This window comes from Furipterus horrens, unplaced genomic scaffold (assembly GCF_987537825.1).
Source record: "Furipterus horrens unplaced genomic scaffold, mFurHor1.1.pri manual_scaffold_3, whole genome shotgun sequence".
Lineage (NCBI taxonomy): Eukaryota > Metazoa > Chordata > Mammalia > Chiroptera > Furipteridae > Furipterus > Furipterus horrens.
Window position 1 is genome coordinate 85,410,076 of NW_028327173.1, and position 72,089 is coordinate 85,482,164.

General features: G+C 35.9%; 1 protein-coding gene across 3 annotated transcripts; it reads right to left on the minus strand.

Annotated features, from left to right (window-relative positions):
- Nucleotides 1-11,170: 11,170 nt before the first annotated feature.
- Nucleotides 11,171-39,338, minus strand: TMEM170B (transmembrane protein 170B). Of its 3 annotated transcripts, XM_090271761.1 has the most exons (4): nt 38,582-39,335; nt 22,574-22,744; nt 14,598-14,643; nt 11,171-11,801 (listed from the first exon to the last, which is right to left on the minus strand). In XM_090271761.1, the coding sequence occupies exons 1-4, from the start codon at nt 38,901-38,903 to the stop codon at nt 11,654-11,656; spliced, it is 687 nt and encodes a 228-aa protein (XP_090127887.1). In that variant the 5' UTR covers nt 38,904-39,335; the 3' UTR covers nt 11,171-11,653. The 3 variants fall into 3 exon arrangements, with proteins under 3 accessions (XP_090127887.1, XP_090127889.1, XP_090127888.1); XM_090271763.1 differs by lacking the exon at nt 22,574-22,744 and having other exon boundaries at nt 38,582-39,338; XM_090271762.1 differs by lacking the exon at nt 14,598-14,643 and having other exon boundaries at nt 38,582-39,333.
- Nucleotides 39,339-72,089: the final 32,751 nt, after the last annotated feature.

Below are 72,089 nucleotides of genomic sequence, written 5' to 3' on the forward strand. Positions count from 1 at the left end.
TGGGTTACCCAGGTGTTGACCAGTTTCTAAGGAGTCTCTTAAGGCTTATGGAGATTACGTGAGCCTAGGCAACTAAGCTGCCGTGACTTTTTTAGGTCTTTTTTTAATTATTAGCATTTGTTCAAACAGCTGTCCAAGTCTCATAAAAGACCTGCATTTAGCCAGATAAGTGGTTTTGATTTTAAAGAAAAAGGGGTTTTTTCTTTTCCCCAAATAAGTACAAATTATGAGGATAAAATGAGGATATGGGAAAATAGTTTGAGAGCAAAAGTTGAATACCAACTTTATTTCAAGGATTACCCTATCAATAATATAAGCTTTACATATTCCTAGTCCCTGGCTGGTTTGGCTCAGTGGATTGAGCATCGGCCTGCGAGCTAAGTGTCGCTGGTTCGATCTTCCAGTCAGGGCACATCAGAGAAGGAAAACTCTGACTCCAAAAAACCTCCGCTGCCTTGCGGCATACCTCTTCAGGGGAAAGGCTAAGGGAGTAAACCCCGACAGAAAATCCGGAGCCGGAGTCCCTAAGGCGGTTTGACGTTGTAGTCAACACCGGCAACTCCTGCGGCGCACCTGAAGCCAAGCTGTATTGACTCCGTCTTTCCCTTGGACCCTTCAGCTGCGAGGAGAGGGGGGTTCTGCTGCATGGGCAACAGCAGACCCTCCATATCACCCTGCCCAGGCTCTGTAGCTTCAGCTCCACTGGAGAGGACACTCCAGCGTCATCGCAAGATGTCGATTCAACACGGGAGGAGACAGATACCGTGTCACTCCCGAGTTGGACTGCACAGCCATTCTCGGCGGTGCAGATAGACTCTTAAGAAGCTACACCATCGTCTCTCGAGACGGACGGCTGCCGACGACGACATATTCCTAACGGTAGTAATTTTTAAAACCCAGAGGTTATGGTTTAGATTAGAAATTTTTGCCCTTTTTCATTCATCTTGCAAAAATTCCCCAAGTTAAACAGTCTTCAAGAAATCCGAAGATGGACTAAAACTGAGAACTATAACGGATATGGCAATGTCAAGTTAATGATGTCAAACCGGATCCTAGTCTAGGAAATGCCAAGAATGACAGACCTATACTGATGTCATCTGCCCCATTAAAAGTTTCAACCTACACTTAAAACAAAAGGAGTAAATCCATTTCCATGTTTATTACAGAAGAAACAGACATATGAAGTTTCATATGCAGAGGTGTCAGAACCAGGGAGAAGACCCAGGTGTGATACCTTCCCTGCTCAGTGAATAAGCACAGGGCTTTCAAAAGTCAGCAGCCTCCCATAATTGTTCCTTCAGCCCTACAACGTCTCCCACCCATCTTCTGTGCCTTCTCCTACTGTCCACAGAAAAGGCAACACAAGCGTCTTCTTGTATCACATCTTAGAGTCACCCACCAACACCTACTCCCACAAAAATATAAGCAAAAAAAGTGTCGTTCTATGAACATCTGGTCCTCTGACCTCTTAAGTTCAGTCCTGATTTCTTTAAGACCTTGAGTTCGTGGGCATGTTTGTCTCCATGGCTATGTAATGAAACCTGTGCTTTGAAGGTCAGAAACTCTGGAGCTGAAAAGAGCAACACTTCTCTGAGTTTGAACCATAGGCTGTCTCTGCAGAACAATAAACAAAGTTGAGAAGCCCATTTGCAACAGGATCTGAGCTGGTTGATGGCTGTGCACAGCTGACAGGTGAGTCACAACCATCTTTGGGGGATGTAATTTATGTTGGCTGCTTTGGCTTCCTCATTTCGTACATATTAGGTTTAGAGAATGCAAGGAATTTGCTAGTTGAGCAAGTTTATCTGTTCTGTTTTCTAACCAGGCTGAGGTATGGTTGTAAAAAATTTCCTCAGCAGACTTTGCTGCCAAAGCAGCACACAGTTCAATGGGACGGTTTAAACCTGGAACAAATCTTCTCTGAAAATGCACTGTGTGCTGAACAGAAACAAAACCTAGCTGACTTTGAAATAAAGGAATCTTAACTTACTCCCAAAAATTATGGCAAAACCTAGAACTGCATCATCCTTCTATGTGCACACAATGAATGAGAAGAGCCCAATGGGATCAGGTAAAGGATTTGCTGAGCACCTGCCACACGCAACATGAGACATTATCCCCATTTACTGATGAGGAAAACTGACAAATACAGGAGTAAAATAACTTGGCCGAGTTCAAACACTTACAGAGCAAGAATTTAAAACTGTCTCACAATCCAACCAGGATGATTATGTCATGTTGGTGTACTGTATTCCTTTTTACCCCAACAAGTTGACCAACTATGTAATTAAAAGTCACTAAAGTATAAACTATTAAATTAGACAAAAAATATTATGCATTGAATTAGAATGACAGATTTAAGAAAAAACGCATAAATCAAGGTCCATATTAATGAGTGACTTATCAAAATCATACAATTAATGTCATTTTCTGATTTGTAAACAAACCTTGAACACTGCATTTTAACATTCTTTGGAAGGTTAAATTTGTTAGTGATAACACGTAGAAACTCTTGACTTTTCTCATATTTAATTTCCTAGTGTGTATTTTTATCAGAAGAAAAAAGGTAACATTAGATGTATCCTGTGGAAATGAAGTACAAACTGAATTAATTAAGGTTCTTGGGTAAGACTGTACACAAGTTCAGACTAACTTAACTAGGGTTCTTGGGTAAGAATGGACAAGACCAAAGAGGAAAAGTAAAATAGAACCACTACACCATCTAGTGATGAAACTCTTGCTTTGCAATAAAACCACCTGATGCAATTCTATTCTGAAAATCAGTGTGAGCCTGAAGAATATTCATAAAATTGGACAAAAGAAAAATGTCTGGTGTCAATGAACAATAGAAAATTAAGGACAGATAAACAGGAACAGTGGAATGGGATAGATTCTTCAGTTAAGATTCCATTAGAAGCTGGAGGTGAACCCAAATTTTACTACTCAAAGATCTGCCAAAGGTCCTGTTTACTTTTCTGTATGTCCTAAAATTTTCAGTAACCTTCTATGAACTAATGGTTCAACCCTAAAACAGAGATAGCATAAGTACCAATTCAGTAAGCCTGACTAGGACTCATTCTCCATCATAAAGCTCAGTGTAGGACCTGAGCATCTTTTTTTCTAGATTACTTTTCCCTCTGGTCTTTTTCTACATAGATGACAATAAGTCTGGAATTCAATGCTTTATTTCAATATCCAAATAGATTACCTATCACAAAAACATTACAAGAATATTACTTCAAGAGCCAAAGGTAACAGAATCATAATAGTAATTTTATTTTTAATCTGAAGATTTATATTTTGTTTGGGAACTTTTTCAGACTTACAGTCAGGAAGAAAATACATTTAATAATTTTATAATTCTATGATTGAAAGTTACCTAGAACAAAGGAAATACATTTCAATTTAGTAATTACATCAAATAAAATGTCAATATATATGAAAAAACATTTACCTCCATTTTGCTTGCACAGTTTTTAAAGTTAAGCTAGTCTTTATACCAGCAGGGTTGCAACACTTAAGTGGCTGGTTCTGTCAGCCCCAACCTTTTCTCAGACAGAATAATTAAGCCCAGCTGGATACCTAGTACCATTCCTTAGACATCCCTAACAAATCCTTAAAATATGCATAAATTTGAAAATACAAATCTTGAATTAATCATTTTTCAAATCCCCGTAATTCCACCTGATCTTCAATAATGAGGTTTTATCTTATTACAGGTAAGAGCTTCCAGAATGCTCTGTAGCAACCAACATAGCATAGTAGGGGGAAAAAAAAAAACAGGTAAGAGTAAGAAATCCCTAATTTAGCATTATTAGCTATGTGACTTTGAGAAATTCACCTTCGCTGAAACTCAAATTCTTCATCTGTAAAGCAGGTGATAAAACACTTTACTTGAAGGATTACCATAATTATTAGAGAATACATATGAAGTGTCTAACATAATAAGCACTGAATAAATGGTAGTCATTTATTATTAAAAGCAATAGTATGCTTTTCAAAACAATAACTCTTAGAAGTAGATGTTTATATTGCCTAGCACTGGTCCAAGGGAAAACTATAAACCAGATCAAGTTTGTCTTTCAGATTTCATAACTACCTTTCAGCACTGCCTCCAAAACCCGTATGTAAAACCACCCCAAAAATACTGGTAAAAGGGCGAGAGAAAACATCTGAGTTCACAGAGAATGAATTGAAAAGATATGTCATCAAGAATCAAACACCCCATAAAACTTTTAAAGACAGGTTTATTTATATATAAGTGCATGAAATTGAATACAGAAAATTTATTAAAATACTGTATATTACAAATTTTAATCCAATAAATTCTGTGTTATGACATTTAAGTGCTGGATTCATGTTCAACAGTTGTTTTGTGTGTATCAGTAGAGTCACCCTGTATGTTACAAAGAGGAGCAACACATATGGACCTCATAAATGGTCCTGTGATTAGACAGTGGATGATATTAATTGTGCATCTTTTTTTAAAGCAGTGAATTGGTACCTAGAGCTTCTCTTTGTGGACCAACTTTCTATAATTAAAAATAACTTGCATATGTTTATTGCTGCCCTTTGAAGAAAATAAGTGGTAAAAATAATTTAAAAGAAAGAGCAACATCTCTAAGGCTAACCTGATGCTTATTATCACAATTAAAATAATTAAAATGCACTGCAAAATTTGAGTTCTCCATGAAATTATGCTATATACACAATGAGATTTGTACATGAATTGGGAAATTAAAAAATTGCTTATATAAAATTACAAATCAATTGTATACAATATTTACAGTTTGTTAGGTATTATACATAAACATAGTTTTTAAAAAATAATCCTTCAAAATTAAACTGTATTATGTAAACATGCAGTACATATTTTCATACAGTGTAGTTTATAGTCTTTAACAGAAGGGGGAAAACTGTATTCACATAACACAGGGTACATCATCAGATACACCTTTGTTTTTGTGCGTTACCCCTCCAATGTTTATTCTTCCTGTCTTTAAGCTTCACAGTACATTAAGTATTTTGATAGCAAAAATAAATCCCTGATGGTAAACATATTTCTAAGGTTACATAAAGTGTCTGCCCTTGTACTACAATATAAAACTAACACTGTTTTTACTAGAATCTCTAGTTTACATCAAAATTAAAATTTAAAATCCCACTTTTAATTGTCTTGACTACATTTTTCCCCATTTCAAACTTACTTTTAAAAAAACAGAAAAAAAGGAGACAAATACAACATGAAAGAGTAATGAAAGTAACTGTCATCTGTCATCATCAATAGCAAAATAACTAATTTTTTATTAAACCATAAGGAGTTATTTCACTTACACTGTTCCTGAACTCTGAATTCCCATTAACAGATATAACAACCCTGAATCTTATTAGATTCACTCTGAATAAAATTCCTTAACTTCCAAGGTACTGAGACATCATTTAGCTTTTAAAAACTGGTTACTAAATGATTCATCAGTGGCCTGAGCGTTAACACAATTTGAAAGTGAGTCTTTTAATTTCTATCAAGTAAAGTATATTTTTGCTATTTAAATAAATACATTTTAGTTGGTTAACTTCAAGGTAAAATTGATCCCCTCATCCTAGAATGACTAGAGTCAGGAGTTAATACTTTATGGTAGAATCATATGAATTTTACCAAGTTATATGACTAAAATGAAAAATACTGTGTAATTTCATATTGTTCATTGAAATGTGTAGAGCTCATGTGTGTGTGTGGAGTGCCAGAATTTTTAAAAATTCCTCCATCATAAATGCATCCAATATCACAAATACTAAGAAAGTGTCAACTCATCCATTATTGAAAGGAAATCATTTTTATTACTATTCAAACAGGTTCCTCTATTTGGCTTTCTGTGGAGAAAACTTTAAGATGTTCCTTACCAGAGATACTTAGTGATGTTGTGCAAACACACTAATTTAAAGGCAAAGAAAACTTTTCTCATTTGTAATACCTTTGAACTTAACATTCATTTAATACAGGGCTCTAAAAAAATGATGCTTTCTAGAAATTGCTAATATATAACATAGTTAGGAGAAAAGGTGCTACTGTTATGGTAATTATGCATTATACTTCCTTCTCTACATATTTATATTACCCACTTTCCAGTTTCAGTCATATATCTCAATGCATTCCCAAAAAAGGAGCAGTCAAGTTGCCGTTGATGGCTGCAGTATAGAATCTAAAAAAAAATACATAAGGTTCATGCTCTCTTGACTTGCTGTAGTATCTATTTTTCAATAAAATCATAGTTGCATAACCATAAGGTGTTAAGCACATTCTCTTCAAAACCAGCATTTCTGATTCTATCAACAAACTGTACATATGTTTAAACCATAACATATGCATCTGTATGGAAAAGGGAGGGAGATTTTTAAGAAATTGCTAAATGAGTTCTTAAAATCAAGAAAGAGTCATTATAAGTAACTTCAACATACATGCAAATAATGTAAAGAATGTGCAAATGAGGCTTCTAACCTCGGGAGAGATGGTTACAGTTCACAGTTCAGTTCACTCAGAAATTTGCGTATTTCCACTAATTCAATAAAATATTTACTGATACATTTCCACATTTACTAAAAATACTTTATATATTAAGCACTACTTCCTCTAAACAAATTCACAGATACATTTTTAGATAATTTATTTATTCAGCAACTTCCTCAGAAACATTGTATTGCCTACACTGAACAGAGATCCTTAGCTTAGAAGGGCAAACCTACCACCACCACACATACAAAAAAGTAATAATGACTTCAAAATGCTTTGTGGAAAGCTGTCTCACAGAAAAAGAAACACAGCCTTTTGGAAACATGTAATTCACATACATACTCATACAGTGTAGTTTGTATTCTTACCACAAGGGGGGGAAATTGTTCACATATTATAGAGTACTTCACAGATATGCCTTTCTCTCGTGCGTTACCCCTCCAATGTGTATTCCTTTCTTTAAATTTCCCTCTGCTACAAAATGCTACCACTTGTATGAAATTTTTTATCATTTTATCAAATAATGTCCTTTTTATCCTGGAGCGCCTCCCCCTCAGATGTTATAAAAAGGACCAACAGTTAAGGGAAATTATGAGACCGTTTGATTACTAGGCAATTTTAACCACGAAGATTCTCACCCTGATTATTAAAAGAAATACCAATTTACCCAGTTACCCAACTGTTGCCAAACTTCTCTGCAATCTAGGCCTATCAGAATTTCTTCAGTAACTTTCCACATTTTTCACACCTTAAAAACAAGTAACAACTCTTTGAAGAGATTCCAATTAAAATTTTCTGAGAGAAAAAAATGTAATAGTTACTTCTTGAATTACAAAACATACATAAATTTAAAATAACAGTATTTCTTTTGAAGTAGAAAAAAAAAAAAAAAAAAAACAACAAGCAAACGAACAACTAGAGCTTAAGCACCTTGGTCCATGGAATGAAGGACTTGGCAGACATGAAGCCCAGTTCTCTTTCCCTATAGAATTTGCACTACGCTGTGAGGCCCATACCCAGGGTGCAAAAGAGGGGTGGACAATGGAGGAGACACTTCTCCATCCCTAAACAAGGCAGTTAGTTGCATGTAGTAGAGATTCAATGAATGTTGGTTGAATGAATCCAAGGGAAGAAGCAGAGTAAGGTAAAGGAGTAAATGCTGGCTCCTGCTAACCTTTCCCTATCTTAACCCATGATAAACACAACCTGTCATTTAATCCTGCTTGTTCTGGCCATTTCTACCACCACCAATTCCTTAAAGTGCTCTTAGATAAGTATCTGCTGATTTAAAAAATAAAGAGGAGGTAAAGGAAGCATGATGGCAAGAGAAATAATTTTGTTTTTTCCTTCTTAAAATATATGTAGGGAAAATGGGGAAATGAAAGAAAATGGATGAATTTTTCAAAACAGCATGTTTACTACTGCAAAACGTAAATTTAAAAATATTCTACTATCATTTCCTGTCAAACATTTACTGTTTTGCCATTCATAAAAAAAAAGTCAGTAAGTAACAGGGCCTGGATTCAAATTTATGTCTTTGGTTTAGATTCTAGTATTCTCTTAGCACTGTGTCACAGCAATGCTCTCAGTTACTGAAACTCCATTTGGTGGGTAAACTGGAAAAATCAGAATCTGAGGGGAAAAAAGGACTTGAACTCAAATAGAATTAGGAAGCAAAATGTTGTCCCAAATGTTTTAGGATCTGAAACCATCTTGGTGAACTCAAGGGCAGGAATTCTTTCTTAGTCATCCTTGAACTTCCTATAGAAAATACTCAGTACAGCGCTTTGTATGTAGGAGATGGAAAATATTTTAAAGATTGAATTAGTTGAAGTGTGTGTGTCCGCTTGGGCATGTTAACATGTCAGCCCCACTCTCTTCATCTTAATTAAAGTACTCTAAAGAGTACTCCTTGATTTTAAATTACCCCTGTTCGTTACATCACAAACACATGATATACAAGGCCGCTCATTTCTTTATTTCTCACTTAAAGTACAAATAAAACCCTTACACTTTCTAGGGCAGTGGAAATACTAAATGCCGCAAATACTAAGACAGTACATTGGGTAACAAACTATAACACTGCTTGGTAAATATTAAGATCTAAAGTAAGAATAATTAAGCTGCAAGCACTGAATATAGCCATCATTTAGAACTTTCCTTATTCTAGACAACCAGTGGAATCATCCCATGGGACAGATTACTTGCACTATTTGTAGTTTAGAAAAGCCCCTCTGACCAAACTTGGGTGTATGGACATTTCTAACCAGTATGTTAAATAATAGTTTGGGCATAAATGAGTCTTTTCTTTGGGGAATTGATTTCACTGTCAGCAATGTTTTACTAAATATTTTTTTTTTAAATAAAGAAGTGTAAACTACAGAGGATTTCCCATCCTTCCTGCATTTATCACACAAAAAATTTACTGTTAAATCACATACACATTTTAAGAAGGTAAAAAACAAATACAACAATAAGGGCTTTTGTCATATCAAAAACAAGGGTCTCCAGCACTATTAAACACCACCCCCCAAAAAACCTCCCTAAATTAAAAAATCTCAAACATCCTCATACCTATTTAAAAGATCATTCATTCTTCACTAGAACATGAACATGTTCAGTGAACAAAAGCTTTCCAATTAGACTATATTCACATAGCAGCTATATATATACATATATAATGATATATGTGTGTGTAGATATATATCATTAAACGTTTCATGTCTCCATAAGTAAACCACTAACTTAAAAAAAATCTCAGCATAGAAATAGCTTTTAAGACAATTTCATCAATTTGTTCTATTCAACTGTATTTCAAAACATCAAAAGAGTGTCAGCTGCACAAAATCCCAATGGAAATAGCTGAAAACAGCAAAAGAAACCAAAAAATTCCCCCACAAGTTAAAAGTACACACACATAACTCATGATGCAAAGCAACTTGATAATGAGATTAGAACACTACAAATGAATTATTAACCACCCAATTATATTTCTATTTTAGAGTAAAAACAGAAGTTTACATCTCTTTGGTCCATGCATTCATACATTTACGTATCCAAGTAATTTTCTGGCTGATTTTGGATTTTGAACCACCTGCACCATATTATACTTTGCCATGACAACTTTCTTAAATTGTAACATAACCATATGTTAAAATATTTATTTTGTACATCTTCAATATGTTATTGGTAATTCCTCTCAAAGAATACAAACACTTTAAATTATTGACATAATAGCCAAAGCAAAGAAAGAACACTGAATTTAAGTCTAATTGAAAAGGTGAAATCAAATTGATTTGGAAAATTTATGCCTAAATTTAATCTGGAAAACATCAAAAATATAAAGAATACATGAAAATACTTTTGGGGTTATACATAATTTAAAATCAATTTTAAGATCAAAGATCTCTAAGAATGCATGGCTGCTAAGTTTTTTTTTTTAATCAAATTTCTAAGCCACAGCATTAGAAAATCCCTCCAACTGGCTTCCCTTTTGGTAAAAGTACCTACCTCCTGCGCCTACTAACTGGTAAGTTCTTGGTTTTTCTGGCTTTTTTTTTTTTTTTTTTTTTTCTTTTGCGAAGGAAAAGTGGTGTGGGTAACAAAGGTTTTAAATTTAATTGAGGCCTAATAGAAATCTACTTTTTACCAAATCAGGTTATAAAACAGCAAGGCTAGAATGTACAGATTATTTATTTTGGATTGTCCTTACCTCATATTCTCTGAAACAGCTCTTCCTTTGAGTTAGCACATTCTTAATTGTACTTGGTACCAAAAAAGTGTCAGAAGAAGATAAGTTCAAGCAGGTTCTGTTTCCCTTACTTTCTGTACTCTTAAAAATTAGTATAGATTGCCAAAATCTCTTAAAATATTTTATACTAAGGGTTTTTTCATTTCTAATAAATGTTATCACATTCTCATAAACTTAAATAACAGTATAAATCAAGAACAACTAAAAGGAAACAGTCACATATATTTCAGTACTGTTTTGATATACTGAGATTAACTGCCAAATTTTAAAATAATTTACCAAATTCTCCTATTCTTAGTTAAAGTATGTTACCACATATCCAAAGTAAGTTAGTTTATTAATCTCTCTATAAAACTTACTGTTACTTATCTACAAATGAGGAGGCTTTTAGTTTTCACAGCCTAATTTAGGCCACTCTTGAAATATAGTTAATACTCCAGAATGAACGGTTGTTTACATTTTGTCAAAAAATCAAGACATATACAACAAGTAATATAATCCCACTGAGATACTAGTTATAAAGATGTTTCTCCACAAGATACAAGGCAAAAACTTTCTTTAGAAGGGTGAAAGAACATGCATTTCAGACTTCTAACAAAATTTATAAGAAAAATTTCAAATTATATTTTTATGACACACAAACTACAATCAATGTGTATTACCCATAAAGTTTTTGAATTCATATCAATAGAACATTTATGTATGAGGGAAACTATTAAAAGAGTGTTATTTAAGTGAGTGAAAAGGATGCACCCTATAGATCTACTTTGAGTCCTTAAAAGGGTTCAGCTAGTTCTCCATTAAGTATTATTTTCCACATAAATTAAATAACAATAATGCCTAAACATATTAAAGCCCTAAATCCCAGAAACGTTCAACAATGAAAATCAAATAATTTATCTCATAGTGATTCAGTATTCAGCACTCATACAGGACTTAGCATTACAAAACAAAAATCTCACTACATTACCTGAATTCATGTCAAACATGTTCACAGCACTCATCTACATCTACACTTGCAAATTGTCACATGATCAATATATAAAAAAAAGAAGTTTGGCACATATATCAATTCTTCAAAATGTCCCTGTAACTTAAACACAACAGTGTTAAAAACGATGATTCAACACCAATGTTAACCTGATTGGCAGCTAAACAAGGTGCTTTTTCTTGTAGCTTCTTATAAGTGTAATTCGCCTTGCCTGGGATGGAGGCACATAAGGTGCAGTGCGGTAGTGCAATCACTTGAACACCAGAGGGCAATCTTTCCACACACAGCTCAAGGCCTTATGTTCTGACCTGCTCCTTCCAAGATTCTCGTGCAGTTTCATTCCCACTTGCTAACAATGCCATTTTCAGAGAATTTGTACATCTGTTTCTTTATGTGAAGTAAGTCATTTCCACAGAAACCTCAAAGTGTGGCGAGGATCCTTGAAAAGGAGATGATCAACGTCAGTACAGTCTGTCCAACGCCCCATACCAGCGCTTCCAAGGGGGCCATGTTCTTCCCTGCTACTCTGTAAATGCCCGCTACTGCTGCACCTGGATGAGAAACGAGGCAGAGAAACAAAACAACACATTCATACATTTCATAGCGCAGTATATAATTTTAACTTAAGATCTCTTTTCATTTTACAAAAACAGTCACTGATCATTCTCATTTTATACATTTTCTCTTGAGTTTCCATGTGATTGATAAAAGTTACACATTTACCAAATCACACTTAACCAATTAATTGAAAAACATGCTTTTCTATTCAACCAGAAAATACATATTTATGCTATATGTTTCTTGTTTGACACCAAGTATGTTCATAAAAAATAAATAATTCATTATTGTACATAAGCTCTCACCTAACCATTGAATTGGTCATAACTCATCAGCATTTTAAATATTCATATACAACACCATTGATAATTATAAAAGATAATACAAAACCTACACAAGCTAATGTAACTTCAAAGTGATTCATGAAAAATTTAACGTTAATCATTTTATTTCTTTCAGTAAGAGAACTATTAAATGTCATATAAAATAACAGAGTATTTGACAAAATCATTTCACAATCTATCATATAAAATTGTTTACTAAGCTCTTAAATAAAGCATGCAACTGTAAGATTATTTGGAGACCACAATGGTGACATCTAATAAAAATGGAAGATAAGCATGACATCTGTTTTAGAAAAAAGTGTTTAGATAATATGCACTTCTGAAAATTAGGGAATCACAGTTACAAGGAGTGAACCCATCTGATTCAACACTTCACCTTATTAATATAGCATATATAATGATGTGGTATCTAAGTGGCTGATTTTAAAAGCATATTCAGTAATCATAAAGGAAGAAACATTTAAATTATAGTATGCCATCTCACAGACTGAAAGGGTCTTAAAACTATTTTTCTAGAAAAAGTTGTCTACGTATCCTAGAATGGTTGAATAAAGAAATAAGAACAGAGATAAATCATTTGAATACACTGAATTTACAGTTATTTGACAGAGAAATCTATCCATAACATTTAGCTAAGAATTCTTTAGTTCATTTAAAATATTCCAAATAAAAATTATTGTATTCCTCTATAAAATATATGAAAAAAACAACATTATTAATTTAAGCCAGGGGTTTCATATGTATATTTTAAGAAAGAAGTTAAATGTATAGAGAACTTATTGCATACTATGTATCTTGATAGGAACTTTACAAATATTACCTTATTTAAGCATCATAGCACCCCTGAATATTACCTAATTTAAAGATGATGAAAAGGAAGTTGAGAGAGGTTCTATTACTAGTCCAAGGAATTATATATGGTATGTACAAGTGCTGGAATTCCAATCCAAGTTAGTCTGGACATAAATCTCCTAATTATTCTATCATTTCACATTTATACTAAGTGAAAAAAAGGACAAGAAATTCTGAAAATAATAAAGTAACTGATAATCACCTCAATATTAAATAAAATTCCTAATGCCTCCAATATTTTACTCAACTAAGTAATAAGCTTTACTTTTATAATTGGTCATATCCTAGAATTTTAAAGTTGGATGCCATTCAGGAAAATTTTAAAGATCCCATGCCTTCTCTGTTATCAGATATTATGCTAAAATAAACACAAAAAAATACTCTGTTTTTATTGGAATTTACACTAGATTTCCATGACTGTCTTCAATTTTTGAAATCAAAATTTGGTCTCCATATCTTCAGCCCTAAGTTTTCAAAAATGATCCAAGACGTAAAAAATCTAAGCAATTACCAGGCCAGACTGCCTGGGAAAGGGCACACAAATATGTCAGTTCAAAGTCTCAGGCTTATGTATGGTTAGGAGCATGGGTTTTGGAAGCAGACTCACAGATTAACATCTAAATTCCACTACTTAGCAGCTGTGTTATACTAGGCAGGCACTTAATCTCTTTGCGCATAACTTCCTCAGCTGTAAAACAGATGGGGGTGGAGATTAAGATATAGTACTTGGAAAGTATTTATAATAGTGTCTGGTCCTAGTATGTATTCCAATTTTGATTAGTAGTCATCATAGTAGTAAATGATAAAGGTATTTCCAATCAGTGATTTACCATTCAATAAATGGTGTTAGGACAACCGGTAGTCATTTGGAAGAAGTAAATTTAGGTCCCTATTTCATACCATTCCCCAAAATGTTTCAGATGGACTAAAGAACTAAATGTTAAAAACAAAACTATAAATATAAACTTTGAAATATAAGAGACTATGTTTATGATCATGATCCTAGGAGGTCAGCTTAAGACCACACATTTAAAAAAGAACAGCATAAACTATAACCGTATTTGAATATAAGAGAGAGACTAGAAAAATGCTTGCTTTATGTATAACAAACTGATGACTGGCATCCAGAATATTCACACACATGTATGCACACACAAACACACATATAATAATCAATGCAGCAATTTTTGTAACAGCAAAAGGAACAGAAAAGTGAAACACCCAATGTCAATCAGTCAGTAATGGCTAAATTATACTAAGTCCATACCATTAAACCTGTACAATTTCAAAATATATATATAGATCTATATGAACTGACAAAGAAAAACCATCATTATACAATAAAGAAAAAAGATAAAACATAGAATATATATTCTCTACTAGTACATATGTACATATGTATGTACGTATACGTACATATGTGTGTGTGTATATAAATGTAATGTAAAGCCAAAAATCTGGGGGACACATAACCAAACTGAAAATAGGATTACATTTGAGAAGAACACTGGTTTAGGAGTGCTAGTCAAGAGAGACCCCTGCCTTTTTCCCCCTCTGCCCAACAACCCCAACTCCCTCAGGCAATCCCCATACCATTGTTCATGTCCATGAGTCATGCATCTAAGTTCTTTGGCTCCTCCTAAAAAAATAAAAAATAAAAAATAAAAAAAAGGAGACCCCTGTCTTATCCATAATGTTTTAAGTTTAACATGAAGAAAAGCTATATACAGTATATAGATAAGTCCCCTTCATTTACAGTTTCACTTTCTGTGATTTCACTTATCTGTGGCCAACTGTGGTCTGAAAATATGAGATGGAAAAATCCAGAAATAAACAATTCATAGGTTTTCAGCTGCATGCTCTTCTGATGTGCTCTCATGCCATCCTGCCAGGGACAAGAAATCACCCCTATGCCCAGCATTTTGACATTGGAGATGCTCTCTGTACGTTAGTCACTGTCATGGTACCATGACGCTTGTGTCCAAGTAGCCCTTATTTTACTTAATAAAGGCCCCAAAGCACAAGAGTAATAATGTTGCAATTCAAAAACACCAAAGAGAAGATACAACGTGCTTTAAGTGAAAAGCATTATACGTATAGGGAAAAGATAAGGGTATATTTTAGGTTCAGTACTATCCTCAGTTTTAGGCATCTACTGGGGGTCTTGGAACATATGACACATGGATAAGGAGTGAACCAATGTATTACTTATGTAATTAAAATTAATTTTAAAAACCTAACTTAATTTCCACACCTACGTGCCTAAACTTCCCTACAATTATAAAAAACTGCCATTTTAAAGACCAGAATATCTTATTTTCCAAACAAAAATATGTGTATACAGTGACAAAGGTCACTGAACTCTTGATTTAAAATAGCAGTAAATAAGCATATTGTAATAAGCAAATGCTTGTGGAAAAAGAAAAATTGTGTTAAAAGTCAAATGTTTTTCATGTGACTAAAAGATATTTTTATATTTATTATTTTTATTCCTTTGAAGTTTCAGGATTGGGGCTTAAATACTTTTGGCTCAAGACAGAGGGCCCAAGAAATCAGTTCTGGGACATCTTCCATATAGGCATGGAATTTAACTGGAGGTCAGGAGGCATGGAAAAGCACCCTGTGCAATGTGAGAAGGGAATAAGAGAAGGGCCTCAAGGAATAGAAGAGTACTGAAAACACTGTCATCTCCTTTTCCAAATAAGCTGACTCCTTTACTTAGTATGTAGCTGTTATGCTGAGGAAAAAATGGATTTCACTTTGGAAGGCCCTGCTATTTGAGGAAAAACAAATAAACACAATTACTAAACATCCCACTTTTCTTTCAAGAACAGAGGACAAAAACATAGAGCCTATAATGATGAGGGAAGAAAAAAGAATTTAAAACAAGAAGGGAAACCACTGTAAAATTCCAGAGTTTCGACAATCGAGGATGACATTCAATAGTGTTACAGAGAAAATAAAACCAATTGCCATTTACCTCCTAGTGGATAATCAGTTAGAAACCAAATTTTAAGTTACAACTCCCCTCTGAAAGAAGTAGGTTTAAAAAGTTCCCACTGCATCATCATTTCACAATCAAGAAGCACTAGTCAGAAACCACTGTTCCAGTGAAATTCTTAATCTAAAAGAACTAAAAAAATAATAATTTTTCGTGCCTATTAAATGATTTTGAGAGCAATACTATTAAATACTGCACAGATATGAAAGAGTATTTATAAAAATATACAGATTATTTTTAAAAACCTCCCAAGTATTCATCATCCAATTGAAGAATATTATTATTTCCTTTGAGCTCCCAATAGTATCCTGTTCCCTCTCTGAATTTATATTTTTATCATTCCTTTGCTTTTCTTCAGTTTTACCACCAGCTTATATTAATAAAAATATAATTATTTAGTTTTTAAAATAAATTAATTTTATATACATTGATACTCTATCCTAGAATTTTTGGCTCAATATTGATGTCTGAAGTTACCCATGTTGTTGTATGTAGCTATAATTTATGCATCTTCACTATTGCATAGGATTCCAAGTATGGACATACTACAACTTATTTATCCAGTCTACTGCCAATGACACTTGTTTCCAATCCTTAACAATGACAAACATTGCTTCTGTAAACATCCTTGTACATGACACATATGTAGTCAAGGGTTTCTCTATATCACACGGGTAAAGGCAGAGTTGCCCAGTCCTATGTTAGAGGCATTTTCAACTTTACTAGAAAATGACAAATTGTTTTCCAAAGCAGCTGGGCCAATTTCTATTCCAGTTACTAATCCATATCCTTATCTTTTTTTTTCTAATTTTTGTCAATTTGGTGGGTGAGAAGTGTTATTTATGTGATTAATTTACATTTCCCTGATAATGTGACTGAGCTTTTTTTCACATTAATGGCCATTAAGGTTTATACTTCTATGAAATGCTTGTCAAATCTTTTGTCCATTTTTCAATTGGATGGTCATTTTCTTAATTCATAGGGTTTTAAAAAATAAGTTTGGATATTAATTTTACATTTATAGGTGTTAACAAACATTTTGTGCTTTAGTTTTCATTCACTTTAAGGTGTATTTTCCTGAACAAAGTCAGCTGAAAATTTACAAACATTATGGTAATCATTTTCTTGGTGAAATATGGGCTTTGAGATAAATGGTACATGTTAGGAACTTCCAATACAAACAGTGACAGAATGAAGGGATTAGGAATAAGGAAAGATCCCCAAAGTATTAAGGGGCTAGAGAAGACTGCTACAGTGACGATAAGGTGGAGAAAGCAATACTGCTGAGCTGATCTGAAGGTGAGTAAAAAGATAAACCTGAAAGGACAAGGGAAATGAGAAGAAAAGTTGCCAGTGTACAGAAGATGTCAATATTCAGCAACATAAAGTGCCTGCAAGGCGTATACCAATGAAAAGTGATTTAATTTGCCCTTCATATTTCTTGAGAGAAAACAAATATATTTCTTGAGAGAAAACAAGTTTTAGTAGTGTGTTGACTGCTACCAGTCTGTGTACTTAGATCAGGGGTTTGGCAAACTATAACCCACAGGTCAAATCTGGCCCACCACCTGTTTTTGTACAGCATGAAAGCTAAGGATGACTTATACATTTTTAAACAATTGGAAAAAAATCAAAAGAACAATAGTATTTCATTATATAAAATTCAACTTTTAGCATCCATAAATAAGGTTTTATTAGCACACAGACATACTCATTTCTGATATTGAACATTTTTTGCATACCTAAAATAACATGCTTAAGGTAAATGAGCCTGCACTGTTCTAATCTTGTGCAGCCTTTATCTTGTTTAGCAAGAAGATTGCTGTGTCGTTGGTAAATAAGCTGTGCCTCCGGCTTTTACTCTTTCCATTTTCTGCTATAATTTGGATAAATAGGAACTGTTTCTTGGAAATTTGGTAAATATCATCTGTAAACCCATTTGGACCTGGAGTTCTTTTGGGAGAAGGAGTCTAACATTTCAATTGTTTAAAAATACTTATTGTTCCATTTATATTTTCTATTTCTTCTTATGATAATTTTGACATTTTATATTTAGAAATATATAGCTATTATAAAACTATGTTATTTTAACAATTCTTTATCCTATCTTTATTATTGGATCTGTATTTATTTCTTCTATTTTGCTTTATATTTTACTTTTCTGCCTTACTTCATTTTTTAATTAGTAATATATTCATCTTATTAACTTGAAAAGAACCAGTGTTTTTTCTTTGTAATCTTTCACAAAACTCAACATACAAAACTTAACAGCATTTCTCTACACCAATAAAATTAAAAAATGTAATCAAAAGAGATACCATGCACAGCAACCACAGAATAATGAGTTTAGAAAATAACTTAATCAATATATAACTCTCTTTTGGAGAAAAACATTTTAAACTCCAACAAAAGACACAGAAGTTGATCTGAATAGAGATATATTACAGGTTCTTAGGTGGATTAATTTAATATGCCATTTCTTCTCATATTAACCTCTACATTCAATTAAATCCCAATAAAATCATAATTATACTTTTTGAGAAACTCAATAGACATTTTTAAAAAATTACATGAGAGACGGGAGACATGAACAGCTATGTTAACTCTGAGAAAGAACAGAAATGAGATGGACCCAGCTCTGTCAGATACTAAGAAACACAGGCACGCCCTTGCTGGGTGGCTCAGTTAGTTGCCACAGTGTCCTGTGCATCAAAAGGTTGCAGGTTCTGCTCCTAGTCAGGGCCTGTACCTGGGCTGCAGGTTCTATTCCTGATCAGGGTATGTGGGGCAGGGGAGTGGGGGTAGGGGTCGCAACTTCTCTCTCTCTCTCTCTCCCTTCCTCGCTCTCTAAAATCAATAAACATATCCTTGTGTGAGAATTAAAAAAAGAAAGAAATGCAGGCATACCTTAGAGATATTGTGGGTTTGGTTCCAGCCTACTGTAATAGAGCAAGTATCGCAATAAAGCAAGTCATGATCTTTTTGCTGGGGGAAGGTTTGCCTTCAATTGGTAAAATAATGCAATATCTGTAAAGTGCAATAAAATGAGATCTGCCTATACTACAAAAGCATAAAGATAAAAAAAATGTGGGCTTGCTGCAAGAACAGATAAAAAGATTAACAAATCAGAACAGAGTCCAAAGACATATATGTACCATAAGAACATAATACACAAATAATACACAAGAAAGGTGATGCTACAAATCAATGAGGAAATGGGTATTTTAGTAGTTGGTATGGTAAAAATTTACTTCCTCTATGGTAGGGAAAAAAGGCACCTGGAATTCTATCTAATATCAAATACAAAGGTAGATTCTAGACCAGGGGGCAAATTATGACCTGAATGCCAGACATCAGTTTTTGTATATAAAGTTTTATTTGAACAACCCATGCCTACTCATTTACATATGTCTATGACAACTTTCACACTACAATGACAAAATTGAATAGCTGTGACAGAGACTATCTGGCCTACAAAAAAATTTACTATTTGGCCCTTTAAGAAAACATTTGCTGACCCATGCTCTCAACGAAGTAAAGACTTAATATAAAAGGTAAAACATAAAATTAACAGAGGAAAATATATCAGAAAATCTTTTGACCTTGGTGTGGGGAAAATATTATTAAATAAAACTCTAAATTATAAACAAAAAGGCAAAAAATCTTTTAGCTGATTATGAAGAAATTAAGGATATCTGCCCAATAAATAACATCATGGATAAAGGTAACCGGTAAAAGACTGAGAAGTTATTTGCAGAGTCCAAAACCAAAAAGAGAACAATATCTCTAACATATAAGAATACCTATCATTTAAGAAGGAAACAGAACCCCAAAAGAAAAGTAGGCACAGAATTTAGAGAAGCAATTTGCAGAAAAGGAAATCTAAATATATAACAAGTAGAGAAAGAGATGCTGTAATTCATTCAGTAATCAGAGAGATGAAAACTAAACCAACAATGAGATGCCACTTTACGCCCCGTTAAAATTAAATAGATATACAGGGTGGGGCAAAAGTAGGTTTACAGTTGTGATTATGTGAAGGAGTCTATTCTTGTATTATTATTTATTAATTATTGTATTATTTTTCATGTGAACAACTGTAAACCTGCCTTTGCCCCACCTTGTAAAATGCAGGATGGCATTACATAGAAACCCAGTTTCTCCCAACTGTGGTATTAATTATTGATACTAACTAAAATGAAAAAAAAAAATCACTCTATTCTGGAAATAAAATCTAAGAGTAGCAAAACATAATAGATATGTATCAATATTCTATCTTATTCAACACAGATATCCAAGAATCATTTGCTGCACTGAATATAAGCTATGAGTTCTCTGACACTCACAAATTACATTTAAAAAATTCAGTTAAGTATTTACATTAGCTAGTTTTCTTAATTCAAATGTTTGCAGGTCAGAAATTAGACAGAAAAGAATTTAAATGTTTTATTACTAACCTGGATACATACTTATACTTGAAATTGTGTCAGACATGTATTTTCAAGGATTTTAAAATATAACATTGCAGTTTCTAAAATCTTTGGCTAATTTTATTCTTGACTGAACTGAAAGTAGGTAGTATGTGTATATATATCACTGAGATAAATGGAAGTAGAATGACAGTTCTTTAAAGTTTTTAAAATTTTATGCCAATAAATACATATACACATACTACTTATGACTTCTGAACAAGCTGTTTCTTCTTCTTTCCTCCTTCATTCACTGTTCCACGATTGCCACAGCGGCCCACATCAGAAACACTGTCAGTCCCTTTCGTGTCTCTTTGCATGCTGCCAAAGTAAATAATAACTACTCTGGACTTTTTCCCTTTTGCCATAGTCCTAACATTAACTCCTTTTCCAATCCACTGCCACCACTCTAGTTCAAATCCCAACCTCATGGTTAAATTACAGTTATTGCCTCTTAATTCCTCTTCCTCCCCTCTTTTCTCCCCTCTTCCCTAGGCTTTTTCTTCCTTTCCTCTGCTCTTCCTCCCTTACTACATTCATCCATCTAACCAGTATTTTTTCGGTATCTCTTATGTTCCAGATAGTGTTTTATTTGGGGGATAGAGCAGTGATGAAAATAGATAAAGTCCCTCCCTGCTCTTTCAGAGTTTTCTCTTGGTTCCTCACGTATATTCTATATTCAGCTATAAAACACATTTTCCCATTGAACTGCTTTGCCCCTTGCCAACTCTATTCAAAAGTATCAATTTGTTTTCCAAAGCCTGCAGCACTTTCCAGCTGGCTTTCCAGGATCCTCTAGGATTTGGCTCCACTTTATCCTTCCAGCTGACTCTCCTGCTACTTCACTACAAATCCTACGCTTCTACTAAACCTGGGCACTTGTTTTAAACCTATCTATGAACAAATGGATGAGGAATCATATAATAAAGTTACAGGTCGAATGAATGCTGCAACAACAAAAACCTAACACCAGATAACACACACCCCAAACTGTAAATGAAGAAAGGAAACAACAGGCTACTCACCACTCCCCGCCACTATGCTATGATTGTCTCTTATTGGTGCCACCGGACATACCCAGAGACAGGGGAATAGGGCTTTCCTCTCAAGGCAGGTATGCCAATTATTCTGGGAAAAGGTGACTTTGGGACACAAAAGGAGAGGCCCTAGAGCTATAGAAGAAAAGGACCTCCCCGTACCTTTGGGGCTAAGAACCAACTAGAAAGTAAGAAGTCCTTTTTGGAGAGTCTGGAAACAGATCCAATGGTAGCAGTGAGCTGCCCTAGACATTTGGAAGCAGGCCAGAAGCAAAGGGCAATATAAGCCTCTATTATTCAGTGGCACTGACAGGATCAACAGCAGCATGAACACGTACCCAGTTTCTGGCAGGACCACATTAAGGAAGCTGCTGTGTGCCCTCCAATCTCAATAAGATGCATCGAAGTTCTGGCCCAACTAGGGCAGCAGAAACCAGAACTAACTATTTGAATCTAAGGCTAGAGTTGGAGCCTAAAGCAGTGTCAAGAGGAGAGGGACAGAGGGAATGAACCAGAGGCCTGGCATGAAATACGTGTGAGGCAACACAGGAGAAAACTTGCAAATAGCTAGAGGACATCTAAAGTGGCTAATACCTAATATAGGCCAGAGATTTGTGTCATAATTGGTATATAAGAAGAAAGTACAATTTTATTCTATAGTTACAGGCAGATGACATCAATGACCTAAGGGCTATATTTTCACTCTTTTTTTTTTTTAAGGACAGTTATCACCATCATGTCTGTGTGCCTACCTTTCCCCCTCGTGAGACAGGGAGTTCCTTTAAAGCAGAAACCACATCCATTATGAGATAAATTTTCCCATGAATTGCTTTGCCCTCTGCCGTTTTTTACAAGTTTTTGCATTTTCTGCAAAATATAATGAGTCTTCACATAGTAGAAGTACAAAAACTATTTTAATGAATAAATAAGCTGATCTTTACCTTCTAGGTGAAGTGCAATTAATGCTGAAAAGGTTATATTATAGTTACAATAAGAAGAGGGTTACCAAAACAGTTAAGTGCATATAAAATGCTATCCTTAAACAAAACAAAATCAACTTACTAGTAATCATCGCTCCAGTTACAGAAGCCAGAAATCCGATGCTGACTGCAATGACAGAGATTACTCTCCCCTGCCTATGCCTCTGTAGCATCACAAACATCAACACTCCTGCAGCACCATGGACAAACAGAGAGGAGAAGAGAGCCCAGAGAAAGATCCAATACCACATCTCTGAAAGGAAAAGCAAAGTGTTAATAATTCTGCTGAAATACATCTTAAAAAGTCAATTTAACAAATTGTAAGCAACCGTGGTCTGGAGAAGGTTAAATGAGAGATATAAAAATGCCTAGCACAGTGCCTGACACATAGTAGTATTAAATAAATTTTAATAATTATTATCATTGCTAAGGCTTGATGGGAAAATAATACCCTCCATGACTTCAGAGGTTAGAGCTGCATATTAATTTCTTCTAAATGTCACCACCATGTAGCCATAATACACCCATTTGTCTAAGATACCTATAATATATTTTAAAATCTCCTGAAGTAAATTATATGTTCATTTATTGCTATTTGATATTAATTTTTTATTTTCTACACTAAATAGCAGTGCTAAGACATTTCAAAATCTATCCCTTAATTCACATCATTCCAGAAATTAGACAATGAACTTATCTTTTATAATTTTAAGAATTTCAGGCAATTCCCCTTTTGGCTCTCAGCTTTATATAACTACAGTCAGATTTTTATTTTATTTTATTAAGAATTCTTTGCCTCAGGTCATTTTAATAGCCCTTACCCAAAACTCTTCAAACTCCACTATTCTTCAATATATCCTCAATTACTATTCGCTGAAGTTTAGTTTATAAAGAGTTAATGAGCACACCTTCCATTCTGTCTCTTGCATCCATCCATTCCCTTTCTTTCTGACAACTGATAGCCTCCCAGTCAATCCATATAGCCCCATAGGTATTGCTGGTTCCTTGCTTTGGCTCCATTTTCCTGACCATGCTTGTGGTCAGGTGTATCAGGGCAGGCAATTGACCCCAACCACGCCAGTCATTCCCTTCCTCTGGGAATTCTGTATTGGGACCAACTGAGCACCTCAGTCTTCAGAATGCTGAAGCTGAAGGGTTCAGGATTTTTAACAGCCATTTCATCCTTGTATGATGAATGCCATGACACACAATGAAAGAAAATAGATCCATCAAAGATAAGAGACAACCAAGTTGCATTTTAATGGTTTCTTAGGCCCTGCCATGTTACCATCCTTAGATTCAGTCCCAGTTTCCTTGTAATAAAATCCCTCTTTTTATTTAAACTAGTTCAGGTAAGGTTTCTGTTACCTATAATTAAAAGAGCTGACTCTAAAATGTTTAGATGTCACCGTGAGACTCATCCTCAGTATGCAAACATTCTATAATGCAAAATATCTCATCTGCTATTTGTGCTAGTATTCACTCTATCGAGTGTAAAAGAAAAGTTAATAAAACAAAAATGGACGAATTAAAACTTACTTATTAAAACGTTATTAGAATACAGTGATACATTGTTGATGAGAATGTAAAATGATACATCCCCTATTGAAAACCATGTGGTGTTTCCTCAAAAAAATAAAAATGGAACTACCATATGATCCAGTTATTCCACTTCCATGTATATATCCAAAAAAAAAAAAAAAAAAAGTGATAGCAGGATCGTGAAGGGATAATTTGTACATGCATATTCATATCAGTATTATTCACAATAGCCAAGAGGTAGCAGTAACCCAAGTGTCCATAGACAATGAATCAATAAACAAAATGTGGTATACACATGCAATGGAATATTATTTAGCTTCAAAAAGGAAGCAATCCTGTCACATGCTACAATGTAGATGAACCTTGAGGACTTTATGCCAAACGAAATAAGCCAACCACAAGGACAAATACTGTTTGATTCCACTTATATGAAGTATTTAAAATAGTCAGATTCACAGGGACAGAAAATAGAATAGTGGTTGCCAGGGGTTTGGGAAAGATGGAAAGGGGGAGTAGTTGTTTTAGTTTTGCACGATGAAAAAGATGTGGGCGTCTACTGCACAACAATATGAATGTACCTAACACTACTGAACTGCACTCTTAAAAAATGAATAAGATATAAATTTTACATTAGATATTTTTACACTTAAAAAACTAAATAAGTAAAAAATTTTAAATATATGTACAGAAAAAATTTTAAAATGTTTTAAGTCAAGGCCATAAATGGCTAGGAATTTAAAAACAAAACAAACAAAAATCTCTCTTGAGAAAGGAAGGAGGTGTGGCATACACTACGGATTTCTGTGACAATATAACTTTTCTGGGTTTTGACTGTGGTGGTGGATACATCTAAAGGTGATAAAACTGTATACAACTAAATACACACACACAAATGAGAACAAGTATAAATACTGGTGAAATCTGAAAAAGTTTGGTGGATGGCATCAATGGTAATATCCTTGTTTTGGTATTATACTGTGCTTTTCCAAGATGCTCCCATTGGGTAAAGTGGGTAAAGAGTACATGGGCTATCTCTGTATTATTTCTCACAATTGCATGTTAATCTACAATTATCTAAAAAAAAAAAGTTGATTTTTTTGAAAAAGGGAGATACCAAATTCTTAAGAATTGATCCTTAGAATGGACTTGCATCATTCAAAATCATTTCACGGGAGACATCTGATACACTTTCCAATGTACGATAAAGTACCTGCACACTTCTCAATGGCATAAGAGATACATGCTGGAGATTAAGGAAAAACAGACAAAGGGTGCCTTTTAAAAGTTTTTTCTCTTCCAGTTTTCAGGGAAATTGTGCTTTCATGCTACTACTCCCAATCAAATGGATTCAATTTATAATAAATGAATTAAAGACATAAAGGCCTAATTTTCTCAGAAGATAAAATTTATATGTGAAAAGATATAATTTTCCAAAGTGAACCTAATAAAATAAGAATATGAGGAAGTAATGATACGCAGTTGGGGGGGAGGGGGCGTGCTCTAAGACAAGGAAAGGCTCTGCAACAGAAAATGTAATCCCAGTAAGTCAACAATATGACTTGTATCCTAAGGCTGCTTCTAACAGCTTATCAGATCTAAGCCCCCAAAGCACTTTTCTTTGTTGTCCTTGTAATACAAGTAGAATAAAAAATTTCTTGACTTAAATTTCACACAATGAATGTGAGATTTGACAGTATCAAGTAATACTCGTTGCCTACTGGCTATATAGCTATTAACCTCAACAATAAATTTACCTATTGTAATAATTAGTAAAAGTAAATGTTAAAATTAATGTTTTATAAAACTCCAAAATATCAAATAATTACACAACTAAAATGGAATCTTAAATGGTCCTCTAATGACCGACCGGTCCAGGATTATCTTTAAAGCAGACTGAATACAAAGTACATAAACTCATTCACTTTTATGTTTCTTTCTCTTAAAAAAAAAAAATCCTATTTATCAAGGAAAAACTAAACTCCACTGAAAATATCTACAATTAATTTAGGTTTCATGTTATTACTATTATTTAGAATTACTTGATATTTTAACACAACCCTGTCAATGAACACGGTTCTGGATAAACAAGTTTGTCTAAAGTTCAACTCACTATTAGAAAGCCCAGGAAACCTACTGGGTTAGTTCAGATGAAGAGAACTGTAGGATCCTAGAATAGAGCAAGAACAGACGCCCAAAATTCCTGGAGGAAGAACAAGTACTAAGAGGACAGGAACTGAATATCACAGTCTTTTTCTTTATCTAGATCCTACAGCTAACTTGAACACTCAGAGGCCCACAGGTTTTTCTTTCCATCTATACCACACCTAATCCAAGCTTCTAGCAACTGAGCAACAATGAAAGGAGGAAGCCAGAGGGAGCCTTTGCTAGCGCTAAACAAATATAAAACAAAAATTTAAAAATACGACCCATGGGCATGGACTTAGAGAGGGGATTGTTGGGGGACGGGGTGCTGGGCGGAGGGGAGCAAGGGGGAAAAAATTGGAACTATTGTAACAATATAATCAATAAAATATACTTAAAAATAAAAATAAAAATACAATGCGAAGAATAGAAACTCTGAAGCGTGCCATCCACTTAAATGTAAGAAATACCCTTTTTTCCTGGGCACATCTTATGACACTCCTTGATTATTTTTCCCTGTTCAAGGCTGTCTATAACCTTCATCTTAAACTAGTTTTGCCTGGATTTTTTCAGTGTTTGTTTATTTTTTACAGGGGTAAGAGGCAGGAGAGCTGTGATCTGTTCCAGCTTCCAAACAATACTAGAAATAGCTCTGCTCATTATCTGTATCTCTCATTAGCTCTGATTGCCAAGTCACTCAGAAGTTATATTCTGTGCTTTTGATTTTAATCCTTGGAAAAGTTATTTATGACAAATGAACTTCTCTAGAGGGCTAGAATATATTAACTAAGTAAAAACAAGTCAAACAACAGTACATATTGTTTGATCCTATTTGTTTTAAAAAACTATGTTTATATATGTACATAAAATGTAAAAATATACAAAAGACTTGACAATGGTTATCTTTTAAAGATAGGAGATGAATGACATTTTATATATTCTTTATTATTTGCTATTTTTAACAACCTGCCTGAAATATTTTACTGCAAATATACTGTCTTTAAAAAATAGTTTTTTATTTTATAATTCATCAAAGCCAAAGGTTCTCAACCCAGACTGCTCATGTAAATTACCCATAAAGCAACTAAAACTTTCTGGAAGTAGGACCTAAACTACCATATTTTTACCAACTCTACCAAATAATCACAACATACAGACAGAAATCACTACTCTAGGCTAAAGGTTCAGAGGTATTTATTTTTTTAAATTCCAGAAGTCATACAAACAAGGAAACATATCTCATTAAACAAACACTAAATATATTTTTAATCCTCTATAGAGTATGTAACCCTTTAATATCATTAGCAAGTGGATACTAAAAACTTACTATGTATTCAACATACTCTAAGCCTCAAGCTGAAAATACCATACCAGTAAGACTATTTGGGGGCTGTTCATAATTTTCTACTTTCTTTATAGATATAAATAGTCCACATTATATATTTTAAAAATCCATGTTCAAATTAGGTTATCTCAGTATCTCAAACGTTTTTTTTCATTCTAGCATATCTTAAGGTATGGAACTTGCTCTCCTTAGTTTCAAACAGCAGTGACTCCTCAATTTGGGGCTATATCCTACAGAGGGGGCTTATTGGATTCTCAGAAAGATGATGCCTTTATATCTGGAAAAGTCCTCAGATCAGGGGTCAGCCTCAGATATGATGAGCCACACTTGGCCCATCACCTGTTTCTGTACACTCTGTAAGCTAAAAATGTTTTTCACATTTTGAAATGGTTGAAAAAATTAAAAAACAGTATTTCAAAGCACATGTTCATTCATGTTGTCTATGGCTTTTTTTTTTTTTTCACATTACAATGGCAAAGTTGAGTAGTTGTGGCAGAGACCACATGGCCAGCGAAACCAGAAATATTTACTGCAGTTACTATATGTTGAGTATGTTGAATACTAGCCCTTTACAAAAAAAGTTGCCAATTCCTGGTCTAGATGATGTTGATATATGTCCCGGGGGGCTGAGTTGTCCTACACCCCACTGAAAATTACTATCACAGTACTTTCATATATTATCAAGAGCTGACACTTTGGGTGTTTAATTAAGGATATCTCAATGGGTTCTTTAGAGCACAGTTCCTGAGGAAGCGGGAGTAATATCTAGGACAGATCACAAGAGAAAACACTGTTACACCAGAGTTTTTAAAAAATAAACAGAATTAACCAAATAATAAAGGTATTGGAGATGGAATGAGGGTGAGAAATGGGGAGTGGGTGCTAAGCCAATGGATGTCAGCCTTGGCTCTATGTTGGAGTGACTTTGGAGAATCTAAATAAAATACCGCCCCCAGAAATTCTGATTTAATTGGGCATTAGAAGTTTTTTCAGTTCCCCAGGTAACTCTCACGCACAAAGAAGAATGAGAAACAATTGCTCTAAGACATAATTATCAAGTCATGGAATTATATGCAATGGAGAATATGAAACTGCAAAAGCCCTGGTCATACTGAGGCTGCCCTTGTCCAATAGTTTAAGTCTTTTTTGCTTTGAATAAGAGATGACAAGAAGCAGGCAAGGTTTCAGATATAAGGAACAATGTGCCTACTAAGATTCTGAAAGGTAAAAATACTGATAGTTCAATTCTCAAGACCCTGATACCCAGAGTTTGCCAAAGACAGCAACTGGACCAGCACAGCAGAGAAATCCTCCTGCCCCGACCATGAGCCTAACACTAAGTAACAAGCAATAGAAAAGTCTGCCCCTGGGGGAAGGGACATGTATGAACAGACAATCCTTCAGTGGTGCAGGCATGAAGAGATAGCTAAACACTGACGTAAAGCACTATCACTGAGAATTACCCTGCAGCACCTAGTTCCTACCCTAAGGACAAGGCAAAAATAACAATTTCTAGAGAATTTAAAGCATGAGGTACACTGAAGGTAACCATAACAACAACGAAACTCAAACTCAACTTACTCCAGAGTAGATTAAATCAACTCTTCGCACTTCTGGTCTAACAGAAGAAACAACCCTTTTGCTATTATAAATACTACATACATCAGTCTCTATTGATTTACATACCAAGTCCTGCATTTAATAAAATATTATGAGACACACTCAAAAATGGAAAAAACAATCCACTGTTAAAAAATAAAGTGATCAACAAAACCAAACCCAGATATGACCCAGATTTTAGAAAAATCAGACAAGGACTTTAAAATAACTATAATTACATGGGCAACTCACATGAACAGGTGAGAAATTTCAGCAGAAGGTGGAAACTCAAGAAAAAGTCACATGGAAATGCTAGAAATTAAAAAAAAAACCAAAAAACACACCACAACAAAAAGTATGGTCTCAGAGACGAAGAATTCCTTTAATTAGCTCTCCAGTAGCCTTGACATGGCTAAGCAAAGAATTAATGAACTTAAAAAATGAACCAATAGAAATTATTCAAACTGAAATATAACAGGAGAAGGAAGAAGAGAAACCATTCAAGAGTTATGGAACAATTTCCAAATGGTTTAACATACATATAACTGGAGTCCCAGAAAAAGAAAAGAGAATGGAGAAGAAAAATATTTGAAGAGAGTAGCTGAAAATTTTCTAAAAATAACAAAAGATATCAAACCACAAATCTAAGACTTTCAAGGAGCCCAAGCAAGGTAAAGACCTCCCAAAGAACCAAAAACAATAAAACAAAAATAAACCATGCATACACACACTTGGATATATCATAGCAAAATAACTGAAAACCAATGATAAATTTTTTAAAAAATGAAGCTAGAGGAAAATAGACATATTAGACACAGAGGAACAACGGTAAAAAGTACAGCAAACTTCTCATCAGAAACTATCAAACCAGAAAACAATAGTGACATTTTTTAAAAAGACTGAGAGGGAGAAAAACTGTAAAGACAGAAATCTATATTCAAGAGAAATACCTTTCAAAACTGAAATAAAGACTTTTTCTCCAGAAAGAGAAAAGCAGGGAGAATTAACTGCCAACAGACCTGTGCTACAAGACATTAAACAAAGTTCTCCCGACAGAAGTATAATACTACATGGAATCCTAACTGAGTAACAAAGAAGTGAGTAACAAAGAAGTGAGTTAACAAGGAAGGTAAAAATAAAGGTAAACATAAAAGACATCTTTCCTTATTTTTAATCATTCTAACGTTTTAATCAGATTTAAAAATAAGTTGTCTTTGCACTTGAAACTTCATTTAACAACAAGTTAAAGCTGTTTTCAATATGTAATAGAGGTCTGCTTGTGCCTCTTTAAAAAAGTGCAAAAATGCTACATTTTAAATGTAATTGTGAAATCTTCAAGAGCTCCTTTAATATACTGCCTCTCTTAAAGCTCATGGCAATACTGTTTATTACCCACTTAAACTAAATTACCCTTTCACTAGCTAATTATGCAATTTCAAACTGTAAATTGCAGTACTAATCACTGAATACTAAAATTCTTAGAAAAAACAGGTTTTTAATTTAAAACAATCTGAATATCAATATCTTTAAGGAAATAAAGTTAAGCTATTTAAAATAGCTCAAAAAATTGTTCTGTATTTAAGCCATAGCAACTATATTCCTAAAAGATGCCATTCAGTTTGTTTCTTCCTCATAATTGATTACTCAGTTACAAAAGTATAAGGTTTTTAAGTCAGAATCTGAATCTATTATATTATAAAATTTTAACAGATTAAACCATAGTTTCTATTTTATTACTTGTACGCCCTCAAGTATCTTAAATTATACCAGTAACAACACATTCATTTGATTCAGTCACTGATCTAAAAAAAATCTCAGCGAATGATGTTTTACAATCTCGTGATACAGTATTCCTAAAGGACATTTACACTGAATACTGAAAAATGAACTTTTACACTAATGAACAGAACTTATAACAAAACTCCCAATATAACAAATTCCTAAAATTAAATCTAACATAAGAGACCAAATGAATGACAGATCTGAAAATAAAAGCACCAGAAAAACTAAGCACGTAATGCACAAGCACCGGCATGAACAGTCACACTTTAGGTATTATTGACAGTAATCCTGAGGGAGTTTATATCACACTGGGATTTAAAAAAAACAAAACAAAACAAAACATAACTTCAGAACTGGAAGGGATCTTCAGATACTGAATCCAGTTTCCTAAAACAAATCTTAAGAAGGTCTAATTCTAAGAGCTATTACATGGTATGTGAGACCAAAGTTTTCTAAGTCCTAGACCTCAACCTACTAATTAGCATATTAAAGATTTAAATACATCCCCATCTTTAAAAAGAAAAGTTTATTTTAAAGTTAAAGAAACAAGTTTATATACAAATATAAATGTTTTTCTTAACTCACAGTAAAGTCTCTAAACTTTTTCTCAGTTCATTAAATTTCCAAATCAGCTTTCAAGACGAAACTTGTTGGCATTAGATTATATTATGGATAAGAAAACAAGGGCCTTGGAAATAGGTGGCTTGTCTGAAGTACAAAAGCTAATTAGTAGCAGTCAAGGGTAAAAATCAGGTTCTTGACTTAGAAACTCAAGGATCCTGGTGTTTATTTAGACTATTTGCATACAGAAATCCAGCAGAACCCATATTACACTAGGGGCGAAAATTCCAATAACTGCTCATTATGTAAACATTTACATAAATAGTATTAATGTTTAATTCTCTCATGCACTTCAGATTTAATATAAGCTGTCTAGAATTTTTCAAATACTATTAATAAGAATTATCATCTATAGCTAATAGTTCATATAAATAAACATGTTTAAAAGATATGATCCTAATGTTAATAGACAGTCACTTAAAAAAAACTGGTTATAGATTTCACATGGAAATAGCTGAATCATTTACACTGAAATTTTAATAAGTTTTTAGCTATACTAAAAATACTCCATATTAACATGTATTATATATCTTACATGCTACCAACTGATAACAAAAAACTTAATTTTTAAAAATCAGGTGTGCCCAATCCTTGAATACTCAATAACAAAATCACCTAAAGAGCTAGTTAAAAAGGATTGGGTTGGCCAAAAAGTTCCTTCAGTTTTTTTCTTTACATGGCTCTAGTAGTGCTTAGTTATCTTTTAACTTCATTCAAAATAATTTTGTTAGATTGTATTGTGACAGCTGTCATATCAGCATGCATTAAAAAAAATCAAAATTGGTGACTGTGCAGCCATTTTAACACTGAACATGGAAGAAGATATGCAACATTTTCAACATATTATGCTTTATTATTTCAAGAAAGGTAAAAATGCAACTGAAATGCGAAAAAAGATGTGTGCGGTATATGGAAAAGGTGCTGTGACTGATTGAACACGCCAGAAGTGTTTTGCAAAGTTTCTTGGCACTACTGACATTTTGGTCGAATTAATTCTTTGCTGTGGGGCTGTCTTATGCATTGGAAGATGTTTAGCAGCACCCCTGGCCTCCACCCATTAGAAGCCAATAGCGGGAGATGGCCAACATACTCAAAATATCCAAATCAATGAAGTTATTGGTGAAAATGAAAAATGTGTCTTTCACTTTACAGAGAAAACTAAACTAACTTTTTGGCCAACCCAATAGTCTCCTAGCCTCTGCTCTCAAAGATCCTAATTCCACAGATATGGGCTGAGACCCTAGATATGTACCCTTAACCATCCCCAGGTAATGCCAATATGCAGCAAGGTTTAGAAATCATGTCAGATTAAAGTAATTCGTGGGAGTGGATGGAGAGGCAGAGAATTTTATAATGGAAATCCAGTTTCAGGTTACTGATGAAAACAGCTGAACATAGTTATTCAAATAATACTTTTAAACCATCCTACAAGCAGTTCACTCTCCTTTCTCTTCACCATCCTATAAACAGGTTCTTTCTCCACTCTCTGCCTCTTCTGTTGCCTTCAAAATCCTACTACCTGGTTCTCCCTGAACTCAACAAGCCATAAAAGTATTACTTAAACTGATTGTTAGTCAATGTCTCTAGATCATGAGCTCTTTATGGGCAATGACTGATATTTTCTTCTTTATCAGTATTTACCAGAGACTGACATATGACTGTAAAGTCTAAAAGGGAACTGTAATAGTATATGTATGCATAATACAAACATAAATAAACACATATGCATTTAATATAGACACACACACATACACAAAGATGATTGTCCTTCCTTTCAGTTTGAATTCCCAGCCTCCCAATGCTTATCACCAATAAAAAGAAGGGAGCACCTGCCCCCACATTTACTGCTATCACTGAGAGAGGAGATGAGTCCAAAGTCAGCCCTTGTCTTTTTTTCCCAGGGACCAATTATCTATCCCTTTCCCAACACCAGCCTGGACCTGTGCTTATCCAGGGGTTTAAGGATCCTGCCTATTTCTAAGTAAAAAATTCTTCTCTAAACAAAGTTGGGAAAATAAAGGTAGAGCAAAAGAAAGGTAAAGCAAAAGAATATTTTACTGTATATCTTTTTTTTTAAAAGAAATCCAGTAACCCATGAAACTGAAAGAATATATACGTATTGACTCTAATTTGAGATTGGGGGCAGGGTATTTAGAACAATTCAGAAAAAGAAAAACTGTTTGAGAAAGAAAGCCAATTATCTCTCTAGTAAGTTAAAGATGCATCTGACCTATACACAGTTTACAGTTTAGTTCTATGAATCATACACTTTCGTAAGTGATGGATACAGAAGAGAACGTTGGCAACAGTGATAGAGATGGGGTCTTCGAATGTGAATCTGCTCTGCATGAGTCCCCATCCTATTGTCTTCCATGAGGAAAAAAAATTAATAGTAACCTGAACTTCATAAGATTTCTAAAACCAGAAATATAATAAATAGGGATCACAAACCTTTACATAGGCAAAAGGAACTTAAAATTCTAGAAAGCATTATTATTCAATAATTCTTGCATTTTCTAATATCTTTTATTAGCTGGACAGAAATTATTGAGTTGGCCAAACAGTTCGCTTGTTTTTTTCTCTTTCTTCCATAAGGTGGCTCTAATAGTGCTTATGTGTCTTTAACTTCATTCAAAACGATTTTGTTAGAGTGTATTGTGAGAGCTGTCATATCGGTGTGCATTTTTTAAAAAACTTATCAAAACTGGTGAATTTTTGTGTAGACATTTAAATACTGAAGATGGAAGAAAATATGCAACATTTTCAGCATGTTATGCTTTGTTATTTAAGAAAGGTAACACAACTGAAACATAAAAAAGATTTGTGCAGTGTATGGAGAAGGTGCTGTGACTGATCATGTCAAAAGTGGTTTGCTAAGTTTTGTGCTGGAAATTCTTTGCAGGATAGTGCTCATGGCCGGGTAGACCAGTTGAAGTTGACAGTAATCAAATCAAGACATTATTTGAGAACAACCAACATTATACCACGGGAGAGATAGCTGACATACTCAAAACCTCCAAATCAGTAAAGTTATTGATGAAAATGAAAAATGTGTCTTTCGTTTTATGGAAAAGACTAAACAGACTTTTTGGCCAACCCAACAGTTCCAGTCACATTCTTGAGTTCACTGAGACAAATACTGCAATACTTACCAGGCTATTCTTAAGTACATTAAGATCCAACAGACCTTCCTGAAAAAAAAAAAAAAAGCTACGTGGAATAAAAGGAAAAGGCACAGACCTAAAGATCAGGGAGGTTAGTTTCAGTCCTGCCTCTATCATTAAGTAATTGATCCCTGCCATGTCACTTCATTCAATAATGTGACATTTGATATTTCTAAAATGAAGTAGCTGAACTACATAACTTCTAGCTCTAAAATGTTAAGCTAGTTCTCATTATCACTTTTTAAACATATATTTATATCAAAGTAATACATACTCAAGACCGCTTTCTAAAGGTCAGTTTCTAAGGTAAAAAGGTCAATATAAAAATGTTCCCACTTCTGTGAAATAAGATACAAAGAGAAGAAAAAAAACACATCCATTAGTTTGTATAAAGAAAAAAATAGAGATGAAAGTACGTTCCCCTTTTAATTGGCTTTTAATTAACCAGAATTCCTATTAACCACATTTCTATAAATTTATCAGTCATTTCTTGAATCTAAATCAGTCTGGTTCTATACTATGCTCCTTTCTATTACCTGTTTCTCTTACAAGTTTATTATGAAGACAAAAAATGCCTTCTGATTTAATGTTATCAGAATTTGAAAAAAAATGTTTTTTAACTTATTAGCTATCAGATGTAAGCAAATTTCTTTTCACTTCAGTCTAAATGTGTAAAATAAGGATAAATAATCTCTCAAGATTGTTGAAAAGATTAAAGTACATGAAAGTATGGTTAACTAGTACAAAAAGCACATTCAATAAGCATTTGTGTCTTAAAGGTATGACAACTATCTACAAAAGTTACTGATATACCTCATTCCCTAGTTAACAGCATATTCACTCCAAAAGACATAGCTGAAAGATAATGCAACTAGAATGTTTAAGTCATGTAACTGTTAAGTATTATTTTAAAAATTCATTAAGATGTATTGAACCTTTACTATGTGTCAGGTACTATAAGGCTAGGGTTCCAGAATTTAGTGATTAAGACATTGACTCCACCCCTAAAAATCTCAGAGTGTAGAAGAGACAAAAATTATAATGTTATTTTAAAGTATAATTAAAAAGCATATACAAGGAGCAAAAATAGCAGGATGAAGCAAGTAATTGACTGTCTGAAGAGGGTAAAGAGGAAGTAGCTAAAGCATCCTAGAAAAGGGGGAAAAGTCATTCTGCAGGCAAAGACTGTTTCTAAAGCCTAGCTCCGCCATTTATTAGCTATACGATTTTGGGCAACTTAATTTGCCTCAACGAGCTTTTTTGTATATCTGCTTTGGAGAGTTATTCTGAAGATTAGAAACAATATATGTAAAGTACTTGATGCATAGCAGCAATTATGTTTTAGTTTGTTTTTTTTTTAATGGCACAGTTGGTAGCATATTTTGATTAATGATTAAGCTACATATGTCATCAGTATGGAGAAGGCCATAATGAACGACATCAGTTACCACTTCCAAAGTCCATTTTTAAAGAATGTGATGTGGTTCCTAACATGTGGTACACTCACTTGCTGGTGAAACATATTTCTAATCTATTTCCTTCTCCATTTTTACTCTGACAAACAGAATTTAGCACACTAACAGTACTTATTTCCTAGAAGAGGTTTAATTTGCTCCTCATTCCTAGTTTGGGATGTTTTACAAATCCTTATGAAACGGCAAAGACCAATGAACAACTGACAATTCTTAAGATTGTGTTAGGAGAAAATAAGAGCTAATTCTGGGCTGAAACTACTATTACAAACCTAATGGTTGACGTGTGGAACTAGAAGTCACTGTATAATAATTAGAATCTTAAAGTAAATATTTTTAAAAATTGTAAAATTTAGCCAAGAGGTAAGTTACATTTACATTTTCTCCCAAAGCTAACTTTTTTCTGAATACTTATCAATGAGCTGAGCCAGTTATTAACATATGTGCATATACAGTATTCCCTCACTTATCGCGGGTATTACGTTCTAGATGCCCCCCCACCCTGTGACAGGTGAAAATCCGCGAAGTAGGAACCTTACATTTATTTTAGTATTTATATATATTTTAAGGCTTTATAAACCCTTCCCACACACTTATAAACCGTTCTCAGTACCTTATTAACCTTTCCCACTCCCTTATTAACCTTTTCCACTTTTATAAACACTACTTATGTTCTTAAACATATTCTACACTCTTAAACCTACATAACTTTAACAACATACGTATAAAGTACCACAAAATCCCGCAATGTAGGGAAAAATCCGCGATAAATAATTAAATATAATATTTTATAAAATCCTGTGATACAGGGACGTCGCGATAAGTGAACCGCGATATAGAAAGGGACTACTGTATATGTATTCTTAAGTCCTTATTTTCATTTCATTCAAATAAACATAATTGACACATTTGAAATGTTAACAGTGAACAAATATGAGCGAAGCCATAAGATAAAGCAGTCTATCCCTAAATTCAATTGAATCATGAAATGGTCTCTATGTCAATGGAGTTTTTTCAGAATTCAGAATATGTTCCTGACCTTAAACCATCATGAAGGTCAGTTTGCTCCAAGTTAAATAACCACATCTTTAAAGAGAAGACACCATGAATCAACCCAGAATCTAGGTTAATTTTAGCGTTTACACATTCAAGGAAACCAGTGTCTCTAAGTCATCCCTGTGGTATATAATTCTAAAAGAAGTCTCTATGACTATCTGAATTCCATTATCACACCACATTTTAAAATACATATACACATATACACATATGTATCCTGTCAAGACAGACTATATTTGTAGTATACTCTCCTACTCTTAACCAGCTTGACATAATGCATATTGAAATACTAATAGTCAACCAAAATTAGCTGCCTTATAGATTTTCAAGAATCAAATCCTGAGTATGTTTTTAAATTTTTTTCTCTGAGGATCAGGAACTAAGGAGTCACCAAACTGCAAACGAATCTTTTTCTTGTAAACACTAATCTTTTAGAGGGTATTTTTAAAATTCAGAACTCAGAATATAATAATACAAGCATTTCCACATTAACAAAACCAGAAGTTTCTTCACAAAGCAAACTTAGAAATTGGATAAAAATATTCGTATTATTGCTCACTTTTACAACTAGAAGTTGATGTTAATTACTATAATGCAATTAAGTCCAATTCTCTCCTGATCGCCTTCACAAATGAAGGGAAATACACAAAATTATCAGATGTCACAGAAGCAGCAGCTTGAGGCCAGAGGGAGAGAGACAGGCAAAAGGAAACAGGAGCAGGAGATACATGGTTAAAACTAAAATACTTAGAATGCACTAGACCTTGGCCCAGCCCCTGACCCACAATAATCTACTTAATTTGTCATCTATAATTCCCCCAAAATAAAATTAACAGTTGAAGCAAATTGATCGTGAGCAGGAAACTTTAGTGCTGCATTCAGTTTGAGACTTTCAAAAAGATAAAGAGCCAAACAGACAAAAGATCTAAACAGCAAAAAGCGGGATGTGTGTGTATGTCTGCGTGCACGCATGGGGGGAGACGGGATAAATAAAAGCCAACTGTGCTCAAGTCTCCCCACCAATGCTGTTCTGCGCTTACTACAGAAGGCAAGGCCAAGGGGTCCTCCGCCTGCAAGGGAGGAGGCAGGGGTCGTGGATTCTCATCCCACCCACGCCCTCACCCCGACTCCACACCCCGGGATTCGGAAGCCTCTGAGTGCCGGAGAATGGGTGGCGGGCGTCGGCACCCCGGGAACCCATGCGGAATAAATCCAATTAATATCTTCCTCGCCAAGACTTCGGACCACGAACTTCCAAGGGGGCACACACGGGGTTGGGGCGACAAGGAGCGCTTCCTCTGCTCAAGGGAGAAAGGAGGCAAAGAGGGGCACCGTATCCCTGTCCCCACCCTGGGCGCATCAATTACCCGTGAGGTTCCTCAGCACCGTCCCGTGGGCCCAGAGGCTCAGGACCTGCTGCACCGACAGGTTGATCATGGAGTGGTCACCCCCCTCCGCCTTCATCTTCCCCGGGGGACGCCCGCCGTCCTCTCCTCGGGCGCCGGGTGGCAGCGGCGGCTGCGAGGCTCCGGGGGCGGCGGCGGGTGCGCGGCTCCTCCAGGCCGCCGCCGCCGCCGCGGGGTAAGGCTGCGGGGCGACCGGCTGGGCGCTGCCGCTGCGGCCGACGGGCCTCCGGGGGTTGCCGCTCAGCGCGTCTCCCAGGCAGACCCCTCCCCGCCGGGAAGACATTGAGGACAGCGAACGGGGGAGGGGAGGGAGCCGGGCGCTCTTCCCGCACGGCCCCCAAGCGAGGACTCGGGGCGGAGGAGGCCGCGGTCGCTCCCTCTCAGGGGCAGCAAGGCGCCACGGGGATCGGGCACGCTAGGAGGCCGAGGTCACGCCGACAGGCTCGGAGTGATGGGCAGCCGGCAGGTGCAGCCCCGAACGGAGTCCAGCTCATCACCCCCGGAGGACTACGAGACCCGGACCCGGAGAAGTCTGCGGCGGTGGCCTCGGCGGCACCTGCCGCCAGCCTGCCCACCCTCTGGCCGCTGACACTCGAGGAACCGCCCCCTCCACCCGCGGCCGCGGGCGGGTCGCTAGTGCGCGCGCGCACGGGTCCCCTCCTTTCCCTCGCTGGAGCTGCTGCGCATGCTCTCTCACCCCCTCCCCGATGCCCGCCGCCCTCCGACACCCTGCAGCCCCAAAGTCCTCCTACTTCCCCTCCCTGCGCTCGGAGCTCGCAAACATGACAGCTCCGTGAGTCCGCCCGCAGTGGGGCGGAGGAAGCGCAGCTACGTCACTAGCGCCACCGCCGGGCCTCACTGATGATTGGGTGCTCCAAGGGAACCACCTCCACACCCTCCCCGCCCCCAGATCACGGGCGCGCGCCCGGGAAGAGCGTGGTCCTGTCGCGGGGGCTGCCCTGGGCGAGCTGAGCCCGCAATGGTGCCGAAGGCCAATCTTGCGTGGTGGCTACCCTGACCTATTATGGGAGGAACAAGGAGTACCAAACTTTGTGAGGTGGATTCTGTAGTAGTTCAGATTTTCGGCTTCGAGTAAAATACTTTTGATACAGATATTTGCATCTTTATTTGAAATGCGTATCTCAACATTTTAGATTTATTAATGTGAGATTTTTTTTTCCTGAGTGAGTCAGGTGACTCAGGTTAATACCTGCAGAATATATTTCAAAGCTACTAAAGCAGAAATAGAACCCCTCTTTCCAGTCCTATCCTTCCTGCAACAAGAACTTGGGGCTGCTGTGGTTCCATGTTCTGAAACACTTATTGACATAAGGCTCGCAGGTGTCGGATTCAGCACTATTCCCTGATCTAGCTTCCCCCTCCCCCCATTGCAGTATTTTCTTTATCTAAATTGTAAGAGAAAGAAAGGATAGAGAAGGGGAGAGAAGAAAAAAATTCTCCGTTACTTCTTCCCCCAGGACTTAAAATTTCTTCCCATTGTTTGCTGACTTTCTTCATGTTCAACTTTAGCCAGAGGAGCTATCTAAAAATCCAACAATAACAAATTAAACTACTCCTTGAAGTCTGAAACCTTTTAACTTTAAAAATAAAAATTGTTTTGGCCATAATGTAAATATGCACTAGCCACTCTCACCCCCAACTCCATCTTTTTTCACCCGCTCTGCCATCTGTAACAAAAATGTACAAAAGGAAGTGAAGTTCATGCTGTAGCTAAGTCAAGTATACTTGGCAAAAACCAAAAAGGTTGAATCAAATGTAAAATGGTACATTTGGTGACCGCCTTAAAAATAATAATACATTTTATGTATATGTGTGTAGTCGATATAGTGATGTCACAACACAGAAAAGGGAAATATTTGCATCACTGATAGGAACTGAGCCCAAACTGATAATGTAGAGTTCATTTTCCTCTTAGAATTTAGAATTAATTATATCTCAGTTAAAGATTGTAGACTACCAGACGTAAAAGAGGCTTTAGCATTTTTCTAATTTATTTTACTTAATAGATAGGGAAATTAATTCTGCAGAATTCAGTGCCTTGACAAAGGTGACACCACTTCAGAGGCTAGTTTCTCAATTTCTAGTCTGTTCTTTCCAGCAACCATACTATGTTTTTTAACTCACTATTACTCTATGACTTTACAGTTCTGGATGGCAAGGTGCAGTTTAATTAATGGTGGTGTTAAGAGAATTGACATTATGTGAATATTGGTGTTTTTTTTTTTTAAGTAACCACATTTAGTGAAATGTTCATAGCAAACTCTGAGCAACAGCTCATTAAACTCTCATATCAGAAACTTTTAGTTTTGAATCAACTGGGTTTCTTAGTATTATTACACATTATTATTTAAAGTATAGTAATCATCTAAAATATTCAGAATCTGGGACAGTGCCTAGCACATGGTATTCAATAAATATTTGCTGAATGAATACTTGAATGAACTTCATAGAGTCTGCATTTTTCTTGTTTCGCATAAAAAATTTTAAAAATGTAATCTAAGTGTTGATTTCAGGAAATGAGAAAGTAATATACAGCAATGAAGCCTCTAGTCCAGCAATTTTCAATCTTTTTCATCTTATGGCACACATAAACTAAAGGCTAAAATTCTGCAGCACAGCAAAAAATATATTTTTGCTGATCAGACAAAAAAAATGGTATAATTTTGATTCATTCACATCAGATGGCTATTGTTGTGTTGGCCATTGTCATTTTTTTATTTGACAGCTTAAGAGAAAAAAGGTCAGTTCCCTGACCTTTGCATGTTTAAAAATTCTCATGCACTCCAGTTGAAAATCCCTTCTCTGGTCCACGATGTGCTTTGATAACCCAACAACCTTACCCCTACTTTTCAGCTCCATTTAACTTAATAAATATATATTTGGCATCTACTATTTGTGATGTTCTATGCTAGGCATTATCTATAGGATTTGAAAATAAGATTTCTATTCTCTAGGCTAATTTATTTCATTTAATCTTCATTTGCCTTGATAAGGCTAATGATACCCGCTGTGTTGGAAGCCTATCAATATACTAAAGGGAATTGAACATTTCTAGCAGCCAAAGTTACAAAACACAAAAGTGAGATACAGTAATGCAAGTGAAAGTTTTGTAAGAGACTTCCAGCCAAGATGGAGGCCTAGACTGACATGCTCTGTCTCCCTCCACAACTAAGAAGGGATACAACTACTGCAAAACCAGAAATAACCAGAAGTTCCAGAAAATAAAGTTACATGGAAGTCCAATGTATGAAGTTACAAAGAAGAGCTGCTTTTCCAGATGGGTAGAAGGGGTGAAGCCGGGGCAGAGAGGTCAAGCTGTGCTGGCAGCAGCAGCTGCGGCGACGGCAGCAGGATGGCAGTAAGCACAGACACCGGTATTTAAGGGGAGGTGAGAAACACCTAGGGAGCACCCCTGGCTGCAGACCAGAACAGTCAGCTTGCAATTCCAAAGCCAGGGAAGGCAGACCCTCATTGCCTTGAACTGTGAGGGCTGGAGAGGGTGGGGATGGAGGAGGAAGTTCCCAGTCTCTCAGCACAGAGTGAACGGCAGGAATCCATCTTGGACCCCCAGCCCCACACAAAACACCACAGCGTGGTGAGAAGGGTCGCCTGGTAGTGATGAGTGCACAGGGCTCTGCCCTCTATAGCATAGGAGGTGTGACAGCCCTGCCCAAGAAGCAAAGGTAAACACAAGCTGTCAGGATGGCACAGATCATGATAGAGATCCAGACAGCAAATATCTAATCTAACGGCTCAACAAATAGGAAATCTTTCTGAGGCATAGTTCAGAGCTTGTTATATGAATGCTTACAGACCTAACAGCAGATCTTAAACAAGACGGGAAAGGAATGAAGGCTAGTCCTGCTGAAATGAATGAAAACACACACAAAACTAGTGATGAGCGAAAGAAAACCAAGGATCAAATCAACAAATTGGAACATAGGGAAGGAACAAACAGTCAACCAGTGCAGAAAGGGGAAACAAAAAGTGAGGAATATGAGGAGAGGCTCAGAAACCTCTGGGACAGCTATAAGCGAATGAACATTTGAATTATAGGATTGCCAGAGGGTGAAGAAGAAGAACTAGAAATTGAAAAATAATGTGAAAAAATAATGAAGCAGAACTTTCCTAACTTGGGGAAGGAAATAGACTTACAGGTCCAGGAAGTACAGAGAGTTCCAAAAAAACTGGATCCAGGGAGAACCACACCAAGACAAATTATAATCAAAATGTCAAAAACTAAGGATAAAGAGAGAATCTTAAAAGCAGCAAGAGAGAAGAAGAGAATTACATACAAAGGGGTCCCAATAAGACTATCAGCTGATTTCTCAAAAAGAAACTCTGCAGGCAAGAAGAGACTGGCAAGAAATATTCAAAGGAATGAAAAGCAAAAACCTACAACCACGATTACTCTATCCAACGAAGCTGTCATGCATAATAGAAGGACAGAGAAAGTGCTTCCAGGACAAAGTAAAACTGAAGGAGTTCATCAGATCCAAACCACTGTTATATGAAATGTTAAAGGGACTTGTTTAGGAGAAAGAGGATCAAAAGTATGAACATTAAAATGAAAACTGTATCACCACAACCAACAACATAAGCTAGGGAATCGAAACAAAGGCAAACTAGGTAGGCAACAAGAGTAGCAAAAAAATTGTATGGGGAACATTTTGGGGGGAGGTCAGTGGGGTGGGGGAAGAAGGGAAAGGGAGGCAGATGGTTCAGGAATTAAGAAGCATAGTAGGAGGGAGTGGAGTAGATAGGAGGATGTTGAGAAGAACTATAGTATCTGCACAACCAATAGGCATGGATTAAGGAGTGGGGACAACTGGAAGGAAGGGCGTCATTGGGTGGAGGGGAACAAAGGGAAAAGAAATTGGGACAACTGTAACAGCATAATCAGTAAAACATATTAAAAAGAGAGACAGGGAAAATTAAAATACACATTAACCATATTTTTAAATAAATAAAAAATATATACTATTAATATTTTATTTCCAATAAAATTTGAATATAATATAATTAATAATAGCATAACAATCACAATTTTTTGAATTAATAGTTGAACATATGTAAAGGTATAATTGTAATTAATGATAGTATACATATAACAGGAGTAACAATCAGAAATTTGAACAAAAAAATCATAGAATTTTATCTGAAATTAAAATTACAAATGTGAAAATATTTAAATAAATTTTTTCTTGGTTTTTGTTTTGCAAACTTAAAAAAAAAAAAGTTGTGTAATTTCTTCCCTTGCAGATTTCAGATACTGAGTTAATACACCAGCCACGGTATAGGTGAGTCACATTCCTGCCAGAAATCAGGGAATACCCCAAGTGAATCTCAGAGGCATTTTTTAGCCTTATGCCCTTGAGTATAAAATAAACAATTCACAAACAGTTCCTGGTTTATTTCTTACACACAAGTGATGGAACACTCATAAGTTTTAGTCATCCTGTTAAATGTCTAGATAGGGCCCAGAATAAAGCTTTTAAAATCAATTAGATTATACAATCGTATCAAACCTTTGAGAAAAAATGTTATCAAGGGCATTTTTTCTCTACTTTATTATCTTTATTTCTTGCTGTACAGCTCTATATAATAAAGTCACATGGCATGGACAACCTAATTTCATCTTGTTACACATTTCAGCAGTTCTAAATCCTGGATGGTGGAGTTGGTTCAATAGATAATTAAATGGAAAATATGGTTTAAGCACTGGTTCCAACACTTACTAGCTCCAAAATGGGAGAAATAATAGTATCTCTCCAGATAGTAATAATCAACACAAAACTTCTTCCTGATGCCAGGCTTTGTGCCAAGTATAATACTATATATTAGCTCATTTAATTTTCACGAGGATAGGTTGAAATTTCACAACACTTCAACTATTTTTTTCAAATGTCATACATGCAACCACACTTCTGCCTGAATCTTGTTTGTACACACACACACACACACACACACACACACACACACACACAGAAACAGAGAGCGAAAGAGAGAGAGAAAGAGCAAAAAAAGAGAGCACACTGTTGTTTGTTTTTGGAAGAAGAAAATAAAATTCAGTTAGGAGAAATGATAAAAGTAAGAGTAAGAAAGAGACATACATATTATTCTAAAATAGGCACTGCACTGAAATTTACATGTTGAAATGTTTCTCAGAACACCTATTAATGTCAAGAGATATTTCTGTCACAGTAAATCAGAGAAACAAGGTAAAAAGGATTTTCATTCTTTGAAATCCCTAATTCTAAATTTGATGTTGTAAAATGACATTGGAAATCCACATTCTAAATGTACTTAGTATACCTACCAAAATTAGAAGCATTCCAAATTGCCCACCTAGACAGATAACTACTAGTGCCTCTAACTCCATTTTCCATTTCTTGTGCGCTCCCTGAACCTATGCATTTAAACCACCTAACTTCTGAATTTTCCCAGCTACCGCCACCCTAAAATGTAGCTCCTTGTTTCCTATCCCAAATCTTAAAAAGAGAATACATAATGACATTTGAACCCTAATAATTTGTACTTTGATGCCCAAATGTAAGCATAAGAAGAAAAGGACTCTACTAAAATCATACACACATACAAACGCTCCCACAAAATCCTGCACTTGGCAACATATGAGACTCAATTTTGCCCCTAAAAACTGGGGTCTAAAATTTACTTTATATCCAATCCAATCATATTATGGATGGAAGTCCAAATATAAAGCATAAAATAGTGCCTGTAAATGTATGATACACAATCCACACTAAATTCAGTTCTTAAATTATTTCATTGTTGAGCTAAACATAAGAAAACATGGCATGCCAAGAACAAAATGGTGAAAATGGCATTTTACTGTATTTTAATTAGCATTTTTTTTTTTTACTTATTCATGTGTGTATGAACATTTGGATTACCTTTTCTAGAGACTTTTGCAATATTTTTCCTTCTGGATAATTTATCTTCAAAAAACTTGTATGTAGGAGTTTTCATATATTTAATAACTTAGCCATTGTTGATATATGTTTTCCAGGCTGTCAATTTCCTTTTGACCTTAACAAAAAATTTATTTGTCATGCAGAAATTTCTGATATTTTTGTTGTCAGTATTTCCTTTTTATGGTATCTGTCTTTTACCATGCTTTAAAAAGTCTTCACCACTAGCAATAATTGCATCTGACATTTAGACATTAAAACAAAGGCTATATTTAGTAACAGACGAAAAAGGACACTACATAATGATAAAGAGAACAATCCAACAAGAGGATATAACCTTTGTAAACATTAATACACCCAACATAGAAGTACCTAAATATGTGAAGCAAATTCTGATGGACATAAATGAGAGACTGACAGTTGCACAGTCATAGTAGGAGATTTTAACACCCCTTGACCTGGAATTGGCAATAATGCCTTCTGGAAGCCAATGGCCTCAAAAAACTCATTAGTCCCTTCCAGGCAGTTAATGCGCTCCTGGAACACCTTATTCTGCAGCTTGATCTTCCAATACTTCTCCTTGCTGTGCAGGTGGATATTGCCCAGATACTCTGTGATGGTGTCTACGCCCAGCTTCACCCAGTCCTGGTCTTTGAGTCATGTATCTGGTCAACAGAGAAGTGTGAGAGAATGGCTTCTTTGATTCAGGGCTCCTGCTTGTCCTTCCTCAGGATGGCCCCTGAGAGCGGGCATGTGAAATACACTCCAGGCCATGCCAGGTGAGTCAAGCCTTCCTCTTTGGCCTCAGGCACCCTGGTTCCCAGTGAAGTCCTGTGACATAGGGCACCGGGCCCTCAGCTGCTACAGCTCCAGCCTGGCCAGGGCTGCTTAGGTTGCCATCTGTGCCTAATTGCTGTTCCCTGGTGGAGCTGCCGGAGCACTGACTGGCTGGGCTTTTCTTTGGGGGCCTTCTCCCTTACTGATTCTGTGAGCTTCTGTCCAGGACTGTGCTCTTAAACTTGATGTCAGCCTTGATCTCCTAGAAGAATTTCTTCATGGTGGAGGCAGACCCTACGACTGGGTGAGGGGAGGAGAGGGGAATGGGGGCCTGGGGCCCAGTTGGGGAAGGGTCTGTAGGAGCCAAGAACCAGTTCAATTTTTTTTCTCATCTTCAAGGTGTATTATTCCAGAAGAAACCTAAAATGAGCTATTTAATTTTTAAAATATTACAGATGTATTTTCACTGGAGTCGTTAAATTTATAAATATATTTTTATAAATGAAAATTTCAATATCTTATTTTATTAAAGATTTTGATTTTGTTAGGTTATTGAATATGTCTTTTTAGCATCTATGGAAATGGCCATGTGATTCTTCCTTTGGTTCTATACACATGGGAATTATATTAGCATATTTTTAATAAATTTTCTTGGAATCCCTGGAATTAATACCACTTGGTCATGACCTCTAGTTCTTTGAATATGCTACTTAATTCCACATCTTAATCTTTTATTAGAATTGTGTCATCAATGTTGTAAGACTTATCTGTAGTTTTCTTTAGAGTCATGTTTAATTTAGGTTTGTTTTTCTTTTAATGTCATGTTTGCTTTCTAGAGAATAATTAGAAGTTCTCTTTATTTGGATTCATCTTTTCATTAAATGTTTGGTAGAATGTAAACAACTGTCAAACTGTTGTTGATATTTTGAGGAAGCAGCTTTTTGTCAGTGTTTTCTAGTTAGTATTTTTTCCTACAGCAATTGGTCCATTTTGATTATTTTTTTTTTACTCTTCGTGGTTCCTTTTTATAATTTTTTATTTTAACCTATTTTTATATCTAATAGTTTTTAACAATAATTTGAGTGCTAATCAATGCATCTTGTAATTTTTTAAAACTTTTCCAAAACATTGCTTATTTTGTGAATTTATACTTTTTATAATTTTAGTTTAATTGTTTGCTAATCATTTTATATTTTCCCAATTAACTAAGCCTTACATATATTTAACAATTCTTCATGTTTCTGAATATTAATTCACTCTTTATTCCTTTTATTATTGTCAATTTCTTCTGTTTCCTTTGAATTATTTTGTTATTTTCTGTAAATTTTGTTAGTTACTTGATTAATTTATTTTTAATTTTTCTTTTTTCTTAATGCAGATGCTCCTTGGCTTATGATAGGATTACCTTCTGATAAACCCAACATTAGGTGAAAATATCATAATTTGAGAATGTATTTAATGCACCTAATCTACTGAACATAACCACTAAGTCTAGCCTATCTTAAACGTGTTCAGAACACTTACATTAACCTATGGCTGGGCAAAATTATAAACAAGCTGAATACACTGAGCAGGGTATCAGTAGTTTATTCTCATGATCACAGGGCTGACTGGGAGATGCCAATACTGCGGCTGCCCACCATCATGAGAGAGTATGTATTTCAAGTATATCATTAACCTGGGGAAAGATCATAATTCAAAATTCAAAGTATGACTTCTACCTAATGTGTAATAATGCTTTCACACCATCATGAAGTCAAAATGTCGTAAGTCAAACTATCATAAGTCAGGGATATTTGCATAACTATTTAAGTTTGAATTTGCTCTGAGCACTGCTTTAGTCATACACCAGAGCTTTTAATACATAGTGTTCTATTAACATTTTCTATCATTATCTAGAAATTCTGTCATTTTAGCTTTTATTTAAAAGAGAGATTTTTTTAAATATTCAAGCTTTGGGGGAGGAGGTTCTATATCTGTTAGCAGTTCATAATTTAATTATAATGTAGTCAAAGAATGCTACCCATACAATTTCTACTTTTGGGGATTTATTGATGTTTCTTTTGTGGCCCAGTATATGGTTAATTTTGGTGAATACACAAAAAGGGATTTTCTCTATTTTGGGGAAATAGTGTGGTATTTGAGGTCTGTCCAGGAAAAGTCCAACCATTCTTAATATAAAAACAATGATTTGCACAACAATGATATAAACTTGCAGCCAAATAGAGTGGACTGGAATGTGCATGTGTGAACAATGATGATTTCACAGTACTAGTCAGTGGGAGTGGTACATGCCTTTGAGTGAGCTTGTATACTGTGTGGCCATGGCATTCAAAATGACTGAGTGTGTCACTTCTGGCCTGGGGGGAGGCTTAGACAAACATGCTGGGTGTCCCTCCACAGCTGGGGAGGGGGGGAATGCAGCTGCCTCAGGACTGGAGACAACCAGAGGTTCCAGGGGGTTGAGCTGCATGGGGGTCCAACAAACAAAGATATGGGGAGGAGGTACTCATCCAGACAGGTAGGAGGAGCGGAGCCAGGGCAGAGAGGATGTAGTGTGGTGGCAGCAGCAGCAGCAGCAGCAGTGGCAGGCCAGCAGGAAGTGTAGTCACACATTTAAAAAAGTTGGGGGGAGGAACACTTAGGAAGCTTTCCCAGCTCCTGACTGGACCACACAGCTCATGGTCCCAGCGCCAGGAAAAATCAAGCTTCATTGCTTCTGGCTGTGCATACCAGTGGGGTTGGGGTGGAGGAGAAAGCTACTAGTCTCTCAGCAGAGTCCGCTTGTTTGGAGGGCCCCAACAGTCCTGGAGTGTCCGCAGACCCACCCACTCTGGGAGTGACAGCCAGGGCAATAGCTGAAGCGGTGCCAGTCTCATGCAAGGGTGGGAGAGATGCCTGGAGGGGAGGCAGGTGCTGATCAGGCAGCATTGTTCCCTCTCAGACCCCTCCGCAACACACAGCACCACAATGTGGTGAAACAGGTCACCCTGTACTGATGAATACCTAAGGCTCTGCCCCTTACAACGTAACAGGAGCGACAGCTCTACCTAAGACACAGAAGCAAACAAACACATGAGCCTGTCAAGATAAGGAAACAGAGAAGTATGGCCCAAAAGAGGGACTGGATCAAGGTTCCAGGGGATGAACTAAGCAACGAGGAGATAGACAACCTAACAGACACAGAATTCAAAACACTGGTGATAAAGATCCTCACAGGCTTGACAGATATGCTTGAGTATGGCAAACGCATAAGGAAAGAAGTGAAGGCTATGTTAAGTGAAATGAAGGAAAATCCACACAAAACAATTGGTGAAGGAATGGAAACTGGGGTTTAAGTCAATGATTTGGAATATAAGGAAGGAAAAAACAGTCAACCAGTACAGGATGAGGAAACAAGAATTGAAAAAAATGAGGAGAGGCTAAGGAACCTCTGGGACAACTTTAATGTGCCAACATCCGAATCATAGGGGTGCCAGAAGGAGAAGAGGAAGAGCAAGAAATTGAAAGCTTATGTGAAAAAATAATGAAGGAAAACTCCCCAAATTTGGTGAAGGAAATAGACATACAAGTCCAGGAAGCACAGAGAGTCCCAAACAAGCTAGACCCAAAGAGGACCACACCAACACACATCATTATTAAAATGCCAAAGGTGAAAGATAAAGAGAGAATCTTAAAAGTAGCAAGAGGAAAACAGAGAGTTACCTACAAAGGGGTGCCTATAAGACTGTGAGCAGGTTTCTCAAAAGAAACTTTGCAGGCAAGAAGGGACTGGCAAGAAGTATTCAATGTGATGAAAAGCAAGGACCTACAACCAAGATTACTCTATCCAGCAAAGCTATCATTTAGAATGCAAGGGCAGATGAAGTGCTTCCCAGACAAGGTAAAGCTAAAAGAGTTCATTATCACCAAGCCATTATTATATAAAATGTTAAAGGGACTTATTTAAGAAAAAGAAGATCAAAATTATGAACACTAAAATGACAACAAACTCACAACTATCAACAGGTGAATTCAAAAAAGAAAAACAAAATCCAACTAAGCAAACCAGAATAGGAACAGAGTCATAGGTATGGGGATCATTTGGAGGGTTATCAGCTGGGTGGGGGAAAGGGAAGGGGGAAAAATGGGGAAATGGTGCAGGGATTCAGAATCATAATTGATTGGTACAAAATAGGCAGGGGGAACTTAAGAATAATATAGGAAAAGGTGAAGCCAAAGAACTTACATGCATGACCTATGGACATGAACTAAGGGGTGGTGGAATTGCTGGAGGGAAAGAGGGTACTGGTGTGCCCAGTGCACCTGCCATTAAATCTGCCTCTGCTGAGTGAAATTCAGAAAAATAAGACAGGGCAGCTGATAGCAATTGGTAGAACTGTGTGAGGTTTGAAGGTGCCTACTTCGAAGGGGACTGAGGTGTCATTGTCCTATGTACAATGTTTCTTGAATCTTCATCAATAAATGCCTCTATTTTTCATATTACATGGCTGGACAGTATAAGTTCTACTATATTATGTATAAGGTCTACTATATTTATCATGTTACTGAAGGTCTTCTATAATCTCACTTTTTGTCCATGAGCTATGCCAGAGGATGTACATTAGGTTTCACTAGCCCATGCTGCATGAGGAAGAAAATCAAAATCTCATTGATTTAAACAATAAATCTTATCTCCTGCTTGTGTTGCCTAAGAATTGCAGATCATTTGCTGCTCATCTGGAATCTGCTTGATTCAGCTCCATCCAATTACACAGGTTTTCCCATTTCAGCTGCCAGGGAAAGAAGTAGACACTCTCTAGCATTATGCTGTTCTCATGGGATAGGGTAGGATGAAGGACTACAAATGGTACATTTACCTTGCATGCAAAACTTAAGAGAACTCCAAAAAACTCAGTGATCGAGATAAATAAAATGCAGTATCTTCAAAAAAATCAAACTTAATAAAAAATCCATGATGAACAAAATAGTGAAATTTTAAAATAAAAACAGAATCTGACTCTACATTTGTATGGCCTGACTCACTCACCTTACCTTGATCCCAGTCCTGGCAGGAACAAGAGAGGCAGGGCCAAACCATGCAGGTGCACTTTAAGTTTATGCTTAAATATGGTCCATGTCACATATACTCACATTTCTTTAGTCAAAGAAGAAATGGTCAAGCCCAAATAAAATAAAGTAAAAAAGTATATTCTGCCCACAGTGAAGAATGGCAAAGGTGGGTGGGTGGAAGCAACAGAAAATTTGAACAAATAATGCAGTCTAACACAAGCTGAATGAGATCAATCTCCTACAAATAATATATTTCTGCTTCTTTCTCTTATTTATAACTTAGACTTTATGTGTTTTGATTCTATATTTTTGATGGGCAGATATTCAAATATGTTAGATTTTAATTATGATTTTACTTGTTTAAATTTGTATTTATTTTATTTTTAGAGAGAGGGGAAGGGAGGGAGAAAGTGAGGGGGAGAAACATCAATATGTGGTTACCTATCATGCACCCCCAACTAGGGACCTGGCCTGCAACCCAAGCATGTGCCCTGACAGGGAATTGAACTGGATATCCTTTGATTTGCATGCTAGCACTTAATCCACTGAGCCACACCAGCGAGGGCCAATTTTACTTTTTAAATTTAAAATGTCCATTTGTATTATAGAATGCTTTAAAATTTTAATTTAGTCTTGCCTAATGTTAAGGTCATGACTTAAAAAATATTAATTTCATTTCTGTTTGCTTTTGCCAAGTATATCTTTGTCCCTTCTTTGTCAACCTTTCTCAATCACTTTGTTTTAGGAAATTATTATTATTGCATTTTAAATTGTGATATAATGTGAAATTTCTATTTTAAGAGAAGAATTTAAACTATCTCTTATTTGTTGGTATAATAGGCATGTACTATTAACTATAGTAGTCTTTCTATTTTTGTTGCTTCTTTTAAAATAGTATTTAATTGTTATGGTTTGTACTGCCTTTGCTTTGTTTATGTGTTCATTATCATTTGAAAGGGTTGGTTCTGCTTTTATTTTTTATAGTAATCTCTATTGCCTCAATCTCCTCTAAAGAGAGTATAACTATTGACCCACTCTAAATAATTCAAACTATACACCTCTGTCTTTACACCTACTCTTCCTCTTCTTCCCAATCAGATTGTAGTAGATTATATATTTTTCTACTCTTTATCTTTACTACTCAACTAGTTGGATCTGATCCTAGTTTAGTTGCTTTACCAGATATGAACATTAGGCAAATTGTTTAACCTTGCTGATTTACAGTTACCTCATCTGTAAAATGGAACATACATATATATATATATATATATATATATATATATATATATATATATATAATTCATTTATATATTATATATTTATTGTGGAGTCTGGAGCTATAAATAATAAATGCTAGCTTTTATTATTATTTCATTTAAATATTAATCGATATTTTAAACTATACAGGAATGCCAACTTCTAAAGTATATTTCTCCTAAAAGATAAGCAAAAAGGACTTGTGAAGGATTCTCTCAATAGGCAAGCATCTGTCTCCATTTTTCCCATTTTTTTTAATATAATATATTCATGTGGCTAAAGTATAGAAAGTCTCCCTTCTCCCCTGTTCCCCAAGCACTTAGTGCTCCTCGGGCAGCTAACATTATTAGCTTTTCTGTAAACTCCTCCTGAATTTTAGCCACTTCAAACATTTTTTTAACCAAAGCTATGAAAAATGAAAAAAACCACATAAACTTCCTCCCCTTTTCTTCCCAATTGCTGTCAGTTACACAATATTATTTCATAAAATTAAGAATACTCATGGAAGCTACAGTATATTTCTTGAAATCTTTTGTTGTTGCTTTTGTTTTATACTTGAATGAAAACTTAAGCAAGTATAAAATTAATGTCAGAGTCTGGTTCAGGGTAAGATGGAGAAAACATTATTCATCCATTGATTCCTATGAAATGTAGCTACTGAAACTTAGCGTACAAGGAGGAATTTTGAAAGTAAAGAGGAACAGGGGAACTGAGGAAGAGGATGAGAATTCAAAGTGCCATCCAACAGGCCATTTGCTTTCCATGTCTTTTCCTCTGTGTTCTCTGGGCTGGAATCAGGATAGCACAGAACAACGGAGAGCACTCCAGAAGTCAGTCCTCTTGTTTTGGCTTAAAGAGAAGGGAAAAGGTCTCCCAACACCCATAGAGAGTGGGGAGAAATCCGCTTCCTTTTTTTCCTTTGTGCTCAGTCCCAGCACCTAATGTGCTGTAGCTGAGGCAGCTGCAATGCCAGTCCATAGGGAACTGCAGGAGACTGAAACACCGAGAGAATTGCTTCTCTGGTTGAAAAAGCTGTGGTCCCAAAAGGATGGGCAAACACTGCCAAAGTCACCAAACCTATTCCAAGTGACTCCTGATCCCCAAAACCTAACTGCTCCTCCTCCAAACTGTCCTCTTGCTCTAGCAAGACTTCGGAAGCTCAAAATATACAAAGTCCATAGAAGAAGACCATCTTGTTGAATGACTTTTGTAACAAAGGCACATTAGCTGTTCATCAAAATCTCTCTTTTCCTTCCTCCTGCGCACCCAAACAGATACATTTCCCAGCCTCCACTGTAGTTAGGTATGGCCATGGAACGTGTCCAGATGTGATGTGTGCCACTTCCAAGCCTGATGCATAAAAATCTTCCATAGTTCTTCCTTCATACTCTTTTACTTTACTGATGAAAAGTGGGATGGTTATACCCAAGTACCCTTGAAAGTCACATGTTGACCCATTGTAAAAGTGTGAAATTGAAGCCAAGTTTCTAATTTTTATTATTTTTCTTTCATTACACTAATTATATGTATTAATAAAGAGAAGACCAATCTTAGCATGGGTGTAAGAGAGTAAAAAACACACATTAGAAAAAAGTAAGAAAACAGATAACTGAGTTACATTAGTATGTGACTGAATACATACTTTTTATATATGTGAGGAGTATTATATGTACATATATCATATATTATATTTTATGTATAGTTTATGTATTACTATAGATGTGTAGATAACATAAATATTAATATGTATATATTATATTGCAAAATATATATAACAATATATTATATATTTTATGTATATAAAATATACATAATAAATAAATGTATATAATGCAAAGGTCTGTCTGGGAAAAGTTCAACCATTGTTAATACAACAAGAACGGTTTGCAAGACATCAATGTAACCTGGCAGCCAAGGAGAGTGGACTGTAATGTGCATGTGTGAACAATGGCGACTTCACTGTACTAGTCAGTGGGGGTGGTAGATGCTGTTTAGTGAGCATGTGTTCTCTGTGGCCATCACATTCCAAATGATCTGCATCAGATTTTGCATTAAGCTTGAACATTCCTCCATCGAACTATTTGAATGATTCAGAAAGCCACAGCTATGGGCAACTGGTGAATGGCAGCTTTGTCACAAAACATGCCCATTCATGTATCACGTCTTATGCAGAGTTTTTGGGCAAAACATCAAATCACCTAGGTGACTCAGCCCCACTACAGACCAAACTTGGTACCCTGTAACTTCTGGCTTTTCCCCAACTAAAATCACCTTTGGAAGAGAAGAGATTTCAGATTCTTGATTCAATTTCGAAAAATATGATGGGGCAGCTGATGGTGATTGGGATAACTGTGTGAGGTCCCAAAGTACCTACTTTGAAGGGGACTATGTACAATATTTCTTTTTTTTTAAGTATATATTATTGATTATGTTGTTACAGTAGTCCTTATTTTTTCCCTTTGCTACCTTCTGCCCAATAACCCCCTTCCCTCCAAAAGTCCCACCCCCTTAGTTCATGTCCATAGGTCGTGCATATAAGTTCTTTGGCTTCACCCTTTCCTATAGCATTCTTAAGTTCCCCCTGCCTATTTTGTACCAATCAATTATGATTCTGAATCCCTGCACCATTTCCCCATTTTTCCCCCTTCCCTTTCCCCCACCCAGCTGATAACCCTCCAAATGATCCCCATACCTATGATTCTGTTCCTATTCTGGTTTGCTTAGTTGGATTTTGTTTTTCTTTTTTGAATTCACCTGTTGATAGTTGTGAGTTTGTTGTCATTTTAGTGTTCATAATTTTGATCTTCTTTTTCTTAAATAAGTCCCTTTAACATTTTATATAATAATGGCTTGGTGATAATGAACTCTTTTAGCTTTACCTTGTCTGGGAAGCACTTCATCTGCCCTTGCATTCTAAATGATAGCTTTGCTGGATAGAGTAATCTTGGTTGTAGGTCCTTGCTTTTCATCACATTGAATACTTCTTGCCAGTCCCTTCTTGCCTGCAAAGTTTCTTTTGAGAAACCTGCTCACAGTCTTATAGGCACCCCTTTGTAGGTAACTCTCTGTTTTCCTCTTGCTACTTTTAAGATTCTCTCTTTATCTTTCACCTTTGGCATTTTAATAATGATGTGTGTTGGTGTGGTCCTCTTTGGGTCTAGCTTGTTTGGGACTCTCTGTGCTTCCTGGACTTGTATGTCTATTTCCTTCACCAAATTTGGGAAGTTTTCCTTCATTATTTTTTCACATAAGCTTTCAATTTCTTGCTCTTCCTCTTCTCCTTCTGGCACCCCTATGATTCAGATGTTGGCACATTAAAGTTGTCCCAGAGGTTCCTAAGCCTCCCCTCATTTTTTCAATTCTTGTTTCCTCATTCTGTACTGGTTGACTGTTTTTTCCTTCCTTATATTCCAAATCATTGACTTGAACTTCCATTTCCTTCCCTTCACCATTAGTTTTATGTAGATTATTCTTTGTTTCATTTACCATAGCCTTCACTTCTTTCCTTATGCATTTACCATACTTAATCATATCTGTCAAGCCTGTGAGCATCTTCATCACCAGTGTTTTGAACTCTATATCTGTTAGGTTGTCTATCTCCTCATCACTTAGTTCTCCCACTGGAACCTTGATCCAGTCCCTCTTTTGGGCCATACTTCTCTGTCCCCTCATCTTGACAGGCTCCTGTGTTTGTTTGCCTCTGTGTCTTAGGTAAACTGTAGCTCCTGTTATGTTGTAAGCAGTGGAGCCTTAGGTATTCATCAGTACAGGGTGGCCTGTTTCACCACGTTGTGTCGCTATGTGTTGGGGATGGGTCTGAGAAGAAAAAATGCCACTTGCTCAGCACTCACCTCTTTTCCAGGCACTTCTCCCACTTTTGTATGGGACTGGAACCTCTCTAGCTGTTGCCCTGACCATTGTTCCCAGAGTGGGTGGGTCTGTGAACGTTCTAGGACCATGGGGGCCCTTTAAATAAGTAGACTCTGCTGAGATACCGGCAATTTCTTCCTCCGTTTCAACCCCCACTGGTTTGCACAGTCAGAAGCAATGAGGCTTGATTTTCCCCAGCTCAGGGACTGTGAGCTGTGTGGTCTGGTCTGGGGCTGGGAATGGTACTCAGGTGTCACTTCCAACTTTTTTAAATGTGTGACTGCATTTTCTACCGGCCTGACACTGCTGCTGCTGCATTAGCTGCTGCCACTGCACTGCGTCCTCTCCCCCCCAGCTCTGTCCCTCCTACCTGTCTGGATGAGTATTTCTTCTTTATATCTTTTTTGGACTTCTATGCAGCTCAATTTTCTGGAACTACTGGTTGTGTCTAGTTTTGAGGTAGTTGTAGTCCTTCTTAGTTGTGGAGGGAGACACAGCATGTATTTTCTTCAATAAATGTCCTTATTTTTCATATTACATGGCTGGATACCTTCTGGACAGACCTCGCATATGTGTATATTCAATAAATATATTACATATACATAATGTGTATTTTCAATTACATATATATATATACATATATATATATATGTATATATATATATATATTCCATTATTGCCAAAGAATTATAAGAACAGGTTAAGATGAATCAGAGCCTTCTTCATAGCCAAGGTCATATGACCCAATTCCAAGTTGGAGAAATGGTTGTATCAACTAGGGCACTTGGCTTCCCCTCTTAGTTTCTTCATCTTTCCTGATTACCAAAAAAAATGGAACCAGTCTTTTAAAGTCAAATCAACAGATATGATTGAGTAAGGCACTTGTTGGGCAATGGTTAAATTGGTGTAATTTCCTAGAATTAGGCCAAGGGTTCTGTGTAACTAACAAATTGCACAATTCTCTTCTTCTCACTTCTGCTTCCAAGGGAGGCTCCTCTTTTTCTTCAACTTCCTTTTATTTGTTCTGGATTTCCAAGCTCAAATAAAGTACAGTTTAGTATTTTACTGTCAAACATGATATACCAAGTACAGTAAAAGGATAAATAAAGAATTGAATTTACTGCAGGGCAAAGATTAGGCAGTGAAAAAGTCTTAGCCCATTTAAAAATATCTAATCTTAAACAAAGTGACTTTTTGTTAATGATCCTTTTTTATCCTCTGGACTCTCTGGGAAAGTTACTTAAAGTAGGGACAAATTAAAAGATCCTTTTGCCTTTTGCTTTGTCCTCTTTCCTTCCTGAAATTCTGAACATGACATAGATTATTAAGCCTTTTGAAATAATTGTTTATTCCTTTCTATTCTTTGTAGGCCTCTGAAAAATAAAGCCATTTCCTCCTCATGCACACTAAGGTCTAAGATATTAGAAAAAAAATATAGATCTATGTATTTAAATTTACTTAATTTTTAACTGATGAGTGGGCTTCAATTGGAAATACAGTATTAAAAACTTCATTATAACCAGTGAATAGCCAATTATGGTTAACCATTTAGGTATCTGAGAAAAGACTGATAAATAATACATACTTTTTTAAAAATATGTTTAAAAGCTTGCCTGGTTTGAAGTCATCCATCACGAATGATATTTTATTTAAGTTCATAATTTTTTTTTCACATTTGAGTATTTAAGATTAACTTTGATAACTATTTGGTTACACTTTAAAAATTACCCTCAGTGATGCTAATGTTTGTAATTTGAGGGTAAATTTGGTGTTTAGAAATAGAAGTTTCTTGGTGTCATGTCGATTGAATGAGTAGGCTGAGAAAATACTTCTTTTGCTCAAAAATGAGAAGTGTTGTATGTGGTAAAACATTTTTCTGCATAGTTTGAAACTCCCTGTGTTGGAAGAAAATTAAAAAGCATTTGAAGTAATGGCATTGCCATTAGAATAGGAATCTAACCTTCCAGAGTATCTTCCCTAAAGGGTAATATTGATTTAAGATTATAAATGATAGTAAATCATTCAGGTATGTAGTCTATTACTTTATAGGCACATCTCTTAAAATCTTTCATTTGCACTGGATTTGATCTTTGATGAAGGTATATATTATTTCAAAATTGTTTAGTTACCCTTCTTCCTGGATATTTTATTTATTTTCTGTGTTTAAATATGCATACATGGAAAGGTTTGGGGCAGGTGGAAGGATTGAGCAAGGAAAGAAAAAGAAAAAGAACCCATGGACACAGACAACAGTGTGGTGATTGCGGTGGTGGGTGGAGGTGGTAGAGGGTATTAGGGGGATAAATGATAATGGAAAAATACAATTAAATAATAAAATTCAGAAACTATATATATATATATATATACACATATATATATATACATATATATATATATACATATATATATATATATACACATAACTCCTATTTAGAGACAAAACACACACACACATATACACAACATTTACTTCATCATATACATGGTTTATTTAGGATTACTTTTCTTTTCTTCCACACCAATGTGTTCAAAGAATAGCATAATATGAGGCAACATATAACTCAGCCTTTCCTATGGGGCAGACACTATGCTAAGTATTTTCCATGACATATTGCTAACCCTTCCTACAAAGAAAGTGTTGGGTATCCTCACTTTGAGGATGGGGTAACTGAGTATATCAGTTTGCTAGTGCTGCCAATAACAAAGTACCACAAACTGGGTGGGTAACATAACAGAAATGCATTTTCTCACAGTCCTGCGGGCTAGACATCCAAAATTAAGGTGTCAGAAGGGTCATGTTCTCTCAGGTTTCTAGGGAAGAATCTGTTCTGTGCCTTTCTCTTGGCTTCTGGAGTTGCCGGTAATCCTTGGCTTTCCTTGACTTGCAGCTGCATAACTCCAGTCTCTGCCTCTGTGTTTTCTCTCTGTGTGTCCCTTTCCTCTTCTTATACAAACACCAGTCATAATGGTTTAAGATTCCACTCTACTGGAATATAACCTTAACTTTACTAGTTATATTTTCAGTGACTTTATTTCTGAAAACAGTCACATTCTGAGGTTTGAGGAAGGACATAAATTTGAAGGGACACTATTCAACCCAGAGCATGGAGACAGGAGAACTTCTGTAATGTTACATTGCCCAGCCTGGGTGGAACCCAGGTAGAGGTAGAGGGTCCATCACAGCCTGTCCTAACTGCTTCATTATTCTGCCTATGTCCAGTGCCCCATCACCTCACCACTTCTTCACTCCTTTATCTACGTGATCTTATTTCCAGTCCCAGATCACTACTGAAACTCTGCACAAAGGTCCTCGTCTTCTTGATCATTTAGCTTCTTCCATCACTAGTGATGACAACCTTCTCCTTACCCACTCTGCTCCCTCAATTCTCTGGCAATACTGTCTGAGTCTCACTTTTATCACAGGCTACATGTTCCCTTTTGCATTAGATCCTCTTGTCTTATGCCCTAAATGTGGGTGGTTTCCAACGCAAATTTCTTTGTTCTTATCATCACTTTATTTTTTTAAAGAAGTCTCTCATTCTCTTGGATTCAGCTGTAACTTCTATGCCACTGAATATCAAATCTTTATCAATCTACTTCTCCATGCTGTCTTTCTCCCTAAGTCCCAACTCCTTTTAGACAAGAAGTTCTACCATCACTTTTAACTCAGTTTGCCCAGGACAAGATATTTTTCTTCCTTGAAAAGCTCTTCTCCATCCTCCCTATTTGCAATGACATGACCCCAGTCTGAGTCCTCATTGCATCATAGAAAGATTACTATAGCAATGCCCTGGTGAGTATGCGAGGCTCCAATCTCTAGCCTTCCAATATTTCTTTCATAACCTTGCCCAACTCTTTCATAATCTCCTCAATCTCAATTTTAATTCTGTTATACATCTGCTAGTGATTCCCAATAGTCTTCATGTTTAAAATCCTCTAATTTCATTTTACTCACCATGACCACCCACTATTCATTCCCACGGCTTCCAACATGCACTTCTACCCTAGTAAAACTAATTGCTTCCTGGCAAAAATGAGTGTATTCTCGTACCCATACACTGGTTTAAGTTGTTCGCTTAGCTAGTTATCATTTCAAATCCAGTCTCTTCTGTCAGGCCCCAAATCAAATCCCTTATCTTGAAAAAGTGCTCTCTGACCATTTCAACTTCAGTTCTTTTCGGTGGAGTCCCAAGAAGGGAAAGACAGAAAAGTTGTCAGGAATGCAAGATGTACTTGTCTCTGTGTTCTTTGTTCTGAGTTTCTATGTTTATCTTTTTTCCACTTTTTTCTCCTCAATCTCAAAACTTTGATTTGTGTGTGTGTGTTTATTTTTTTAATCATTTTTATTGTTATTCTATTAGTGTTGTCCCACTTTTCCCCCTTTGTCCTCCTCTTCCCATCCCACCCCCACTCCCACAGTCAATCCCCACACTGTTGTCCATGTCTGTGGGTCATTCATACATGTGTTTTGTCTAGTCTTTTCCCCTTCTCTCCACGCACTACTCTACATTGTCTTGTTTTATCACGGCTGCTTTATATGTCTTCCCAACTATTTTACAAAGCAAAGGATGGAGAATGCCAAGCTCATTTCCCCCCCATAACACCTAATATTTATTTAATAGTTTTGCTTGATTCACTTAATTTAATAAAATTTCACAACAATTTGAGAGCATGTTTCTTACAGTATGGAGAAACCAAGTTTCCAAATTCTCATATGTTATATACAAACTGGTTTTCTTTTTCTTTCTTTCTTTTTTTTCTTTTTATTGATTCTAGACAGAGGGGAAGAGAGGGAGAAAAAGAGGGAGAGAAACATCAATGTGAGGGAGAAACATCGATCAGTTGCCTCTTGCACACACCCCAACTTGGGACCAAATGCTCAACCTAGGCATGTGCCCTGACCTGGCATCAAACCCTCAGTCTTTCAGTTTGCAGGATGACACCCAAGCAACTGAGCCACACTGACTAGGGCCAAACTGGTTTTCTAAGCTAAAAATATTTTATCCTAGGTAAACAGAGTCTTTGATATAAACTGTAAAGATAATTTTCTCAATAATCTGTGGAAAATTAATTATCAGGGTATTCTAGGGTTGTGATAAGTCTCTATCTTCTGCTTTACTAGACATCCATAGAGCTAGCTATACAAATCAATAAAAATTATATCGCTAATACTGGACAGTTTTTATTTAAGAATGTGACTGTATGTTATGCTTTTTATCTTAGTCACTAAAAATGTGTCATGTTAATTTATGCTTAAACTAAGGCAAACTTCTGAAAAGAGAAGTCATTGGCATTCAGAAGTCAAAAAACCTTCATATGCTTTATTCTCACAGTATTAAAATTATTGACTACATTGCAAATAATAGTAAATCCAATAAGACTTGATTTCCTTCCAAATATGAGCATAAGAGGTTAGAATTAAAAACTAAATTGAAGAGGTCACCAAATATCAAATCCTATGGATTTTCTGACAATGTACTCTCTCTAGTCAGAGAAAATACACACTAAAACTTTGCCATTAAAGCCTCAAAAGAGCAGAGATGATCCGAATAACTCTACATTCAACACCATAGTGAGTAAGCAGGGAGCACCATATGTTTACAGCTAACATGGACCCTTAGACTGAGGAAGTAAGTAGACCAGAGAAGGGGCCCTTTTCATAGGCGAAGCCAGAGAATATATGCATCATGAGTAGCGTTGGTTGTTTATGGGAGAAAAACTCCCACAAGACATACTTATTTTTGTATTATTTGAACCTCTCTACCAGAAACTTGATTTGACAAAGTAAGTTAGGAGTTGAGCATTACAATGACTGAGATGTTTCACAGACTTCAAAGGCAGGAATCCAACTGGTGTTCCGGAATGAAGTGAAACCAACAACTAACAGCTGGCAGAATCCAGAAGCTCTCTTTGTCCTTATGTGCTTCTCCCTTTTGCATTTCCTTCTGTCTTTTTTCTCTCTGAAGACTATCTTTCTTTGGTCTTCAGTCCACAAACTGAACTATAATTATAAGTCATATGAAGAGTCACACTTATCTCTTAAACTTAATTTTGAAATTCCTGGTGAGGGCATACTTGGCCCATTAAGTTCAGATTGATTGACAGAATTTAACAATAAATTGTGGCTATGGAACAGATTTTCTACTGTAAATTTGGCTTTCTGGAGACTGGATTTTTTCTTGAAATGAATGTTATTATTGCTATATTACATGTAAACAAAAAATAATCTCAAAGAATCTTGAACAGAGGAAATCACATGCAAAATAATACTAGGTTAAAGAATGAATTATGCAAATTTTATGTTATCAAATGTAGATAATGCAAAGACCACCACAAAATGTCCATTTTGGTAATTTGGGTTTGTATGATCATGAATAATTTTTGTTTATTTTATACTTTAATATTGAAACTATCATAATGAAGATTGTTGTTTTTATAATTTAAAAAGGATATTCTTTAAAAAGACAAAGAATACCCCTGCAGTACAATTATTACCATAATAGTGGAAACAATACTTTGATTAGTTGATGCTATACTACTAACGTATAAATTTAAGAAATAACACAGATTGCTGTATTGGACAAGAGCAATGTTGAAGAACATCCAGTTTCCTTTTAGATAACCCTTTTCCAGCTGAATATCCAATTATTTCAGCACCTTCCATTGAAAAGATTTTCCTTGCCCTCAAGGTGCCTTTGTTGAAAATTATTGTGTAAGTGTGAATGAAATTGTAGGCTCTCTATTCTATCCCACTGTTATTTGTCAGTATCACACTGTTAGTATCACACTGTCTTGATTAAGGTTACATTATTAAATTTTGAATTCAGGTAGTATAAATCTTCAAACTTTGTTCTTCTTCTTAAAATTTACTTATGTCTTCTAATCCATTAACATGGCATGTATGTCTACTTATTTTGATTTTCCTTAATTTCTCTCAGTAATTTTTTAGTGTAGAGAGTTTGCATGTATTTTTTAACTTATTTCCAAATATTTTATGTTTTTCTAATTGCTCTTGTAAATAGATTTTTAATGTTTTATTAGCAACAAACCAATTGTTTTGCTACTAGTGCATAAAAAATAGTTGATTTTGGAATATGGATGGTGTGTCCTGCAACATTTAAAAATTTGCACATTAATTCTAGTAACTGCTTATTGGTTCTTTAGAAATTTTTATACAACTATTATCCTCTTTATTTCATTTTCTTGCTCTGTTCTATTGACTAGGCCCTCCATTACAACATTAAGATGGGACACCTTTGGCTTCTGTCCAACATTAGTTTTTCACCATTGAGCACTGTAAGATTTTCATAAATATTTTTAACAGGTGGAGGAAGCTTCCTTTTTTTCCTAGTTTTTTTGAATATAATAAATGAGTTTTTAAACTTTGTCACATGTTTTTTATGCATCTGTTGAGAAGATCTAATGGTTTTGTTCCTTTATTCTGTGATTATGATGAGTAATATTTTTAAAAATATGATGAGCAACCTTGTATTCCTGCAATAAACCCTACTTTGTCTTTGTGTATTGTTCTTTTAATATGGTGCTAGATTAAGTTTGCCAATATTTTGTGAAGGAGTTTTTTGCATCTGTAATTATGAAGATTATTTGTAACTTTCATCTTTAAAAAAATAAAATTTGTATTTGAAAACATTTATTCTTAAAGATATATGTGCCCCCATATTCATTGCAGCATTATTCATGGTGACAAAGACATGGAAAAAACTGAAGTGTCCTTGTCCTTTGCTTAGATGATTGGGTAAAAAAAACAAGGTACATCTATAACAGAATACTACTAAGCTACAAGAAAAAATGAAATACTGCCATTTACAACAGTAGGATGGATCTTAAGAACTCATGTTAAGTGAAATGAATCAGACAGAAAAAGTCAAGAGCCTTATGATTTCACTCATGTGGAATATAAAACAGAAAGCAAAAAACAAACAAATAAGACAGACAAAAAAAAAATCATAGTTACCAGAGGGAAAAGGGGATTGGAGGGAGGTAGAAAAGGGGGGTCAAATATATGATGACAGAGGGAGACTTGACTTTGGGTGGTGAGCACACAATGCAATATACAAATGATATATTACAGAATTGTACACTTAAAACCTATATAATCTTATTCACCAATGTTATCCCCACCAAAGTAAATAAAATTGAAATTAAAAAAATAAAATTTGTATATTATTTGGATTAAAACACATTGTACAAAATGTATCTCTCCAACCCAAAATTAAAGCAGTAATTTATATATTCTATATAAACAATGAAATTCTTATCTTTTGCAGGTAGTTCTTATCAACCAAGAATGGGTAACTAATACCTAATAATTAGAATCATGGTAATAATAATGTTATATTCAAAATTACTTAACTAAAATATCCCCAGTGCCACCTCTCTGTTGGAAAGAGAAGTCATTAAAGAATAAAAGTTCAAGCAGTGGCCATTTAACAGGTAGATAAGCAATATTTAATGCATTCAATGGAAGGCCCACAGGAAATACTCAGTGATTAAGTGGCCTACATACACCTCATAGCTTTCCCTCTATATATCAAATCTAAGGTTAAAACCTCTTTTAAACCTTCACTTAGGTATTTTTAATGGTTTCTGAAATACTTTTAGGAAGTTCTGGCTTATATGTATAGTTTGATTATATGTATCTACCATTATATTAAGACCTTATTTTATAACAATATTTATGTTAAGCAAGTTATTTGACCTCTGGTCTTTTAAAGTATTCCTTAGTTATGCTTTGAGGTGTTTTAATCCAATTTCATAGCTCTCATTCTCAAACTTCATCAAGGAAGGACATATAGGACTTTTAGCAATGCACAGACATTAAGAAAAAATAGGAAGTGAGACAGATGGGAACTTTGTATATGTGGATGGAAGCTCTATTTCTTTCCTTCTGTGTGCTGGCCTGAGTCTGACAATGATGACTGGCTGAGTGTGCTGGGATTGGGTAAGTCACTTTGGTGTCTGTTGGCATGGTTTTGAATGTGAGTTCTATGACTAAATCTCCTGGAGATAAGCATTTAATAACTGTGAGGTGCTGTTCTAAGAAAATATCTTCAAGGTACTGAATAATGTTTGCCCTGGCTGGTTTAGCTCAGTGGATTGAGCGTCGGCCTGCGAGCTAAGTGTCGCTGGTTCGATCTTCCAGTCAGGGTACATCAGAGAAGGAAAACTCTGACTCCAATAAACCTCCGCTGCCTTGCGGCATACCTCTTCAGGGGAAAGGCTAAGGGAGTAAACCCCGACAGAAAATCCGGAGCCGGAGTCCCTAAGGCGGTTTGACGTTGTAGTCAACACCGGCAACTCCTGCGGCGCACCTGAAGCCAAGCTGTATTGACTCCGTCTTTCCCTTGGATCCTTCAGCTGCGAAGAGAGGGGGGGTCTGCTGCATGGGCAACAGCAGACCCTCCATATTACCCTGCCCAGGCTCTGTAGCTTCAGCGTCATCGCAAGATGTCGATTCAACACGGGAGGAGACAGATACTACCATGTCACTCCCGAGTCGGACTGCACAGCCATTCTCGGCGGTGCAGATAGACTCTTGAGAAGCTACACCATCGTCTCTCGAGACGGACGGCTGCCGACGACGACGACTGAATAATGTGCTTCACTTTTGGATCAGTAAGCATTTCTTTAGAGTAATGAGCAACACAGCATAGATTATCTTGCTGAGCCCTGAGGAATTTTCCAGAAAATTTCATCTAAAAATCAAGTTTTATGCCAATCCATGGCTTCTCTTATATTAAACATAATCTCAAAAAACTGTCTTGTAAATACTAGTTCTACAAGTCATAGAGTTCTTCAAGTATTTAGCAGTAATGTTTACTTAACTAATTAGGCATTTCGTCTTCAGTTACATTTCCTACATGTCTTCAACTACTTCTGGTTTTTGTCCACATCTTGCAAGAACATGAAGATAGTCACAATGGATTATATTGTCTTTCATGTTCAGTTGGGGCCTGTGTAAAAGTTTGATGTGTAGCCCACCAGCCAGGCAGCCTGCTCTTCCCTCTCCTCCCCAAGATTCAGGACAACCTGCCTGCTTGTTGGTAGTGGAGAAGGAAGACCAAAGTGGGTAACCAACTTGACATAACTAGTGTTTTAATTTCTTTCTTTGAAATGTCCTGTAAGATTTAGTATCAGGTCATGTTGGCCTCATAAAACACATTGGGAAGTGTTTCCTCCTCCTTTGTGTAAGTAATTGTGTAAGTTGATATCTTTCCTTACCTAAATGAGTCCACCAGTGAAACCATGTGACCCTGATGTTGTACCTAGGCAAAGATTTTTTATAACAAATCTAATTTCTTTAATAGATATAGGGCTAATAATTTTTTTATTTTATTTTGTGTCCATTTTGATAAGTTGTATTGTTCAAGAAATGTGTCAATTCATGTTAAGTTGTTGAATTTATTGGCAAAAGTTGTTTATAATATCTATAAGATCTGTAGTATATTAACACATTATTCTCGATATTGGTAATTTTTTTCAATTTGTTCTTGATCAGCCTAGCTAGAGTTGGTTAATTTTGTTCTTTCCAAAAACAAAAAACACAAAACAAAAAAACCCCACTTTATACGTGTCAATTTTTTTTCTATCAGTAATCTGCTTTCTATTTCAGTGATTTCTTCTCTTTATTATTTTCTTCCTATAGTTACCTTGGATTTATTTTGCTCTTCTTTCTTTAAGTCTTACTGGAGAAGCTTTATTCTTTCCTTATCTGGGCATTTTAAATCTATAAATTTCCCTCTAAAAACTGTGTTAGCTGTATCTCACAAATTTTGATATGCTATCTTTTCATCACAATTCAGTTTGAAATATTTTCTAATGTGTCTTGTGATTTTTTTTCTTTGACCCATGATTTGTTTCATTTCCAAATATTTGGGTTTTATTCCCTTACATTCTTTAAAAGTATTTTTAAGTATATTTTATTGATTATGTATGTTGTCACAATAGTCCCAATATTTTCTTCCCTTTGCTCCCCTCTGCTCAGTACCCCCATTCCCTCCAGCAATACCACTCTCCTTAGTTCATGTCCATGGGTCATGCATATAAGTTCTTTGTCTTCACCCTTTCCTATATTATTCTTAACTTCCTCCTGTCTATTTTGTACCAACCAATTATGCTTCTTAATCCCTGCATCATTTCTCCATTTCTCCTACATATCTTATTGCTGTTAGTTTCTAATTTATTTCCATGGTCTAAAAATTAGTTTATTATTTATATCAGTTAAAATAATACATCAGTATTAAGAGTGGAGTATCTCTGCCAGCCCATGTGGGCACCAGCAAGTGTAGCAGAGCATACCTGGCCCGCCCACATGCTGGAGCAGGGGACCATTGCTGACCAGAGTCCATGCCAGTCAGTGCAGCACAATGCCCCCGGCCACCCACCCACCAGAACAGGGAATAGCTACTGGGCCCTACGCATGCCAGCCAGAGCAAGAGATAGCCCCCACTTCCCAGCGTGGGAGAACACTCTCAACATGCCCCACAGTGCCTGCCCACTACCCTGGCCTGCCTGCTGGCTGGCAGGAAAAACCACACTTCCCACGCTCAACCTGGGCTGCAGCTGAAAGAAGGTGAAATGAACTAGAGAAGCTTTGGAAAACATTGGACACTGGTTCTGGAGAAAAAACTGGAGGAGCTGCAGACCAGATCCCAGGGCAGACTCAACCTCAGTGCTATGGGAGAAATCTCATAAGCAGACTACTCCCCTCCAGGAGGCGTCAGCCAGAGACAGCTCAACAACTGTCAGAAATGGGCAGAGTGACTCTCAGTCAGCTAATTTTAAAGGAAGGACCCACCAAAGAGCAACACAACAAACAAAACCAAAATACTACTAGAGTCCAAATAAAAGGCATAAAGGCCATCCCAAGACCATCAAGTTAAGGAGATCAAGGAGTTTGCACCACTGAATAACACAGATTCCTACCACAGAAGGTGACACCACAAAGGCAGAAAATAAAAGCAGGTCAATCTAAGAAGCAGAAACAAACAGGACCAACATCCAAAATGGGGAGGCGGAATAACACCCCACCAAAAGGAAAGGAGGAATTCCTAGAAGGAAAGAAAGATGAAATAGAGGCAAACAAACTATCAGACATGGAATTCAAAACAATAGTAATGAGAAAGATCAATGAATTCAACAAACTCAAAGAAAACTACAACGAACTCCAGCAGAACTACAAAGAACCCACGGAAGCTACAAGAAACTTATTGAGAGCTATACCAGCATAAAAAAGATCATCGAACAATGAATAAGAACCAAGGAGAAGTGAATAATACAACTTCTGAGCTGAAGAACACAATAGAATTAATTAAAAGCAGGCTAAACAAAACAGAGGATTGAATCAGTGAGTTAGAGGACAACATAGAAAAAAATTCCCAGACAATGCAACAAAATGAAAAAAGTCTAAAAAAGAATGAAGAGGGCTTAAGAGGACTTCAGGACAACATGAAACAAAAACAATATTCATATCATAGGGATAAAAGAAGGAGAAGAAGAGGAGCATGGAATAGAAAACCTGATAAAAAAAAGTAATGACAGAAAATTTTCCTAACTTGATGAGAGAAAAAGTAATGCAAGTCCAGAAAGCACAGGGGTCCCAATAAAAATGAATCCAAAAAGGCCCACTCCAAGGCATGTCATCATTATAATGGCAACATTCAAAGACAAAGAGAATCCTAAAGGCAGCAAGAGAAAAACAGCAAATAACATACAAGGGAGTGCCAATAAACTATCAACTGATTTGTCAACAGAAACATTACAAGCCAGAAGGGAATGGCAAAAATTTTTCAAACAATGAAAAACAAAGGCCTACAACCAAGACTACTCTACCCAGCAAGGCTCTCTTTCAAATGGAAGGTGAAATAAGGGGCTTCCCAGACAAAGGAAGACTAAAAGAATACATTTCCACCAAACCAGCATGGCAAGACATGCTAAAGGGAATGCTTTAAGAAAAAGAAGAAAAAGAGAGAGAAAGAGGAACACAGGTACAAAGGGAAATGGATAAACACCTGTTAATAATAACCTTAAATGTAAATAGATTAAATACTCCAATCAAAAGACATAGGGGTAGTAGAATGGATATGAAAACATGACCCACATATACGCTGTCTACAAGAGACACACCTCAAAACAAAAGATTTGCACAGACTGAAAGTGAAGGGATGGAAAAAATATTTCAAGCCCATGGACATGAAAAAAAAGCTGGGGTAGCAATACTTACATCAGACAAAACAGATTTCACAGCAAAGGCCATAAAAAGAGACAAAGAAGGGCATTTCATAATACTTAAGGGAACAATCCATCAAGAAGATATAACACTTGAAAACATATATGCACACAACATAGGAGCACTCAAATATATAAGGAAAATCTTGGAAGACTACAGGAAAGATATCAATAGCAGCACACTCATAGTAGGGGACCTTAACACCCCATTGTCAACAATGCACAGATCTTCAAAGCAAAGAAACACCAAGGATATTGAGGAATTGAACAACACTCTACATCAAATAGACTTAGTTGATATATATAGACCTTTTCACCCCAAAGTAGCAAAATATACATTCTTTCCAAGTGCACATGGAACATTTTCAAAGACAGACCACATGGTAGGACACAAAACGAGCCAAAACAAATTCAAGGAAATTGAAATTATATCAAGCATCTTCTCAGGTCACAAAGCCTTGAAACTGGAAAGCAACCTCAAGAAAAAAAACTCAAAAACATTCAAACTCGTGGAGAATGAATAACATATTATTAAATAATGAATGGGTTAACAATGACATCAGGCAAGAAATCAAGAAGCTTCTGGTAACAAATGATAATAAACACACAACAGCCCCAAATCTCTGGGACACATTAAAAGCAATCCTGAGAGGAAGTTCATAGTAATGTGGGCCTACCTAAAAAGGATAGAAGAATCCCAAATAAAAAAAATCTAACCCTACAGCTACTAGAACTAGAATAACAACAACAAACAAAGCCCAGAGCGAGTAGAAGGAAGAAAATCTTCAAGATCAGAGCAGAATTAAATGACATAGAAACTAACCAGATAATTCAAAAGATCGACAAAAGTAAGAGGTAGTTCTTTGAAAAAACAAAAAAAAATCAACAAGCCTTTAGTCAGGCTCATCAAGAAAAAAAGAGAGAGGACCCAAAAAAAAAAAAAAAATCAGAAATGAAAGAGGAGAAATCACAACCAATATCACAGAAATACAAAGGATTGTAAGAAATTACTACAAACAACTGTATGGCAAGAAACTTGACAACCTAGATGAAATGAACTAATTCCTGGAAACATATAATCTTCCAAAACTAAATCAAGAAGAAGCAGAAAGCCTGAACAGACCAATAACAAAGAGTAAAACTGAAGCAGTAGTCAAAAAACTCCAGACACACAAAAGCCCTGCACTGGATGGCTTCACATGTGAATTTTACAAAACATTTAGGGAAGAACTAACCCCTACACTTCTCAAACTATTCCAAAAAATCCAGAAGAGGGAAGACTCCCAAACTCTTTCTATGAAGACAGTATTACCCTAATTACAAAACTAGGTCAAGACACAACAAAGAAAGAAAACTACGGGCCAGTATCAGTGATGAACATAGATGCTAAAATCCTTAACAAAATATTGGCAAACCAGATCCAGCAATACATTAGAAAGATCATACACCACGATGAAGTGGGATTCATCCCAAGGATGCAAGGATGGTTTAATATTCGCAAATTAATAAACATAATACACTACAGAAACAAAATGAAAGACAAAAATTACATAATTATATCAATAGATGCTGATAAAGTACAACACTCAGAATGAAAACACTAAGAAAAATGGGATAGAGGGAGCATATCTCAACATAATAAAGGCCATATATGAGAAACCTGAAGCCATCATCATACTCAATGGACCAAAATTGAAAGCATTCCACCTGAGATCAGGAACAAGACAAGGATGTCCACTCTCTCCTCTCCTATTCCAAAGTCTTGGAAGTTCTAGCCACAGCAATCAGACAAGAAAAAGAAATAAAAGGCATTCAAATTGCAAAAGAGGAAGTAAAACTGTCATTATTTGCAGATGACATGATAGTGTATATAGAAAACCTTATAGACTCCGCTAAAAAACTACTTGACATAATAAGTGAATTTGGCAAAATAGCAGGGTACAAAGTCAATATTCAGAAATCAAAGGCATTTCTGTACACCTATTATAAAATGTCAGAGATAGAAACTAGGGAAAAAGTCCAATTTACTAAAGCAACAAGAAAAATAAAGTACCTAGGAATAAATTTAACCAAAGATACTCAGAAAACTACATAACACTGAAGAAAGAAATTAAGGAAGATACAAATAAATGAAAGCATATACCATGTTCATGGATGGGAAGACTCAACATCATTAAAATGTCCATAATACTCAAAGCAATTTATAGATTCAATGCAATACGTATTAAAGTACCAGTGACATATTTCTCAGTAGAAAAAATACTTCAAAAATTTATACAGAACCAAAAAAGACCCCAAATAGCCACAGCAAT

Excerpts from the sequence above, each read along its gene's own strand:
- TMEM170B (XM_090271761.1), bottom strand. The coding sequence starts at position 38,903 with ATGTCTTCCCGGCGGGGAGGGGTCTGCCTGGGAGACGCGCTGAGCGGC. Across the intron at positions 14,644-22,573 it reads AACTGGAGCGATGATTACTA|GAGGAGCCAAAGAACTTAGA; the intron begins GTAAGTTGATTT and ends TTATTTTTTTAG. Across the intron at positions 11,802-14,597 it reads ACTCATGGACATGAACAATG|GTGCAGCAGTAGCGGGCATT; the intron begins GTATGGGGATTG and ends TTTCTCATCCAG.